At 38.4% G+C, this 72,089-nt stretch overlaps 1 protein-coding gene and 1 non-coding gene across 2 annotated transcripts; both read left to right on the forward strand.

Annotated features, from left to right (window-relative positions):
• The first annotated feature begins 6,089 nt into the window (after positions 1 to 6,089).
• LOC149007759 (LRR repeats and ubiquitin-like domain-containing protein At2g30105) lies at positions 6,090 to 35,915 on the forward strand. Its single transcript, XM_089164710.1, has 15 exons — positions 6,090 to 6,372; positions 6,471 to 6,565; positions 6,674 to 6,850; positions 9,298 to 9,408; positions 9,523 to 9,623; positions 11,739 to 11,876; positions 12,380 to 12,428; positions 12,571 to 12,636; positions 18,225 to 18,344; positions 18,448 to 18,738; positions 27,985 to 28,122; positions 28,634 to 28,682; positions 28,780 to 28,890; positions 34,747 to 34,866; positions 35,039 to 35,915. Exons 1-10 carry the CDS (start codon positions 6,192 to 6,194, stop codon positions 18,556 to 18,558), a joined length of 1,149 nt encoding a protein of 382 aa, XP_089020836.1. The 5' UTR covers positions 6,090 to 6,191; the 3' UTR covers positions 18,559 to 18,738; positions 27,985 to 28,122; positions 28,634 to 28,682; positions 28,780 to 28,890; positions 34,747 to 34,866; positions 35,039 to 35,915.
• Positions 35,916 to 65,150: 29,235 nt separating this feature from the next.
• On the forward strand, positions 65,151 to 65,257 carry LOC149007760 (small nucleolar RNA R71). Its single transcript, XR_016175373.1, has one exon. It is a non-coding gene; the product is annotated as a small nucleolar RNA R71 (small nucleolar RNA).
• Positions 65,258 to 72,089: the final 6,832 nt, after the last annotated feature.

Raw genomic sequence — 72,089 nt, forward strand, 5'->3', positions numbered from 1 at the left:
AAGTAAGGACATACAATCCTATCTTTAGATTTGACTTGAACTTGCTAGTCCAGTGTCTGTTATTACTATTCTTTCATTTAATATACTGTTGTAACCTTGTTTAGCATGCTGATCTTATTATATGCTTGCTAGTTGTACTGTCTTTACATATACTTTGTCAATTATGAATGTGATATGATGATGGTATGTGGTTCTGATGAAAAGTCCATGCTGTTCAAGAAACTTTGCAAATGGACCAGGTGCTTGTCCATTTTCAGTGTATCTACCATAATATTCTCCACCTCTATCTGATCTCACGATTTTGATGTGCTTTTCACATTGTTTCTCCACTTCAGATTTAAATACTTTAAAGGCATCTAACGCCTCATACTTATTATGAAGCATGTAGAGATACATGTATCGTGAGTAATCATCTATAAAGGAGATGAAGTAATTCTGACTATCCATATCTGGACAGCAAATGTCTGTATGTATGATTTCTAATAGATTTGTACTCCTCTTGGCACCCTTCTTTGACTTGTTGGTTTGCTTTCCCTTTATGCAATCCACACAAGTATCATAATCAGTAAAATCTAAAGTACTTAATACTCCATCTTTTACTAGCCTTTTAATTCTCTCTAAGGAAATATGTCCTAATCTACGGTGCCACAACATAGAAGATTCCTCGTTTATAACACATCGCTTTATACCAGCATTAACATGAACATGCATTGCATCGCATTTGGTATTATCTTGCAAATTAATGTGAAAAAGACTATCAGACAAGGTACCATTCCCAACAATTTCAGATTTATATGATAAACTAAAAAATGAATCACGAAAAGTTAAAGGAATATTCCAAAGGTAAAAGTGCTGAAACAAAATCAAGTTTCTCGAAAAACTTGGAACATAAAAGGTCTTTTCTAAAATTAAGACAAAACCACTACTAAGAACTAATCTGCAAGTTCCAATAGCTTCCACATGCAATTGCATCTTGTTTCTCGAATAGATGCATCGTTCATTTCCTACCGCTTCCCTGTGGTTGAGAAAACCACCGCAGGAATTCGAAATATGGATTGTAGACCCGAGGTCAATCCACCATGTGTTATGACTTACATCTATCATATTAGATTCATAACAAACACAAGAGATACAAATACCTTTCTTTTCGAGCCGGGCCTTAAATTTAGCACAATCCTTCTTCATATGTCCCTTCTTTTTGCTGGAAGAAGCATTTAGATTCCTTCTTAATGTCGATTGGGGTGGCATTTTACCCTTTCCTTTCTGCTTGCCTTGCCCTTTGAACTTTCCTTGTATGGCCAAATGAACACTTTCCCCTAACTCCATAGTCGATCGGCCTTCCTCTTGAACACACATGGTCATGAGTTCATTAATTGACCATTTCTCCTTATGTGTGTTATAAGAGATTTTAAAAGGTCCATACTTTCGGTGGAAGAGTGTTTAGAATAAAGTATACAAGGAAGGACTCGGATATATCAACCTCTAAATTTTTGAGCTGAGCGACAATGTCCCTCATCCTCATGATGTGTTCACGCACACCTCTTACACTAGTGAGCCGTAGGGATGTCGGTTGCATAATTAGGGTCATGGCATGTGCTTTTTCGAAGACTCAAATTGTTCATCAATAGCTTTCAACAATTCTTTAGCCTTAGTATGCCTCTCAACGAACCCACGAATACTAGGAGAAAGTTTGGTTTTTATGTACATAACGCTAAGGCGGTTAGACCGCTCCCAGCGATCATAAAGATCCTTTTCTTCCTTAGTGCTAGTATTAGTAACTGTAGGTGGTTCTTCTTTCCAGATGAGATAGTCAATGTCCATCCACCCCAATTGAAGGAGAATCAACTCTTTCCAAACCTTATAGTTGTCACCCTTTAGTTCAGGAACATCACACTTAATATCAGACATATTCATAGGTAATGGAACTGCATAAATAAAATATACACACTTACGTCAATGACTCGAGGAAAATAAATATTAATCATAATTTACCAATGTAAATTAAGGAAGAATATGAATCAAACAATATACAGAAAACCACCTGTGGGCCAAATTTTCTAAAATAGATCCATATTAATTTAATGATGAAACCAATAAATCATGTTCATTTTCTCAATTCCTGTGGGTAAATTAAGAAATATAATTTGTTGTATCATCCTAATTAATCAAATTAATATAACATAAGTTCCTGTGGGATAAATTCCAATATATTAACATATTAATTACAATGAATGTCATATACCTTATGCGATTTAGAGACTCTTAATATATAATTTAAATAATTAAAGATGCTGTGGCTAATCTTTAATTAATCAAATTATATTGATCACATGACATTTGATTTTATGTATGATTATACATATAAAAATTGCATGCATCAATAGAATCATACACTGAAATTGCATACAATTAGATAATTACACATAATTAATAAAAGTCATAATTCTATCATGCATAAAATGATAAATATTGGTTCCAATATGCAAATATTAGAAATATTATATTCAAAATAAACTGTAATGACAACAATAAATCATGTAATCATGCTCAAGAAATATTCATTAAGTGACAAATCATTAATAATATTAAACATATTCTAGAGAGTTTATAAATAAATAAATAAATAAATGAACATAAGTATCTTCATTTATTATTCATTTCTCTCTTTAATTTAGGAATAAAAGAAAATGAATATAATTTATTATTATTAATTATTTTCTGTCAAATATATATAATTGCAGTTAACCAGGATTTCAATAAATAACAAATTAAATAATGAATGTATTCAAACGTAATACTTTTTCTTACCCCCTTTTTTTTTTTTTATTTATTTCCCTTCAATAATTTTCAAATTGAAAACTTTTAATGATACAAAAATTACAACATTAGAAGGGATTTTAAATAAATTAATTCTTAAACAAGGAGGGAACTCTAATAGCTTAATATCAATCAATCCCTATTGGGTAAGGATAATTAGAAGAAGAAAAACATGATGTAGAAGTACAAATATACATATAAATTCATTAGAGTTTACTTAATAAACTCTCTTTTTTGTGAAAATTTGAAATACCATCATAGATATGTCAAAAACCATGACATCCTTGGATCAAGGTAGACATTAGAAAAAGGCTCTGATGCCAAATGTTAGTAGTTAAACAAATTATAAGCATGAAAATCTAAATTCATATGATAAAACAAATGCGGAAGCGAAGTCTTTTATATACCTCCTGCCATTGATCCTACTAAAGTTTTGCAGATATAATAAAATGATTTAAGGATTCTTCCGAACCCTAGCAAACTCAGAATGATGGTGTCTGACTTAATCTATTTGCTAGGTTCAGGGACCCTTTATATAACAATGGCTCACATACGTTTTCCCATCAAAAACATGAACTGCCAATTCAATTGAGCACTTTAAGTGAAATTGGATTTATGATCATTTGTGAGAAGTAACAATATTTCACATTAACCCATAACTAATAGTCACTTATTTATGACATTTAGTTATGGTTCAGTTTATAAAGTATAATGTTATCCCAATAAAGGGATCATAACTTGTGAAATACAACAGGCAGGACTTTACCCAATAGCTGCAGAGAACCCAACAGACGTGCTTGAGTGCCATGAGGGAAAAGTGACTGAGACCGCCCAAAGAAGACTGGTGTGTGACTTAATGCGTGTTTACTATAGAGACTTCATGATAGAGTTAGAAGCATAATATCATAATCATTCATATATCATATCATTATCATTATTTATATTTTCGATACTCATGTTATATGTGTGGTGTGGAATATTGTGAATGAGTGCATGATATGATGTTGAGTTGACCTCATTGAGTTCGTTGAACTCATTTCTTTTTTATTTGTCTTTTTCTATTAGATTATACTGTAGGTTATAAGGACTTCTTCCAAATGGAGGATTCGTTGCCGACATACCTTCTTGAAGGAGTGACTGAAGAAGAAGTGGACGCGCATGGAGTTTCATGTCAGTGTTAAGACTTAGATTTTTTTTTCTGACCCTGCAAGTATAGCTAATTGCTTGGCGACTTTTATGCAGGTCTTGTATAAATCTAGCAATCCTTCCATTCCCTCTCTTGTTGATATGCTTTTTCCTACTATTGAGGAATCAATTATGGATAACCATGCTTTTTCTTCTTGTCCTAATATGGATGAGATTCGCAAGGTAGTTTTCTCTATTGGAGCCTCGAAGCCCTTGGTTTTGATGGTTTTCATGCATGTTTTTTCCAACTATTTTGAAACATGATAAATCTTGATGTGATGTGTCTCTAATTTTTTTAATCATGTTGCTCTTCCCCTGTAATTAATCATACTCTGTTGTGTTTTATTCCAAAGAATGAAAAACCTGTTGTAGTTTCCGACTATAGACCTATTAGTTTGTGTAATGTTTCTTACAAAATACTTGCGAAGCTTTTGGCTTCTCGAATAAAACTTGTTTTGCATAGCATAATATTATTTCCACTTGTTAAGCTGCTTTTGTGCTTGGTAGACAAATAACTGATAATATTATGTTGGCACATGAAGTTTTTCAATTCATAATAAAATCTAAAGCAAAAAAAGGGTTTGTTGCTTTAAGATTGGATATGCTAAAAGCATATGATAGGGTGGAATTATGTGTTCTATTTAAAGTACTAAAATGTTTAGAATTTGATTCCAAACTTTGTTCTCTGATTTCTTGTTTAATCTCATCTGCATCTTTCTCCATCAAATTGAATGGTGCCCCCTTTTCTTTTTTTAAGGGTAGTAGAGGCTTAACACAAGGTTGCCCCTTGAGTCCATATCTGTTTCTGATTATCATGGAAATCCTGTCTTGGCTCCTTGGGGCCTTTAGAGCTGAAGATGCTTTCCATGTAATCAAAATTGCACGTTTGGCCCCAGAAATCACACACCTTTTCTTTTGCTGATGATACTTTCATCTTTTGTCGTGCTTTTATAGAGGATGTCTGTGTGATCAAAACTACTCTAGATATTTTTGGACTCATTACTGGACAGGTGATCAATTTGGATAAAAGTAAAGCTTTCTTTAGCAAAAAAAAAAAAAAAAAAAAACCTTTATTTTTTTGGCACCATAGTTATTGTGACTCGAGGCCCAAAGGTCCAATGGAAAGGACGGAAGAGAAGAGGAAGGTGTGATAAGAATGGATGATCAAACCCATGAATTCCTTGGACTTTATGCATCTATAAAACAGGCTGCCACCCGCTGTGCTAGAAGCACATCACGTCAACAGAATTTAAGAGCGGGTAATCAAGAAAATGGCGCAGAGTCAAAGGCGCCACAACTTATTGGTGCAACAAGAAAGAAATGCACTTTCTAACCCCCCTCCCCTGTCCAAAAATAAATAAAAATAAAAATTATAGGTAAGAAATGCCTATGGAATTATCAGAATGCACATCCAAGTGTCAACTCAAACCCCTAGTTGAGTCATCTTGCAAAAATTTTGCATCATAATGTATTAACACTTCCCAATCATCTGAGATTTTAAATGCCACTTGGCTATACATACAAGCAATGAGAAATTGTGCATGGCCTCCATCAGAGTCTACCATCACTAGATTGCAGTGTGTTTCCTCTCTAATTATATGAACACCCCCTCTTTAATGCCTAACTTTTGCTTTACAAAACAACAAAACTATAAGCAAGAATTTTCGTAAATATTGATTTATGCTCAAACAATTACATGAAACAAAATAGTTTTATCATAAAATTTTATTTTATATATTTTTTTCTAGTTTTAGATAAATTTTTATTTATCCATCTCTAATATTAACTTCACATTTTAAAAGAAAGAGATTGAACAAGAGAAAAAATAATTATTCGTGAGAAAATATAAATTAATTATTTAAAAATATTTTATCTTTTCAGAAAGTTCAACTTACTTACATGAGTATTTAATTTAATTTTTAAATTTTCTAACAACAGGGGTATCACTGACATAATTTTCTATTATGAAAGGTTAAATTGATAAATTCAATAACTCAAGGGCTCCCATTAATTTTAGAGGTAAGTGGGGAGCGGCGCTGAAAATTTCTCGAGCAAGCTTAAAAAGGTACAGTCGTACAGAACAAAAACAAATTTCGCGGGGTTTGCCTGGAAACAGAAAACTTGAAATTTCTTGCAGTTCTGCATCAGTAACCAGAGGAATTGAATAGAGAGAGAAAACAGAAGAAACGATGGAATTGAATAGTGGTGTTTCTGGTGATCCTTCTCCTTCGATGATCGCCATCGAATTGAAATTCAGGAATGAAACTATACCTCTCTCCGTCAACCCTGAATCCACCATTAAAGAGTTGAAATCTCTTCTTCAACTGATCACCGGTGTCCTTCCAAGAGTACAAAGACTCATCTGCGAAGGCAGGCACCACCTTCTCTTCCTATCACTGCTTACCTCTGCTTGGTATCTTCTTCTGTCAATTACTCAAACCCTATTGTTGTTCATGCTGCTACGCCAGGGAAGTTTCTGGTGAACTCAATGACGTTGAAGGATTCAAAACTTAGAAATGGATCAGAGCTCAGGCTGAATGTTTCTCAGGGCTTACACCAAGGGGTAATTCTTCTTTCTTGCATAAATTTTTGCAGATTTTGATTCTGTTTCTTTCAGTCTTTTATATTTTGTGCCTAATTTGTAAATTGTTTACGTTTCTTTCGATTATAGTGTGGGCCTAGCACTAAAGAAGCTTCTTCAGATCGGCTCGTCCTGGCTCCAACGACAAAAGATAAGAACGGGGATGATAAGGATAGGATGTTGGCAGCGAAGACAGTCGTTGAAAGGACCCAAATAGAACGCTGGAAACTCACCGCAGTTGTTGCTTTGAGAAAATCTCAGTTGACGGTATATGCATTTCCTTGGTCAGTCTGTGAATTTTCTTCTGTTGGGAGGTTGTTCTTTTATGATCTTTATTGGTTGCAACTAAGTCTTATGTTTCATGATGGCTTTGTTTGTTCCGAAATTCCTGATTTATTCTTAGTCTGGCCAAATAGAACGTTGCGCTAACTCAACACCGCAGATTAAAGTGGTAGCTGCTAGGAGCATTGAAATGTTTATTTATATCACTTCAACCTCGTCGAACAAATTTTGTGATTTGCTCTCGAATTGGTTACTGCTGTGTTTCTATATTTGCCTAGAAGGCACCCAGGAATATTACATCTTGTAGAAGCAAATAAGCTTGTCCACAATAACAAGAGATCTTATCATTTGCAATTCTACTGGTGCATACAGTAGCTCTTTGTTCATAAAGTATTTCATCATTTCTTCTTTTTTAGTTTGTGGCAATATACTTTTCATCATAGTTGTTAAAGTGGATTTTTTGCCGAGTTGACAATTTGCCTTGAAGCAAGCAAGGCAACTGCCTTGGTGACCTCGGATGTCTTGGTCCGCTTGGTGGCATAGTCAGGGGTGGGGGCTTTGTGGTTATTTATGTTTTCTTCCTCTTCCTCATGTGTGATTTGAGATAAAGTATAGCTGCATCATATACAATTCTTGAGAATATAGGTTATAGATATTGTTACTATGTAAATGCATCATATAATACATAAGAGGGTGGCCTTGGTGCAGTTGGAAAGAGCCTTGTACCATGGTCACACCCTTTTTTATTGGTTATTGGGATTTAGACTACTGAGATTGTGTTTCTTGGCATGCTGATATGGAAATTGTTACTGGGTACACCAATTTACAGTATTTTGTAGGGCAGTATTGCTAGAGTACAACATAGAAAGTTCTTAGAGTAATTACCTGTATTGTTGCTCAATTGTGCATTTTTTTAGGGTGTTTTTTTCTCCTAAAGGACAATGCATGGAGGAATATTTAGTATGCCAGTATTTTTCAACTACAACATAGAAAATTCTTTAGTATATAGATGATTACCTACTTTGTCATTTTAGGGTGTTTTCTCAAGGCCAATTCATGTGTTGCAAGTAAATATGTGGACATAGTGAAAGATATGTATGATTGTCTATTGACAAATGTAAGAATGGTGGGAGTAATCCAAAAAGGAAGTATACGAATGGTTTTTTTTTTTTTGGGGGGGGGGGGACAAGGTGGTGAATTCCCAATTATAGTTAGACTACATCAAGGATCAGTTTTAAGCCCATACTTATTTCCACTCATAATGGATAAACTAACTAAAGATATTCAAGATGAAATTCCTTGCTGTATGCTTTTTGCTAATGATATTGTTTTGATAGATGAGACACAATTAGGGATTAATGCCAAGTTAGAATCATGGAGAACAATTTTAGAATCAAAAGGTTTTAAAGTAAGTAAAACAAAGATGAAATACGTAGTGTGTAACTTTGGTTATGATAGGATGGATGATGAGGTGGTGAAACATGATGGGAAGGAGATTTTGCAAAGCCATAATTTTAGGTACCTTGGCTCAACCATAAATAAAAATAGGTGGTATAGAGGATGATGTTTCCTAGAGAATTAAAATAGGGTGGACAAAGTGGAGAGGTGTGTCTTGGATCTTGTTCGATCTACGTATTCCTTTAGAACTCTAAGAAAGATTCTATAGGACCGGCATGCAACCAACTTTGATACATATGGTGTAGAGTGTTGGGCTGTTAAGAAGCATTATGTAGATAAATGCAATGTAGAACAAGTAAGAATGTTAAGATGGATTGACAATCTAGGAAGGATAAGATAAGGAATGATCGTATTACTAGGAGTAGCTTTGATAAATGATAAGCTAGGAGAAAGTCCTTTTAGGTGGCAAATTCAATGAAGGTTTGTAAATGCCCTTGTACAGAGAAGCGATTTAATCCATATTGAAAGAATAAGAAGGGCTAGGGGCAGACCTAAGATAACTTTTAAGAGAAGTGGTGGGAAAGGATATGCATAGCTTAGACCTTATATCTAGTATAGCCTCAAATAGAGTTGATTGGAAGGCAAGAAACCATGTAGCCTTGGAACAAGGCTTCTTGTTGTATTATTATATAAGTTTGTTGCAGCTCATATTGATTCGTTCATTGCTTCATTTCTAATGAATATGTTCGTATAATTTTCATGCTTTCTTTTATGTTATTTTGCATTTATATGGCTTATATGTTGATTTTAGCATGGCAACTGTGCTTTGATTGTGGTGTTTTCCTCAATTCTGTCAAATCTTATTCCTTTTCTTTAATAACTGGATTCGGTAGACTATACCTGATGTAGTGTGGGCTTGTGGACCTTCTGTAAGAATGTTGGATCTCAGCTACAATTCTATCGATGCAATATTTTGGTGTTTTCCTCAATTCTGTTAAATCTTATTCCTTTTCTTTAATAACTGGATTCGGTAGACTATACCTGATGAAGTGTGGGCTTGTGGACCTTCTATAAGAATGTTGGATCTCAGCTACAATTCTATCGATGAAATATCAGTTAAAATTGGCAATTTGAGGTCTATACAGGTGACTTTTCTTCGAGTTCTCAATTTCTAATTTGACTCATATATTTGCAGCCTTAAAACACTTCTGACTGCAATTGTGATTCTTTGCCATTTGGGCTCTTAACCATCCATGTAGAGACTGTTCTTGACTGCAAATGATATTTCAGACAATTGCATTAGCTGGGAAGGCATTACATCTCTGAAGTCTTTGAAAGTTCTGTCTCTCGACCAAAATCAGTAAGTGGTTCCCCTTTTCTATGGTATTTCTTGATCTATATCATAGGCAGAACAAGCTTCAAAATTCAGTTAATGCAAGTTTATTATCTGAATAGGATCTATCCTAGTTGTCAATATCTGAAATGCATCAGTGATGCAGTCAATATCTGAAATGCATCAGTGATGCAGTAGCCTTGGCTAGGCCTAAACCAGAATTCTGGTCTAGAAAAGGCTGGAAACAGTAACATTAGTATTTCTTTACTTTTAAGTATTATAATTATTTTTGGGTAGATTACGTAGAATATCTTGTCAGTTGTTTCTTTTCTCAGCATTAGCCTAGTAGTACAGTTTCCTATTTCAGCTATTGAATACTGAAGTTAGTAGAGAAAATCCAGCGTGAGTTGTGAGAGTGATTTTTTCCCTTTGCCATCTCCTTCCTATTCTCTAATTCTCTTTCAGTGAAGCCTACCTCAGTGGGCCTTCTTCAGGCTCTGCTTTAATGAGATAATTCAAGTGCATAATGGAAGGTTGTATTTGACAAAGCAAAACAACCTCAGGATATCATCTTATGGAGAAATTATTCTCGATAATTCAAGTACACCTCTGAATGGTCTCAATCGATCAGAAAATCTTGATATCAACTCCACACTAAAAAATCAATCAAAGAACTAGCGGATAGGAATATGATAACTGGATTTAGCTTCTCACTCTCACCTGGGCCTCTCATCCAGTTCTCAGCTTCATGGAAGAAAATTTGGAACATGTATTGTCTTTGCTAATGGCTATTTCAAATATACCTGGGGAAAAAAAAGGCCCCAATAGAAGTCTTAATTTATGTAGGAAATTTAATGTAACTATCGTTCTAATTTCAGATAACTAATAAAGCCAAAATAGAAACAAATACATAAAGAAACCTATCTAATTATAACAGCTGTAAGAGTCCTCCACATATTTGTAGTCGAGTCTTAATTTGTTTTCACCAGCTGCCTGTTTGGGGCTTCTTGATCACTTCGGTTCTAGAAAATATAAACCATTCATGAGAAGCTAGCCGATAATGACATTTCTGCATAAAACTAATCAATAAACCTTTTATCTCCTTAAATAACTGATAGACCTCCTCCCTTTTTTTTGGGGGGGGGGGGCAGAGGGGGGGGGGATGAATGACTGATTGGCCTCCTTTATTAGCCTTGGAAGTAAATCCACCTGATTTCTGCTGGACAGGACCTCTATGGACCTCTATATGGGATAGAAATCAATGGTTTAGAATAAAAATGAATTTGGACCAGGTGCATAGTGGTAGATTTACATCGCTGCAGGGCTGCAAGTGTTTAGATTGAGATGTTCATGATGGAACCACATAAAACTTATGATGTTGTTGTAGCCATATATTAAAATGGATCAACTAGGAGCCAATTAACCTCAGGACTTTGTGTTGGGAAAACCAGTGTTTATGATGGTTGAATGGAGGCAATGTGGATCAAGTGTAGGACATGGGGGGGGGGGGGTGCAGTGGATTAGGTTTCAATGAATTCTAATGGTGAGTTGGGCTGGAAATGTTTTGTACGGTAACCAAAGTTCCCGTGATTTGGTAGGACTTGGATAGAAAAGGGGTGGGATTTGAAGTGCTACATCATTAGACAAAGCAATTTATATTGAATCATTGAGCCCCTAGCCTTTGTGACTTCCCCCCCCCTCCTTTTCGGTTAAGCTTTTTTGACTTCACCATCTTAAATTAACTAAACAAGGCTGGGATGGAATTTTGAGGTGCCACATTAGCATTTTTCCACCCCACCTAGGTCCCCACAAATGGAGCCTTGATTAATTAACCTAGTTATTTCCTGAGAAGAAATTCTTCTTGAGAGCGATTCACACTTTTGAGCCATCAGTATACTACAAGAATTATGTCTCTTGATCTTTAGTTGATAGTATGCCAATATACTTTGCTTATCACCATTTGTTTGTGATCTTTGTGCTCTTCCGGCAAAGTATCAAAGAACATGGAAAATAATAGATTATTCTTTGATACCTTCTTTGGTTACTATGAAGCTTAAGTTGTTGGGCACCATATGATTGTGCATTTCTTGTTAAGTTATACATAATTGTGGACTAACATTTGGCATTGTTTTATCTCTGCAGTTTAACCAATTTGCCATCTTCATTGGGTGCTTTGACTTCTCTTACGCAACTTCATATTGCTAATAACAAGTTGACAAGCTTGCCAATTGAAATAGAACTTCTTACAAAACTTGAATTTTTATTTGCAAGCAACAATAGGTACCATTTTCCTTCATATGTAATTAATTTGTTTTAATTTTCTTTGTGCACTATTGCTATTTTTGCTCTTTGTGTAGGTTATGTTCTTAACTCATTTAGGCACAGTTAAATTGACACTTGGAATTTTTTTCATGTAGAAAACTTGCATTGCACCAATACCCACAACCCACGGCTTATAAACTTCCTTTTTTTATGTATAAATTGTCATGAGGCGTATGGTTTTACGTTGCATGTTGAAATTGCTTTTTCTTCTCCACTTCATTTGAAAAAAGACTTCAATACAAGACTTGTTTGTTTTATATGTTGTGCTAGTAACAAACATATCATGAGTTTTCACTTTTCACAATGATTTTAGGTGTCCCGTGACTCATAGTAAATCATCCTAGGCTTAAGGTCTAAGTTAAGACTACGAATTGTTCTATTTAAGCTGTCAATGGCAACCATATCTTTTATTTATTTATTTCTTGTGACATTATTTGACATTATTTTTTGTGCATTGGAAGGTTAAGCTCTGTGCCTTCAAGTATAGGAAACTGCAGATCTCTAATTGAGGTGATATTATGTTGTTCAAGATTTTGACAGTTTGTAACTTTAATGTTCCTTTTAGTTTCAGGCTCTTGCAGTTGTAAACTAATTTTTTATATTCCAGAACAGGTGTAGTCTTACATGTTAGAGGGGTTCTGGTGTACTGCAGATTGATCTTTCATTGAACCTTCTAGTGGGGCTGCCTGAGACAATTGGAGATTTACACAAACTCAAAGTATGTCTTCCTATTCTAAACTGATTTCTGTTTTTCTTTGTTTTCTTTTCCTTTTGGTCCCTTAAGGGTTCCTATTTCCATCTTAGTGGAAACTATATAGATATAGATAGTGTATGCCGTTCCTACCTAAATGGCATTTATATCTTGTATAGATTAGCTCTTGCTTTTGTGTGTTGTTTACTGAGGAAGATGATTATGAAAAGATGCAAAAGGGATCCATGAGTTCATGCCAGTGCAAGGGTAGGATTAACCATGCTGGTAGCATGATAATATTAATGATTGCCACATCGAGATATCATTCTACACTAAAAAAGGGCAATCGTGGTGTTGAAGGCTTCTGCACAAGTGGACTGTTCTGATGCCTTGATCGCAGGCTACAACTATGGTCCACTAATCGTTGCGCCAAGGCTGACCCTGAACATTGTATCTGTAAATAGCGTGAAAAACTATAACATTAAACATAATGCAACTACTATAAGCTGAAGACATCTTCGTCTCCAGTCTAGATTGGTTCCATGGTATAAGAATGCTACTTTATACATGGACAGTTATTCTTTTTACTGGTTTTTGATGATGTACACATTTATGCTGCCCTCCTTATCAATTTGAGTTTTTAGGTGAAATGGTACCAAATATGGTTCTGGAGTAGGGAGATCATGTGTTCAACCATTGAGAAGTCCATGGAAATGTCTTTTTATTCCTGACATGTCTTCTTCCTAGGTGCCATGTGATTTTGCACATGCAAGGACATGTGATTTTTGCCTCTACCTGCAAGGGACTGTTGATACATTTATGCCACCCTTTTCTATCAGTTTTAGCTTTTTGGTGAGATGATATTGAACAATTTGTCACCTAAATCAATAATGTCCGGACTCCAGATCATTCTAGGGGGAAGTGCCTAACCATCAGATCATTAGGGTAGCAAAATTATTCTCTGGAAAGGTGAAGTAAGTCCCCTAACTGGAAGAGTGGAAGGCCAGGGCTCAAGGGATACCCTAGGTTTGCTGCACAGCAGCACTACACAAGGAGCATGGCAGCTTTACTTAGTGTTTTGGGCTCTCAGTACTCGTTAATTTCGGCTGGGTATGGGTAGTATGGTAATTCTGCCCAGATTTTATTTATTTGATACAATTAGGATTATTATTAGTAAACCCCATGATGGGATTCTAATATGGGTGCAGTTATAATACCCTAGTCAGTTCTGGTCTAATTAGAACTTCGATTTTAAAGTTTCTAATTTCAGTTCTTAGTTTGTTAGAAACATAGATCAAGTTCGCATAGGACTTCTATTTTCGTTAGAATTTCGTCTATTGTAGTAAGGCTATAGGTAGCAGACCATTGTGGATCATATACCGGTTCATGTAAAAAAAAATAAAAAAAATTCAAGCTGTTCAGCCCTTTTGATGTTTTTTCTCTGCTGTTCCATCGAGAATAGTATTCTGGCCCTGGCAAGGAATCTCCTAAGTTCATGGGTGTGAATTTCTTGTTAAGACAAGCTAGGATCCTCTTGGCTGTGGATTCTAGCCTGCATTCATTCCATTCTGGCTCCTCCACAGCATCATTTAGGGCTCCAGCATCCAAGTGGCAGCCAGCTACCCCCATCCCCTTTTCCTCTTCCACTTTTATTTCTATTTGAAACCCTACTCCATTTGATCTCTTCTCCATTGTCACAAACCAGAAATCCCATATCTCCCTATTCCACCGTCAATACCTTACCAAATTACAGCCCCCCATCCACCTAACCTATATTAGCACTTGATCCAAAGGGCAACCCAAAGGGCAGTACTTTCCATCAGGCCTACACCGATCTGATCCTTAAAACAAATAGCCTAACCCTAGAATTTGAACTTCCTTATCTCCCTAATTAACCTTTAGAAATTCCCACACTTGATGTGCATAACATAGGCACATGACCCTATGTTTGATCCAAGTTTGAGCGCAAGAAAACCCTAGAAGCCTCACCCGAACGTTTTAAAGAACCTTAGTTTTGCCCTAAAAGCTGGTTCCATCTACGGATATTGAATATTTGCTCTTACATCTGATAGGCTAGATCGAAAGTTGATAAACTTATATTTTCCATTCACATTCCAAAATAATGAGATGTCATCTGGTAAACACTTCTAGGCATGTCCGTCCCAAAAATAACCTTCTGGGCAGCAATGCAACTCCTCTTTGTATTTTGCTGAAAATCGGGGAAGTAAACAGAAACATCTATGCAGCGAAGGAGTCATTGACAATCATGGCATCCCAAACCATCCCAGCAATTCAAAAGGCAAACATACTCTGATCTGTTTGTGTTCCATAAGTTACTGAGAGTTTCTGGTAATCCAACCGTAAACTGCAAAGCAGAAAAGACTGAAGCATGAGAAAGTTTCTGTAAGCCCATAGAAATCCCTTGATGTTAAGCCTTGTGAGTTATACGGTAGCTAGTAAGTTGATCAAGATGCTCTTTGGCTTTAGATTGGGAGTAGGCCAACTTTTATTGTCATTTATTACTGTTGTCGAGCCCAGAGCCATCTCAAAACAAGAAGGCTATAGAGAATCTTTTTTTATCATTTTATCTTGAACTTCGTGAAGAATTCCATTCTATTTCTCCATCGTTAAGAACAAAATGTGGGGCTGTGACACTGTTGGATGATTCATTTGTTCTACAAATCGTTGTTGATTCTGAAGCTTGTTCCCAAAGGAGCTGAGCTTCTGATGGGCCAACCCAATTTTTATTGACCCTGGAAGAGAATGATCTTCGCTCCTCTGGGCTTTTGGTCCTCCTGTGGTTTGTGAGTGCACCTAGCCGTAACTCATCAAGCGAGGTCACCAAAGTGGCAGGTGGTAGCATATTATCTTATAAAATCAGAGCATGCCTGCCTTCATCTCAGAGTGACCCTTGCTTTTGTCTTACCTTCTATTATGATAGTAAAGCGTGTGGTCTGGTTTTTGGAAGAAAGATGTACCGTGGTGGTCTTTTCTTGTCAATATCTGGAGCTGAGCTAAGCACTGGCTAAACAGAGAGCTATTAGAATCCGGCTGGGACTGTTTTTTCTTATTTCAGTATGTCAAGATAGAAGAGTAGGAGTTCTTAGTTCCTACTAGCAATCATCTTCAGTATGCTAGTTCCTACTACCTCCTTAATAACAGTAAATCTTATTTAAGGATGTGTATAATGAGAGAAAAACTAGAGAAAGAGAAGTAGAAGGTGAGAGACCTATGGTGAAGGGAGGGATTAGCCATGTATGTAGTTTCAGCGTGTAGTTTAACTGAATACCACATGTATTAGCTTGCATAACCAAGTATGTCCATGCAATCTGTGGCACTGTGACCCCTACTGTGTTTTCTTCTATTGTCCTGATTTTCAAAGCTGTGTTGCCATTTGGTAAACCTGTTTGGGCTGAAATTGATATGAACAGGGGGACCTTGGGGATACCAATCCACATAATTTTGTTTTCTACTGAGTTGCCGCGTGGAAAGTATTTGGGCTACCAGGGAAGGCTTAAGGTGTAGGTGCTGGCCTCTTACTGGAGAAGAGAGATGCAACAATGAAATTGCATAAACTAAATCTGGAGAGTACTTTTTAAGTTTGATGGGGTCAGCGACCACCATTTCTAGCAAAAAATTATTTACCATTTCCTAGGGGCATCATGCTAAATTAATGTTTTCAGCCAGCTCACTTGGTTTAATGAATCTCGATCAAATCTTTTTTATCTTCTTTTCGTATCTCATTTTTGTTTCAAGTTCTATGCACAATTCAAAATGTATGACCTTTTGAAAAGAGACATTGATTAGGATCCACTTTTAAGAGTGCTCTCTTGAGTTGGTATGATAAACTCCAGCCAGTTGAGAGAAGGGAAAAAAAAGCCATATTGATTCGTGGTTCATTTCGGAACCAGTTTTTAATAGCTGGCTTACTAAGTTGTGGGGTCTAGTTTTAAGTCTTGATTACTGGATTTTATATGAGATTAAATTGTTGGGATCTTTTAAGAGTCCAGCCTTACTTTGGTCAGTAGTTTCAATTGTTTAGTTTCATCACGATCTTACTATGCCATGATCATAGAAATACTTGGTCTTGATGGGCCTAGAAATGACATGACATGCGAAATACGAAATATACGTTACTTTGCCAAAATGACCAGAACAAGACCATTGGTTTAAGTGTTGAAATTTCAAAATAATCAAAACATTATACTCATTACCAACCTAGGTTTCAATGCCAAATCACCACTTGCCCCACATTCCTCCTAAAATTTCAGGTGTTCTTGGTCAAAATGGCCACTAAAATCAAATACTAAGACGGGTTAATACTGTACGGATGGCAGGAACTCCCCCAATCATTTTGGTTAAGCACGCAGTTGGGATTTTTGTTAGTCTCTGTGGTTGACTCCAGCCTTTTCTTTTCGGTCTTCAGTTAGTATGGCATTCTTTTGTACAATCTTGTAAAAGGATTATACAGACGTTTCAACCAATTGTGTAAGGGAGACGGAGCTTCTCAGTTGTCTTTGGATTCAAGTGTGTTGGCTCTAGTGGATTCAAGGGTGGTGTTGGGAACATAGTTTTCAAGGCATTGCCTAGGTGTCGGGCACTTTGGTGGTGCTGTGGTGTTGCCTTGTTTTTCTTTCCTCCTCGAACGCCTAACCTAGACACTGTGACATACTGACATCTATGCTTGGGGATTCAGTAGCATGTCTTTGTTGTGGTGCCCAGCAAAATTCCGTCGTATTTAGATCCATCTGCTGGGTGCAAATCATACTTTGCAGGTCTGTTTATCTGCCTGAGTTGAATATTTAATCAGAGTTTCCTCTTAATCAGATTTGTTTTGACTGACCTATTTGATTTTCTCTTTTGCTGGTGTTCATTCCATTGCTGCATTTCTGGTTTCATTGATGTTTTCTATACATGTAAATAGTAGAAACTCATTATTGTGTTTTGTTGCATTCCCAGGATGGTTGGGAAGGAGAAAAGTGAGGAGTTGTTTGGTTGTGCTTACAAAGTGGGGATAGGGATTTGTATCACAAATTTAGCCACATTTATTGGAGAATCATTTTGTGGCCAATATCATTCCAAAATTATTCTGGAATTGCTGTTGTTTTCCCTTGGTATATATTGTTTCAGTTGCTTTTCTCATCCCATCATGAATAAATTATGGGGCAGATGCCAATTGTGTAAACTTGCTAAAGAAGGTGAGGTCCAGGGCCTATTTTCAGTTGAAGCTTTTGAAGCTGTTTGGGGTTGCTTGATGATTGTGTGAGAAAATGTGAGGAAAGTCATTTCCTTCAGCTTGATTTGTTGCAATGGGAAGGTAAGGTAAGGGTTGGAACCTCACAAAATTTCCTCATTTTTTTGTGGGAGATATTTTGTGGGCAGTAGCTTCTAAAATCATCCCTTGGATGGGGCTGTTGCTTTCCTCTCGGAAACACGGTCAGATTTCCAGAAATTTTGGGACATGGCTAGTCTTCCAATTGGACTTGGTTAAATTTTGTGTGGTCAGATTTCTTACTGAGAATTTTCATGGATTGTATTATTGAGCGATCTTATACAACTGTATTTTCTGCCATCATGGTTGATAAGGTAAAATAATTATTGCTTGCATGGTGTAGACTATGAACCTCAGAAATAATGGGCTCAAAGCTCTCCCTTCTACATTATTCAAGTCATGTACTGAGCTCTCAGCACTTGATGTCCGTTACACTGAAATCACAACGGATATTCTGCACCAGGTAGGAGCTTGATGTCTGTTTAATTTGTTTGAATGCATCATAATATATATATATATATATATATATTTTCATGCACTTGATTATGAGATCACATTGACTGCAGTTGGAAGGATGGCAAGATTTCGATGAGCGTCGCCGCTTAAGAGATCAGAAGCAATTAAATATAGGAGTTCGGTTCGGTGCTGAATTTGATGAACGTGCTGATAAGAGCTGAGAGCCTTTTTCTATGATTGTTGCTGACCTAGTGAATCAGGCATCATACAATTGCTCCACATCAACTTGGGACCGGTAGAGGATGCCCGCGAATGTTATTGATGAAGTGAGTTGTTGAATTGCATCAAAAGTTGGAGAGCCTACTATGGACTGGAAAACATTCTTCGTCTTGTTCATAATGGTAGGATGGAATTTTCGCCAGAATTTTTTTTGGTGGTGAACTTTTAGGCAGAAGTTTTCATAGAACATTTGAACATGTCTGAATGAAATTTGTTGTTAGTTTTTAGGTTGTGTATTGTATGGTTGTCGCAAAATGTGTATAAACAAAAGAAAGAAAATCCTTTGTTTCGTAGGGATTTTCAATTGGTTGTACATTTCATGTCGCCTTGAATAACAACGGTGATGGAAATTCTTTTGACGATCTTGAAGTTCTTTTTGCTAGTGAAAGTGCATTCAAAGTAGTGTTTTTTCTTAAGAAATCTATCTTGTGATGGGGTTCACATCTTATTTTTCTTGTTCCCTTTTCCGTGGATAAACCATAAAAACACAACAGCTTATTTTTTATTCCTTTTTTTTTTCAGATATTTTTTCTTTTTCCTGTTATTCCTTCTCTTTTTCACCCAGCTATCACAACCTAGGTTTCTAATTAAGATATAGATTTTAATAGAATATTTGTAAAATTTTCTGAATCATTATCTTATTTTTCTTGTTCCCTTTTCCATGGATAAACCATACAACACAACAGCTTATGTTTTATTCCTTCTTTTTTTTTTGCTGTTATTCCTTCTCTTTTTCGCCCAGCTATTAAATACGAACCAAACACAACCTAAGTTTCTGATCTTAGGCATTTCAGGAGGTATAAGACAAAGATGGTCTTTTAAGTTCATATTTGTTTGTTCATGTAGTAAAGATTCTATCTCCCCTTCTGATGGTAAAAACATCTAGGACTTTTTAGGGAAACAAAGTGGTTGGATCTGCATCCGCGGTCTCTCATTTCTTTTGGAATTGTTCTCTTATCAAAACAAGAAATCAATATAGCAGCTAGTAGTTCCCCCATTAGCTAAAGAAATGTAAAGAGGTTCACATGTTGTACCATTTTGCATCAAGTACCTTAGTTCGTTCTCAAACTGGTGGCCCAATTGGGTGCACAATTTCCAACTAGAAAACCCCATAGTGGACCGGGGGCTCGACCCAAGCCCATGATCAAGCTTGGAAAACAATCAAAGCGCAAGGGCGATCCTCAAGTCTGGGGGATTCAACCTTGGACCTCAAAACACCAGTGGTGATGTAAAGAAGGCCGATGATCTGGAATGTGTGATCAGACCTCTTGAGCACTTTTCTTGACGATGAAAACTTTGGTTCTAGGCATTTGGGGCACATGGAGAGGGTTATGAGGAAAGCCAGTCAACTCGGGGATCCCCAAGCTCGTACCCAATATGAGTATGTTGACTTGACACCACATTTATCTCGGGTGACGCACCTGCCAAATTGTTGGCTACGTACATAGCCTGCCATGTCAAGCTGACACTAACACTTACAAGAGCCAATTGGTTAGAAAGATTAATTCTCATATCCGACATGTCAAGCTTGGAGGAGATTTGTGCTAACTGGACCATCCAAGCAAGGAACGAAGTTTCGGCGAGAATCGCCGGTTTGCTGGTTGCTGAAACCAGTGAAACGGCGAAATCTCGCCGAGATTTCGCCAAAAGAATGTAAAATTCATTTATGACTTCTGCCATTCATTTCGTTTGAATATACAAAAGGGAAAATTGAGATAAAGTGCATTAATTGCTCTGTACCATGCATACATATAAAAATCAGATGGTTTTTGAAAAACGAGAAGAGTAAATAGCACGTCATCCTCAATTGATTTACCACACAACCACGTGTGTGGTTAGGAAACCCAACGTGATGCGTATCAGTTATGTTGATGATGCACCCGATTGAGCCTCCTTTGAGCTTAAGACGATGAGTCCTACAAAAAGAGTTAGACGTGGACCGGCTAGATTACCGGGCCACTGCCTCGGATGGCTAAGTCGGGCAGTGAACAATCTAAGGTCTCGTGCCAAGAGAACACAAGACGAAGTTCAGAATGTATTGGATACTTACCGGAGGGGTAGGTCCCTCCTCTTATAGCGTTCATGTTACCTTTTATGTATATGGTAAGTCTACCCGACGGTGGCTGCCGTTTCTCCTGAGATCACGCCCTCCTATCGTCGATCCCACTCGATCAGCAAAGGAATTGACTTTCCTCATTGAGAATGGTTGTCATATTAGTCGAGTGTTCATCGCGCCTTGATCAAGCTAGTCGGCTCCTTTCTCGAGTGAATATGGATCCCCAATCGGGTATGACCCGTTCGGGTATGAAACCCGTATCATGAGGGAACCGACCGGATGTGGAGCCCCAGCCGGGTCTGACCCGGTCGGGTAGGAAACTTCCGTATCATAAGCCCCCTATCCCGATCGTTGTTTACAACGCGTGGGATAGCAAGGAAGTCAAGCTGTCGGGTGTATTTGTCTTTCTCGGTTCTTATCTTAAAAGATCCTTCTTATACATTCCCCCTTCAAGAGCTACCAAGTTTCTGAGAGAATACTGGTTATCCATGATTGAAGGGGGGTATCGGGGCTTGTCCCGAGGATAGATGTATGTAATGTAGAGAAAGTTAGGTTAAGAGTGAGAGATGTATCTGTTTGAGAGGTTTTAGGCATCAGCCTAAGGTTCCTGTCCCAATCTATCGGGAAAAGAAGCGCCGAATGTTGCACCGAAGGATATGCGAGTGAAGGTGACAACGATCAGACAAAGAGATTTAACTTGACCGGGGATCTCCCGAAGGACCTTTATAAGTAGTCTTTCACTCGTTGACGATGAAAAGCTCGCTCCCGAGATCTTCAGTCTTTACTTAAGTTCTTTCTTTCTTCCATGGCCCTTTGATGATGACCCTCAGGATTCTTGAGGAGATTCGGGAGATGAACCGTAAGGATAGGGAATTATCAGGCTTCGGCGTGAGCTCTCGTGATGGCCCTCTGATGATGCCGGATTCTGAGGAGTTCGGAGTGACCGTGGTGGGAATATCAGGCCGCGCCCAAGCTGAGCAGGCTCAAGTGCATGAAGCTCCTAGCGTTGAATCCCGAGATGAGGAACATCGGGATGATCCAAGTCTTCTGCAGCTTTTAATTCTGGCAACCCCTTCGCCCAGAGTGCCTTGAGGCCTGAATCTACAGCCACCTCTCGGGATCCTTCAGCTTCTTCTCCCCAACCTTCTTAGTTCTTAAAGCTTCGACCTCGTCCTGAGTTTCTTTTCCTTCTAGGAAAGCCCCACCTCGTCCTCCATTCCAGCATCCTAGTGGCTTTCGGGGGACTATTCCTTGTAAGCCCGACAAGAAATCCTTTGATTAGGATGCCTTGGCGCTGACGAAATCCAAGCCTTTAATCCCTTGGCACATCGATTTCGTTCAAACCTCTTCGGAACCTGAATTTTATCTTTGCTCCCTTTTTTCAAAAGACTTAGATAGGTTTAAGTCAAGTTTTGGTATACCCAAGGGGTATCAAGTTGTCCTCCCGACTGATACTCAAAGGGCGAATAATCCCCCGAGAGGCTTCTATCCTCTGTATTATGATGCTTTCATCGGGGGCTTGCGCCTTCCTTTGCATTATCTTCTTGTAGATTTCTTAGGACACTACATGCTTAGCCCGTCCAACTTGAGCCCGAACAATTGGCGTATCATGATCGGGTTCGTTGGTTTCTGCCATGCCTTAGTAGTTTTCCCGACCTTTGGCATGTTTCATCATTTTTATTCTTTGCACCCTCATACCCAGCGTGGCTGGTTCTTTCTATCAAAAAGGGTTTATTCTTCTTTCCAAGGAAAATTTATTTTGAAGGATTCCCTCCCGTCCACAACCAAGAAGTGGAGGGAATTTTTTCTTTTCTTTAGACCCCCTGCTCCCGAGCATGGTGGGAGATCTCGCTCTCGAGCGAGATCTCGCTACCATGAAAAACCGAGATCTCGACCATCTCGGCGAGATCTCGGTCGAGATATGCCATTTTTTGGGCGTCAACTCGGTAGCCCATCTCGGTGGGTTTTAAGGTCCCAATTAGGCTAAAACTTGGTTTTTAACCTATTTGATGCCTTTTGAACACACTAGTGGGCTTGGATTTGTGAGAAAACAGCCCTAAGTATGATTTCTAAGTCTACCCATATTGTGAAACCGAAATGCTGTAGGATTAGAGAATGCAAGGTTATATAACATATAATATAAAACCATTAATGCTGTAGGATTAGAGAATGCAAGGTTATATAACATGTAATATAAAACCTTAAGGCATATAAATGAAAATCATGTGTATCAAATACATCAAATAACTTAAATGTCATCAAGATAACATTCATATGAGTATTACAATCTTAACTTTCAAGAATAGAATGATAAAAGTATACAACCGTTAGAAGTTTTATATAAGTCATTAACGCATAAGTTCATAAGACAAGTAGAGGATGATTGAGCTTTCTTTGATGTTGTAGATGTGCTAAGAGTAGTTGCAAGTGAAACTTTGGCTGAAATCTACAAAAAATTTGGTAAAAATTGGGAGTTCCAGCGAGATATGGCGAGATTTGGGGCGAGATATGGCGAGATATGGCGAGATCTCGAGCGAGATATCCCATCTCGCAGATCTCGCCCTTGATCTCGTCTCGGTTTATGAAAAAACCGAGATATCTCGCGAGATCTCGGCGAGATCTCACGAGATCTCCCACCATGCTCCCGAGCCTTTCCTTACACAATTCCAAGAGGTATCCAAGGATGACATTGATCTCCTAAACACCCCTGTCGACTTGGATCCCGACGAAGAAGAAAGGGTCCGGATCATTAAGCAAGTGGAAGGGGATGATTTTGCAGTCCATGGTTATTCCATGGAATATAATGCAGTGCTTCAACTGTGGGGCTTCTCCCCGGGTAAGCTTTTGTTTCTTTTGACTTTACTTTGTATTCCCTGTTCTAACCTGATTATATCTCTCTGTCTTGCAGTGGCCAAGAACATCTCTGACGAGGAACTGATGGCTGCAACGCTCGAGGGAATGGACGAGGCCCGGAGGAGGAAGCCTGTGACGAATACTAAGGCTTCAGCTTCCGGGGTTCTAAAAACAAAGACCCTTGCCTCGGGGTTCTGTCCCGGTTAAGACCTCTGTGGCCAAAGGCCAATCTTCTGTGGCGGCTGCCTCAATCGGAACTGAAAAGAGTTTGAAGAAAAAAGCACCTTCCTCGGGAGGTGAGAAAAGAAAAGCGGAGGTGGCTCCTCGTCCTCCCCCAAAGAAGGTTCGTATCTACGAACTCGAACAGGAAGTCGAGCCTTCGACTACCGCTGGCAATCCCGAGTTTAGCTCGGTTTTTGTTGACTCGGTTCATGCCGAGCAGTGGCTGAACAATGCCACTGAAGATGCTAATCGGGAGTATTTGAAGAATCTCCCCAATAGAGAATTTTTTACTGAAGGATACAGGTAAAGTTCTTTCGGTTCTATCCCGTTCTTCTTTCTCTTTTTGTTGCCGGTTGCCTAATGTTTCTTCTTCAGGTACGTAGCCGAGGCGGTCCACATCTTTGCCGAGTCTCTGGGTAGAGCTCGGGACCAGGCTAACCAGTTAGCGCTGGCCGAACAGCTTCATCAAAAAGCGAACGTTCGGGCTGGTCAAGTGGAGAAAAAATTGGAGGTCGAAGGGAGATTGGCCAAGCTGAAGAAGGAGAGAGACGACCTTTCCAAAAGCAAAGGCAAATACAAAGGGAAGGTCAGTGATCTCGATAAGAAGCTCGGGAAGACTGCTGCGGATCTGAAGACTTCTGAGGCTCTTTCGGTTGAGGAAAGAGAGAACAATGCTCAACTGAGGAGAGAGCTGGGGGAGTTGAAGGCCTCGGGAGCAAGAACTTTTAGGCGGGAGGTGTTGGAGGATTACTTTGAGTCCCAGGAGTTCAAAGATTTGGCAATTGCCATTTCTACTCCCTCCTTTAAGAGAGGTGTTCGTCAAGCCTTCAAGATGACCCTTCAGCAGACGCAACTTCCCCATCCCGAGAGACTACATAAGCTTCTAGATCCCAAGTTATACGATGAACTCTAGCTTCCCCGGCCAGAAGACCTTCCCGAACTTCCTGATACCCCGTTCCCTGATGCCATGGAATATATTGACCCCCGACCTCGGGCTCAACCCGAGGAAGAAGTTGAGGAGGAAGATGAAAAAGAGGCAGAAGGCGAAGACGAGGGCGAGGGAGAGTCCGAGGAAGAGGCTGAGGATGATGGCCCGGAGAAATCACTTCCCGAAGAAGAAGCCAAGGGATCCCCGACCGACACCATTGTTGACACTAATGTGTCCAATGATGGTTTGGTCGGGCCTTCTGCTGAAGAGAACGTTCCCGCAAGCCCCTCCTTGAAGATCGACTGAGGTGTCCGAGACAGGATGCGTGTGACAATCCAAGACAGGCGTCAACTCGTTGGTAAATTCATGGCTTTTGATCGGTACATGATGTCACATCCACCCAGCCGGTACCCCATCGGGCATACCCGGGTATGTGATCCACAGTTCCGAAGATCAAGTATCGAGCAACCATGCCTCCCACATACGCGATAACACAATCATGAACGATAAAAATCATGGTTTAAGCATATAATAAAGAATCATGAATAAGATAAAACAGATAATCAGAGCGCGGAATAAAGATGATACCAAGATATATATAGAATCCAAAAAGAAGAGAGAGAGTGATCAAAAGTCACTTCCTCACATGGCAGCGGAAAGTAGCAAAATCAAGTTAAAGTTTACAAATCACATCTAATGAGTATATCCAAGAAAGTTAAATTACAGGTCCGAGTTTAAAGGAGATTCCAAAATGTAACATCAAACAAATGTTTCTTTGGTCACATAAAACACATCCTTATAGGTGTAGATATCCGAAGTCCAGTACAACTGCTCCAACACCAGTGTCGGGCTAATCTTGGTGTGCAGCATAGTCCTCTTCGGTACCCTCACAATAATCTTCATAGTAGCCACTACCCTGAGGGTAGTGTGGCTCATCAACGGGTGCTTCGAAGGACGTGCCATCGGACTCTTCAAAACCTGTAGAATAGTCTAACAAAGCAAATGCACAGAAAGGAATGAGTTCAAAGGAACTCAGCAAGGCAGTTAATCCATAGTACATAAACCATATGATACAAGTCATAACATGATGCAAATGATATGAGACAAATGATGCAATTATGATTCTAACTCTACATATGCTAGTCTCTATGGTAGACATGCTTTAAGTCATAGCACCATACTTCCTTGGGTAGGTCTCAAATCGCTCTTCCCTTAACCATCCAGGTATCTTGGGTTCTCCGGTGTGAATTGGGTCCTGCATCCATCTCGGACAATTCCATGGCTGGGGTTTAGGTCACCACTCTCTCACATCACCATTGGAATAAGTATTGGCGCATGTCACAAGTAAGCCTAACCCAATGCAAGTCATCTACTCAGTCATACCATGTCAGATCCAGATACGTCCATTCCTCACCCTGGGCGATCCTTTCCGGTATCCTTCACACTAGAGTCATGGATATTACTCACCGGACTTATCAACCCCATTGGTCATCCATAAATAGTAGACGGGAAGTTCTCACGTCCCCTCACGGATATGACTCACCGATCTTCGAGCGCCCGTGAGCCCAAGTCTGACTATTTGCAACCCTACCAACAATGGCCCCTTTCGGGTACCCGTAATATGATTTATGTCCTCTCACGGGTTGGTTATCGGTCTTGAGCGCCCATCAAACCATACTACTACCACAGGTCGTTCGGTCTCAATGCCCTTCCGATTCGGGTTTGATATGACAAGGACATCCTAGCCATACACCTAGACAAGTCCTGTATATGTCATCCAATAATCCGGGAAAGTGTTGATGGACACCTTCGGAGAACATCCCATACTATTCCCTCCGATGTCCAAGGACAGAAATGTCAGTAGGACATTCCTCAATCCCAAATTATACTTATTCAATCACATTCTCAATTCATCATATCACACATACATGATACATCATCATATTGAAAGTCATATCATAACATCGCATAATTCATGTGTAATGTAAATAACAATAATTAAGTAGACATGATATACAAGAGTAATTAAACATATTACTACTGTTAAAAGACAACTACAGTAGTCTTATGATGTCTAAATAGAATTGATAAGCAAGGTATATCGAGTTGCCAATCATCATTGAATAAACACATAGTCCATGTCATATGGGTATAACTGTCCTTACCTTAATCGAATCGAGAATAATAGCAAATACCACTTAGAATAGTCCCCAACTTAGTGCTTGAACCCTAGATAACATATAAGTAACATTAGAGAAGGAAACAATCAAATCGGAGATCAAACGAAGCGAAACGAGCAAGAGTTGAGTTGCTGTTTTCCTTTGGTCGACAGATTGGTCAACTGACCAACAATGAATGACTGATTGGCCTCCTTTATTAGCCTTGGTAGTAAATCCACCTGATTTCTGCCTTACAGTACCTCTATATGGGATAGAAATCAATTGGTTTGAATAAAAAGAATTTGGACCAGGTGCATAGTGGCAGATTTACATTGCTGCAGGGCTGCAAGTGTTTAGATTGAGATGTTCATGATGGAACCACATAAAACTTATGATGTTGTTGTAGCCATATATTGAAATGGATCAACTAGGAGCCAATTAACCTCAGGACTTTCTGTTGGGAAAACCAGGGTTTATGATGGTTAAATGGAGGCAAGGTGGATCAAGTGTAGGACATGGGGGTGAAGTGGATTAGGTTTCAATGAATTCTAATGGTGAGTTGGGCTGGAAATGTTGAGTACGGTAACCAAAATTCCCGTGATTTGGTAGGACATGGATAGAAAAGGGGTGGGATTTGAAGTGCTACATCATTAGACAAAGCAATTTATATTGAATCATTGATCCCCTAGCCTTTGTGACTTTTTCCCCCCCTTTTCAGTTAAGCTTTTGTGACTTCACCATCTTAAATTAACTAAACAAGGCTGGGATGGAATTTTGAGGTGCCACATTAGCATTTTTCCACCCCACCTAGGTCCCCACAAATGGAGCCTTGATTAATTAACCTAGTTACTTCCTGAAAAGAAATTCTTTTTGAGAGCGATTCACACTTTTGAGCCATCAGTATACTACAAGAATTATGTCTCTTGATCTTTAGTTGATAGTATGCCAATATACTTTGCTTATCACCATTTGTTTGTGATCTTTGTGCTCTTCCGGCAAAGTATCAAGAACCTGGAAAATAATAGATTATTCTTTGATACCTTGTTTGGTTACTATGAAGCTTAAGTTGTTGGGCACCATATGATTGTGCATTTCTTGTTAAGTCATGCATAATTGTGGACTAACATTTGGCATTGTTTTATCTCTGCAGTTTAACCAATTTGCCATCTTCATTGGGTGCTTTGACTTCTCTTACGCAACTTCATATTGCTAATAACAAGTTGACAAGCTTGCCAATTGAAATAGAACTTCTTACTCAACTTGAATTTTTATTCGCAAGCAACAATAGGTACCATTTTCCTTCATATGTAATTAATTTATTTTAATTTTCTTTGTGCGCTATTGCTATTTGCTCTTAGTATAGGTTATGTTCTTAACTCATTTAGGCACAGTTAAATTGACACTTGGAATTTTTACATGTAGAAAACTTGCATTGCACCAATACCCACAACCCACGGCTTGTAGACTTCCTTTTTTTTTATGTATAAATTGTCATGAGGCGTATGGTTTTACGTTGCATGTTGAAATTGCTTTTTCTCCTCCACTTCATTTGAAAGAAGACTTCAATACAGGACATGTCTGTTTTATATGTTGTGCTAGTAACAAACATACCATGAGTTTTCACTTTTCACAATGATTTTAGGTGTCCTGTGACTCATAGTAATTTTAGTAAATCATCCTAGGCTTAAGGTCTAATTTAAGACTACAAATTGTTCTATTTAAGCTGTCAATGGCAACCATATCTTTTATATATTTATTTCTTGTGATATTATTTGACATTATTTTTTGTGCATTGGAAGGTTAAGCTCTGTGCCTTCAAGTATAGAAAACTGCAGATCTCTAATTCAGGTGATATTATGTTGTTCAAGATTTTGACAGTTTGTAACTTTAATGTTCCTTTTAGTTTCAGGCTCTTGCAGTTGTAAACTAATTTTTTATATTCCAGAACAGGTGTAGTCTTACATGTTAGAGGGGTTCTGGTGTACTGCAGATTGATCTTTCATTGAACCTTCTAGTGGGGCTGCCTGAGACAATTGGAGATTTACACAAACTCAAAGTATGTCTTCCTATTCTCAACTGATTTCTGTTTTTCTTTGTTTTCTTTTCCTTTTGGTCCCTTAAGGGTTCCTATTTCCATCTTAGTGGAAACTATATAGATATAGATAGTGTAAGCCATTCCTACCTAAATGGCGTTTATATCTTGTATAGATTAGCTCTTGCTTTTGTGTGTTGTTTACTGAGGAAGATGATTATGAAAAGATGCAAAAGGGATCCATGAGTTCATGCCAGTGCAAGGGTAGGATTAACCATGCTGGTAGCATGATAATATTAATGATTGCCACATCGAGATATCATTCTACACTAAATAAGGGCAATCGTGGTGTTGAAGGCTTCCCCCCCGGGGGGGGGGGTGGACCATTCCTATGCCCCTCTCCGACAAGTTTGCTGAGGGACTGTTCTGATGCCTTGATCGCAGGCTACTACTATGGTCCACTAATCGTTGTGCCAAGGCCTGACCCTGAACATTGTATCTGTAAATAGCGTGAAAAACTATAACATTAAACATAATGCAACAACTATATGCTGAAGACATCTTCGTCTCCAGTCTAGATTGGTTCCATGGTATAAGAATGCTACTTTATACATGGACAGTTATTCTTTTACTGGTTTTTGATGATGTACACATTTATGCTGCCCTCCTTATCAATTTGAGTTTTTAGGTGAAATGGTATCAAATATGGTTCTGGAGTAGGGAGATCATGTGTTCAACCATTGAGAAGTCCATGGAAATGTCTTTTTATTCCTGTCATGTCTTCTTCCTAGGTGCCATGTGATTTTGCACATGCAAGGACATGTGATTTTTGCCTCTACCTGCAAGGGACTCTTGATACATTCATGCCACCCTTTTCTATCAGTTTTAGCTTTTAGGTGAGATGATATTGAACAATTTGTCACCTAAATCAATAATGTCCGGACTCCAGATCATTCTAGGGGGAAGTGCCTAACCATCAGATCATTAGGGTAGCAAAATTATTCTCTGGAAAGGTGAAGTAAGTCCCCTAACTGGAAGAGTGGAAGGCCAGGGCTCAAGGGATACCCTAGGTTTGCTGCACAGCAGCACTACACAAGGAGCATGGCAGCTTTACTTAGTGTTTTGGGCTCTCAGTACTTGTTAACTTTGGCTGTGTAAGGGTAGTATGGTAATTCTGCCCAGATTTTATTTATTTGATACAATTAGGATTATTATTAGTAAACCCCATGATGGGATTCTAATATGGGTGCAGTTATTATACCCTAGTCAGTTCTGGTCTAATTAGAACTTCGATTTTACAGTTTCTAATTTCAGTTCTTAGTTAGTTAGAAACATAGATCAAGTTCGCATACTTCTATTTTCGTTAGAATTTCGTCTATTGTAGTAAGGCTATAGGTAGCACACCATTGTGGATCATATACCGGTTCATGTAAAAAAAATAAAAAAAAAAATTCAAGCTGTTCAGCCCTTTTGATGTTTTTTCTCTGCTGTTCCATCGAGAATAGTATTCTGGCCCTGGCAAGGAATCTCCTAAGTTCATGGGTGTGAGTTTCTTGTTAAGACAAGCTAGGATCCTCTTGGCTGTGGATTCTAGCCTGCATTCATTCCATTCTGGCTCCTCCACAGCATCATTTAGGGCTCCAGCATCCAAGTGGCAGCCAGCTACCCCCATCCCCTTTTCCTCTTCCACTTTTATTTCTATTTGAAACCCTACTCCATTTGATCTCTTCTCCATTGTCACAAACCAGAAATCCCATATCTCCCTATTCCACCATCAAAACCTTACCAAATTACAGCCCCCCATCCACCTAACCTATATTAGCACTTGATCCAAAGGGCAACCCAAAGGGCAGTACTTTCCATCAGGCCTACACCGATCTGATCCTTAAAACAAATAGCCTAACCCTAAAATTTGAACTTCCTTATCTCCCTAATTAACCTTTAGAAATTCCCCACACTTGATGTGCATAACATAGGCACACGACCCTACGTTTGATCCAAGTCTGAGCGCAAGAAAACCCTAGAAGCCTCACCCGAACGTTTTAAAGAACCTTAGTTTTGCCCTAAAAGCTGCTTCCATCTACGGATATTGAATATTTGCTCTTAAATCTGATAGGCTAGATCGAAAGTTGATAAACTTATATTTTCCATTCACATTCCAAAATAATGAGATGTCATCTGGTAAACACTTCTAGGCATGTCCGTCCCAAAAATAACCTTCTGGGCAGCAATGCAACTCCTCTTTTGTATTTTGCTGAAAATCGGGGAAGTAAACAGAAATATCTATGCAGCAAAGGAGTCATTGACAATCATGGCATCCCATACCATCCCAACAATTAAAAAGGCAAACATACTCTGATCTGTTTGTGTTCCATAAGTTACTGAGAGTTTCTGGTAATCCAACCGTAAACTGCAAAGCAGAAAAGACTGAAGCATGAGAAAGTTTCTTCAAGCCATAGAAATCCCTTGATGTTAAGCCTTATGAGTTATACGGTAGCTAGTAAGTTGATCAAGATGCTCTTTGGCTTTAGATTGGGAGTAAGCCAACTTTTATTGTCATTTATTACTGTTGTCAAGCCCAGAGCCATCTCAAAACAAGGAGGCTATAGAGAATCTTTTTTATCATTTTATCTTGAAATTCGTGAAGAATTCCATTCTATTTCTCCATCGTTAAGAACAAAATGTGGGGCTGTGACACTGTTGGATGATTCATTTGTTCTACAAAGCTTTGTTGATTCTGAAGCTTGTTCCCAAAGGAGCTGAGCTTCTAATGGGCCAACCCAATTTTTATTGACCCTGGAAGAGAAATGAGCTTCGCTCCTTTGGGCTTTTGGTCCTCCTGTGGTTTGTGAGTGCACCTAGCCATAACTCATCAAGCAAGGTCACCAAAGTGGCAGGTGGTAGCATATTATCTTATAAAATCGGAGCATGCCTTCCTTCATCTCAGAGTGACCCTTGCTTTTGTCTTACCTTCTATTATATTAGTAAAGCGTGTGGTCTGGTTTTTGGAAGAAAGATGTACCATGGTGGTCTTTTCTTTTCAATATCTGGAGCTGAGCTAAGCACTGGCTAAACAGAGAGCTATTAGAATCCGGCTGGGACTCTTTTTTCTTATTTCAGTATGTCAAGATAGAAGAGTAGGAGTTCTTAGTTCCTACTAGCAATCATCTTCAGTATGCTAGTTCCTACTACCTCCTTAATAACAGTAAATCTTATTTAAGGATGTGTATAATGAGAGAAAAACTAGAGAAAGAGAAGTAGAAGGAGAGAGACCTATGGTGAAGGGAGGGATTAGCCATGTATGTAGTTTCAGCGTGTAGTTTAACTGAATACCACTTGTATTTGCTTGCATAACCAAGTATGTCCATGCAAATCTGTGGCACTGTGACCCCTACTGTGTTTTCTTCTATTGTCCTGAATTTCAAAGCTGTGTTGCCATTTGGTAAACCTGTTTGGTCCAAAATTGATATGAACAGGGGGACCTTGGTGATACCAATCCACATAATTTTGTTTTCTACTGAGTTGCTGCGTGGAAAGTATTTGTGCTACCAGGGAAGGCTTAAGGTATAGGTGCCGGCCTCTTACTGGAGAAGAGAGATGGAACAATGAAATTGCATAAACTAAATCTGGAGAGTACTTTTTAAGTTTGATGGGGGCAGCGACCAGCATTTCTAGCAAAAAATTATTTACCATTTCCTAGGGGCATCATGCTAAATTAATGTTTTCAGCCAGCTCACTTGGTTTAATGACTCTCGATCAAATCTTTTTTATCTTCTTTTCGTATCTCATTTTTGTTTCAAGTTCTATGCACAATTCAAAATGTATGACCTTTTGAAAGGAGACATTGATTAGGATCCACTTTCAAGAGTGCTCTCTTGAGTTGGTATGATGAACTCCAGCCAGTTGAGATAAAGGAAAAAAAGCCATATTGATTCGTGGTTCATTTCGGAACCAGTTTTTAATAGCTGGCTTACTAAGTTGTGGGGTCTAGTTTTAAGTCTTGATTACTGGATTTTATATGAGATTAAATTGTTGGGACCTTTTATGAGTCCAGCCTTACTTTGGTCAGTAGTTTCAATTGTTTAGTTTCATCACGATCTTACTATGCCATGATCATAGAAATACTTGGTCTTGATGGGGCCTAGAAATGACATGACATGCGAAATATGAAATATACGTTACTTTGCCAAAATGACCAGAACAAGACCATTGGTTTAAGTGTTGAAATTTCAAAATAATCAAAACATTATACTTTTCCCCTTATGATACCAAGTTCCAAATCTGAAATTAGGGAATGTTGGAAAATTGTTGCCAAGATTGAAATTTCTTCAGAATTTGCAAATATTCAGGTTTCGAGACTCATCTAAGCTCGTATGGCAATATTGTGTAGTAGATGTAGTCGAACTTAAAGGAGATATTTCCCTAAGTCTTTTCATCTTGGTTTAATATTTTGCTGAATAAGAGATACACTGTCACTCATTACCAACCTAGGTTTCAATGCCAAATCACCACTTGCCCCACATTCCTCCTAAAATTTCAGGTGTCCTTGGTCAAAATGGCCACTAAAATCAAATACTAAGACGGGTCAATACTGTACGCATGGCAGGAACTCCCCCAATCATTTTGGTTAAGCACACAGTTGGGATTTTTGTTAGTCTCTGTGGTTGACTCCAGCCTTTTCTTTTCAGTCTTTAGTTAGTATGGCATTCTTTTGTACAATCTTGTAAAAGGATTATACAGACGTTTCAACCAATTGTGTAAGGGAGACGGAGCTTCTCAGTTGTCTTTGGATTCAAGTGTGTTGGTTCTAGTGGATTCAAGGGTGGTGTTGGGAACATAGTTTTCAAGGCGTTGCTTAGGTGTCGGGCACTTTGGCGGTGCTGTGGTGTTGCCTTGTTTTTCTTTCCTCCTCGGACGCCTAACCTAGACACTGTGACATACTGACATCTATGCTTGGGGATTCAATAGCATGTCTTTGTTGTGGTGCCCAGCAAAATTCCGTCGTATTTAGATCCATCTGCTGGGTGCAAATCATACTTTGCAGTTCTGTTTATCTGCCTGAGTTGAATATTTAATCAGAGTTTCCTCTTAATCAGATTTGTTTTGACTGACCTATTTGATTTTCTCTTTTGCTGGTGTTCATTCCATTGCTGCATTTCTGGTTTCATTGATGTTTTCTATACATGCAAATAGTAGAAACTCATTATTGTGTTTCGTTGCATTCCCAGGATGGTTGGGAAGGAGAAAAGTGAGGAGTTGTTTGGTTGTGCTTACAAAGTGGGGATAGGGATTTGTATCACAAATTTAGCCACATTTATTGGAGAATCATTTTGTGGCCAATATCATTCCAAAATTATTCTGGAATTGCTGTTGTTTGCCCTTGGTATATATTGTTTCAGTTGCTTTTCTCATCCCATCATGAATAAATTATGGGGCAGATGCCAATTGTGTAAACTTGCTAAAGAAGGTGAGGTCCAGGGCCTAATTTCAGTTGAAGCTTTTGAAGCTGTTTGGGGTTGCTTGATGATTGTGTGAGAAAATGTGAGGAAAGTCATTTCCTTCAGCTTGATTTGTTGCAATGGGAAGGTAAGGTAAGGGTTGGAACCTCACAAAATTTCCTCATTTTTTTGTGGGAGATATTTTGTGGGCAGTACCTTCTAAAATCATCCCTTGGATGGGGCTGTTGCTTTCCTCCCGGAAACACGGTCAGATTTCCAGAAATTGACATGGCTAGTCTTCCAATTGGACTTGGTTAAATTTTGTGTGGTCAGATTTCTTACTGAGAATCTTCATGGATTGTATTATTGAGCGATCTTATACAACTGTATTTTCTGCCATCATGGTTGATAAGGTAAAATAATTATTGCTTGCATGGTGTAGACTATGAACCTCAGAAATAATGGGCTCAAAGCTCTCCCTTCTACATTATTCAAGTCATGTACCAAGCTCTCAGCACTTGATGTCCATTACACTGAAATGACAACGGATATTCTTCACCAGGTAGGAGCTTGATGTCTGTTTAATTTGTTTGAATGCATCATAATATATATATATATATATATATATATATATATATATATATATATATATATATATATATATATATATATATATATATATATATATATATTTTTTTTTCATACACTTGATTATGAGATCACATTGACTGCAGTTGGAAGGATGGCAAGATTTCGATGAGCGTCGCCGCTTAAGAGATCAGAAGCAATTGGATATGGGACTTCGGTTCGGTGCTGAATTTGATGAACGGTGCCGATAAGAGCTGAGAGCCTTTTTTTATGATTGTTGCCGACCTAGTGAATCAGGCATCAATACGATTGCTCCACATCAACTTGGGACCGGTAGAGGATGCCCGCGAATGTTATTGATGAAGTGAATTGTTGAATTGCATGAAAAGTTGGAGAGCCTACTATGGACTGGAAAACATTCTTCGTCTTGTTCATAATGGTAGGATGGAATTTTCACCAGAATTTTTTTTTGAGGCGAACTTTTAGGCAGAAGTTTTCATAGAACATTTGAACAATGTCTGAATAAAATTTGTTGTTAGTTTTTTGGTTGTGTATTGTATGGTTGTTACAAAATGTGTATAAACAAAAGAAAGAAAATCCTTTGTTTCGTAGGGATTTTGAATTGGTTGTACATTTCATGTCGCCTCGAATAACAACGGTGGTGAAAATTCTTTTGATGATCTTGAAGTTCTTTTTGCTAGTGAAAATGACTTGAAAGTGCATTCAAAGTAGTGTTTTTTCTTAAAAAATCATTCATGTCTAGAGCGAATCTTGTGATGGGGTTCACATCTTATTTTTCTTGTTCCCTTTTCCGTGGATAAAACATAAAAACACAACAGCTTATTTTTTATTCCTTTTTTTTTCAGATATTTTTTTCCTGTTATTCCTTCTCTTTTTCACCCAGCTATTAAATACGAACCAATCACAACCTAGGTTTCTAATTAAGATATAGATTTTAATAGAATATTTGTAAAATTTTCTGAATCATTATCTTATTTTTCTTGTTACCTTTTCCGTGGATAAACCATTACAACACAACAGCTTATGTTTGTTTGTTTTTTTTTTTGTTTTTTTTTTGCTGTTATTCCTTCTCTTTTTCACCCAGCTATTAAATACGAACCAAACACAACCTAAGTTTCTGATCTTAGGCATTTCAGGAGGTATAAGATGCTCTTTTAAGTTCATATTTGTTTGTTCATGTAGTAAATATTCTATATCCCCTTCTGATGGTAAAAACATCTAGGACTTTTTAGGGAAACAAAGTGGTTGGATCTGCATCCGCAGTCTCTCATTTCTTTTGGAATTGTTCTCTTATCAAAACAAGAAATCAATATAGCAGCTAGTAGTTCCCCCATTAGCTAAAGAAATGTAAAGAGGTTCACATGTTGTACCATTTTGCATCAAGTACCTTAGTTCGTTCTCAAACTGGTGGCCCAATTGGGTGCACAATTTCCAACTAGAAAACCCCATAGTGGACCGGGGGCTCGACCCAAGCCCATGATCAAGCTTGGAAAACAATCAAAGCGCAAGGGCGATCCTCAAGTCTGGGGGATTCAACCTTGGACTTCAAAACACCAGTGGTGATGTAAAGAAGGCCGATGATCAAGGAACGTGTGATCAGACCTCTTGAGCACTTTTCTTGATGATGAAAACTTTGATTCTAGGCATTTGGGGCACCTGGAGAGGGTTATGAGGAAAGCCGGTCAACTCGGGGATCCCCAAGCTCATACCCAATATGAGTATGTTGACTTGACACCACATTTATCTCAGGTGACGCACTTGCCAAATTGTTGGCTACGTACATAGCCTACCATGTCAAGCCGACACTAACACTTACAAGAGCCAATTGGTCAGAAAGATTAATTCTCATATTCGACATGTCAAGCTTGGAGGAGATTTGTGCTAACTGGACCATCCAAGCAAGGAACGAAGTTTCGGCGAGAATCGCCGGTTCGCTGGTTGCCGAAACCAGCGAAACGGCGAAATCTCGCTGAAAGAATGTAAAATTCATTTATGACTTCTGCCATTCATTTCGTTTGAATATAAAAAGGGAAAATTGAGATAAAGTGCATTAATTGCTCTGTACCATGCATACATATAAAAATCAGATGGTTTTTGAAAAACGAGAAGAGTAAACAACACGTCATCCTCAATTGATTTACCACACAACCACGTGTGTGGTTAGGAAACCCAACGTGATGCGTATCAGTTATGTTGATGATGCACCCGACTGAGCCTCCTTTGAGCTTAAGACGATGAGTCCTACAAAAAGAGTTAGACGTGGGCTGGCTAGATTACCGGGCAACCGCCTCGGATGGCTAAGTCAGGCAGTGAACAATCTAAGGTCTCATGCCAAGAGAACACAAGACGAAGTTCAGAATGTATTGGATACTTACCGGAGGGGTAGGTCCCTCCTCATATAGCGTTCATGTTACCTTTTATGTATATGGTAAGTCTACCCGACGGTGGCTGCCGTTTCTTCTGAGAGCACGCCCTCCTATCGTTGATCCCACTCGATCAGCAAAGGAGTTGACTTTCCTCATTGAGAATGGTTGTCATATTAGTCGAGTGTTCATCGTGCCTTGATCAAGCTAGTCGGCTCCTTTCCCGAGTGAATATGGAGCCCCAACCGGGTATGACCCGTTCGGGTATGAAACCCGTATCATGAGGGAATTGACTGGATGTGGAGCCCCAGCCGGGTCTGACCCGGTCGGGTAGGAAACTTCCATATCATAAGCCCCCTATCCCGATTGTTGTTTACAATGCATGGGATAGCAAGGAAGTCAAGCTGTCGGGTGTATTTGTCTTTCTCGGTTCTTATCTTAAAAGATCATTCTTATACAATCCCCCTTCAAGAGCTGCCAAGTTTCTGAGAGAATATTGGTTATCCATGATTGAAGGGGGGTATCGGGGCTTGTCCCGAGGATAGATGTATGTAATGTAGAGAAAGTTAGGTTAAGAGTGAGAGATGTATCTGTTTGTGCTTGTATGAGTTGAAGACAATCCCAATAGTCGGGTCAAGACCGTCTTATCCCACACATTATTCTACTTCGTTCGGGGAGATAAGGGAGTTTTGCCATCATATGTAGTCTCATCGTTCGTCCGGACCAAGGAGAGAGTAGAAACCTCTTGTCCTGAATGTTGTTCTATTTTATTCGGGAGAATGAGGGATTGTTGCCTTCGGGTGCATTAAATGCCTGCAATGAAGTGACTAGCCGTTTTCCATGAAGTCCTCGTCCAGTCTAGGCTTGCCACGTCAAATAGCTATGCGTAGAGTCATAATGACTGCCTCGGGGAGTTACATCGTCTCCTTTCTTGAACAGTCGATCATTAAATGTCGTAACCGTTTGATCAGGAAGCGTAACGCTGTCTCCGGCAGTATAAATAGAACCTATTCATCTTCGTTTTGATTTACAGTTTTCTTTGCTCTCGACTAAGAAAAGCTCCCGACTAAGCTCCCGAGATCTTTCAAGTCTTTAAACAGTAAGTTCTTTCTTTCTTTCCATGGCCCCGAAGAGACCTAAAGTAAGTTTGAGAGGTTTTAGGCATCGGCCTAAGCTTCCCGTCCCAATCTATCGAGAAAAGAAGCGCCGTCGGACCGAAGGATATGTGAGTGAAGGTGACAACGATCAGACAAAGAGATTTAACTTGACTGGGGATTGCCTGAAGGACCTTCATAAGTAGTCTTCGGACGATGAAAGCTCCCGTACTTCTAGTGATGGCCCTCTTGATGATGACCCTAGGATTCTTGAGGAGATTCGGGAGATGAACCGTAAGGATAGGGAATATCAAGCCGCTCGGGCTCAAGCTGAGTAGGCTCAAGTGCATGAAGCTCCTAGCATTGAATCCCGAGATGAGGAACATCGAGACGATCCCGAGTCTTCTGCAGCTTCTGATTCTTCAACCCCTTCTGCCCAGAGTGCCTTGAGGCCTAAATCTACAGCCACCTCTCGGGATCCTTCAGCTTCTTCTCCCCAAACCTTCTTAGTTCCTCAAGCTTCGACCTTGTCCTGAGTTTCTCTTCCTTCTAGGAAAGCCCCACCTCGTCCTCCATTCCAGCATCCTAGTGGCTTTCGGGGGACTATTCCTCGTAAGCCTGACAAGAAATCCTTTGATTGGGATGCCTTGGCGCTGGCGAAATCCCAGCCTTTAACCCCCTGGCACATCGATTTCGTTCAAACCTCTTCGGGACCTGAATTTTATATTTGCTCCCTTTTTTTAGAAGACTTAGATAGGTTTAAGTCAAGTTTTGGTATACCCAAGGGGTATCAAGTTGTCCTCCCGATTGATACTCAAAGGGCGAATAATCCCCCGAGAGGCTTCTATCCTCCGTACTATGACGCTTTCATCGGGGGCTTGCGTCTTCCTTTACATTATCTTTTTGTAGATTTCTTAGGACACTACGTGCTTAGCCCGTCTAACTTGAGCCCAAACAGTTGGCGCATCATGATCGGGTTCGTTGGTTTCTGCCATGCCTTAGGAGTTTTCCTGACCTTTGGCATGTTTCATCATTTTTATTCTTTGCACCCTCATACCCAGCGTGGCTGGTTCTTTTTATCAAAGAGGGTTTGTTCTTCTTTCCAAGGAAAATTTATTTTGAAGGATTCCCTCCCGTCCACAACCAAGAAGTGGAGGGAATTTTTTCTTTTCTTCAGACCCCCTGCTCTCGAGCCTTTCCTTACACAATTCCAAGAGGTGTCCAAGGATGACATTGATCTCCTAAACACCCCTGTCAACTTGGATCCCGACGAAGAAGAAAGGGTCGGGATCATTAAGCAAGTGGAAGGGGATGATTTTGCAGTCCATGGTTATTCCATGGAATATAATGCAGTGCTTCAACTGTGGGGCTTCTCCCCGGGTAAGCTTTTGTTTCTTTTGACTTTACTTTGTATTCCCTATTCTGACCTGATTATATCTCTTTGTCTTGCAGTGGCCAAGAACATCTCTGATGAGGAACTGATGGCTGTAGCGCTCGGGGGAATGGACGAGGCCTGGAGGAGGAAGCCTGTGATGAATACTAAGGCTTCAACTTCCGGGGTTCTGAAAACAAAGACCCCTGCCTCGGGTTTTGTCCCGGTTAAGACCTCTGTGGCTAAAGGCCAATCTTCTGTGGCGGCTACCTCAATCGGGACTAAAAAGAGTCCGAAGAAAAAAGCACCTTCCTCGGGAGGTGAGAAAAGAAAAGCGGAGGTGGCTCCTCGTCCTCCCCCAAAGAAGGTTCGTATCTACGAACTCGAACAGGAAGTCGAGCCTTCGACTACCGCTGGCAATCCCGAGTTTAGCTCGGTTTTTGTTGACTCGGTTCATGCCGAGCAGTGGCTGAACAATGCCACTGAAGATGCTAATCGGGAGTATTTGAAGAATCTCCCCAATAGAGAATTTTTTGCTGAAGGATACAGGTAAAGTTCTTCTGGTTCTATCCCTTTCTTCTTTCTCTTTTTGTTGCCGGTTGCCTAATGTTTCTTCTTCAGGTACATGGCCAAGGCAGTCCACATCTTTGCCGAGTCTCTGGGTAGAGCTCGGGATCAAGCTAACCAGTTAGCGCTGGCCGAACAGCTTCATCAAAAAGCGAATGTTCGGGCTGGTCAAGTGGAGAAAAAATTGGAGGCCGAAGGGAGATTGACCAAGCTGAAGAAGGAGAGAGACGACACACTACAAGAAAAAGTGGCAATTGCCACAAACCTATTGCCACGAACCTTTTGCCACGGAAAATTGTAACCGTGGTAAAAGGCCACGTAAATTGTCACGGAATACAGATAACCGTAATATTTACGGGATTATATGCCACGGAATCAAAATTCCGTGGCAAAAAGTCAATATATACCACGTTTGTAATCCACCCGTGATAATTGTATATAACAAGTACACTATTTGCCATGGTAAAAAATTACCGTGGCAAAAACTTCATATATATTAATACTTAGACAATATTGCTCTACGGTACATAGGCAATGATCTAAATGTACCGTGGCAAAATAGATTATCAACCCCTTGGTTAGATCATTTGACCACGGTAAGTTTACTTAGCATGCTGGCAAATAGGGCAATAGATTACCCCCTAGTCATTTGATATTAAGTCGATAACACTTGGACCACTTAAAATATTAGTATTTAGACAGTGTCCCCCAAGCAAATAGTTTAATATTTAGAATATAAGCTACGGTATGTACTTACCGTAGCAATAGTTTGTGCTTAGTAATGTTAGTAATTTATATGCTACGGGAATTGGTCTCCGTAGTAAATATTTTAGCGTTTAATATAGAAGCTACGGTTGGTACTTACCGTGGTAATAATTTTTACTAAAGATCGATTATACAAATAGTACAATATATACCACGGTAACTAATTACCGTAGTATATGTATTCATTTTATTTCAAAAAGATGATTTTACGCGCTTTTTATTTATTCTCGCGCGAAGCTAATATGACTTTATTTCTCTGTGATAAACCTTAAATCTGAATTAAGCTCTCCTAATAATTTGAAACCCTCTCTTACGATACACTGAGCATAAGTGAAGAACAGATTGACCTTTCTCTAGCATAAGTGATGAATGACCGCAAATCCTTGGAAATATTGGGAGATCTGACCCGTCTGCTCACATAGCTGAGGCATTTACAACTTTTGATTTGCGGTTTTTGATGGACTAAGGAATTTCCTCCCGCATTAGAGTCTAGGGTTTTAGTGGTTCCAAATGAGAGAAGCAGCGCACGGTGAGAAGCATAGGTGATTGCAGCGATGAGGTGATTGGGGCAGCGATTCGCGGTGATTGCAGAAGTGATTGTTGATTGACGCAAGCTTCGTCTTCCGTCGGTGATTGCAGCGAACCAACGGTTAGTCTTCGATTTCTCTTTCATATGCTCAACCAATTGCATTGCTTGAGATCTATATTTTCTTCGTTTCAACTGTTAGTATTCGTCTTCCATCGGTGATTGCATTGCTTCGTTTTCCCTTAGATCTATATTATCTGTTTCCACTTACTATTTCATCAACTCAAGTTTCTCCAACAGTGGTTCCCACGTCTTTTCTTAATTGAAAACGGAGTAATCGTGATTGGTGTTTAGTAATTGTCCATTTCTTTTCTTCTGTTCAAATATCAGAGATATTGGATACTGTAGTAACGGTGACGTCTGAATACCTTTGTTAAAGTATTTACTTTTGCAGATTTGGCTCGATCAGTGTTTCCTTGTATTTAGCATCGTGATTACTACTGTATATTGGTTCAGTTTTGGTTTATTGACTCAATCAACACGAGCCAAAGTATAATGTGGTTTCGAGTTTCATGCTTGACATCCCCTGTTGTAGCTGAAATTGTTTTTGAGTCTCAGATTACCTACCACTTAAGGAATAATAAGAGGACTTTCTCCACCGTGAAAGTAGAAAGGTTTATGATAACACTGTTATAGATGAGTATGGAAGATCATCTTGCCTCTTCGGTACTCTAATACTCTTACAGATAATAATACTTTTTTTCCTTCCGGAAACAGAGTAATATAAGCTGATCAGCTGTATGAGTTGATGTGAATCATTGATGATGCCTTTCAAATGACCTTGCAGCAGATTTACATATTTTCCAACTTCATTCTATTTTCCCTATCATGAAATATTTCTATTTGGATTAGATGATTGGTTTAATTAGATTATGATAATTCTTTGCCCACTCTATTCTTGGTTTTATATTGTATTTTATTTTTCCCTAATATGACCATAGTTGTGTTTATGTGTGTTCCTCTGTTGAAGTGTTTGTGTGAGTGAGGTCACTGGTTTTGTGGTTGCTCAATCAAGTATTCCATACTTCTATTTCAAACAATAAGATTGATGGGTGACCTTCACTAGCATAAAGACTAAGGTAGTCATTAATCATTCTTTATTTTTTGTTTCCTTCTGTCGATGACCTTGTGGAGGCATTCCAGTCAGTCCATGTTGGTCATAGACTAGGAGATGAACTTCCTACCCTGTTTGATAAGAGCAAGAGTCACCTTGCTGGCCCTGACTACTGACAATTATGGTATTAGCAAAAAGAAACTGTTGAAAGCCTGCACAGAAAGAGAGTTATTGTTAATGAACAGAATTTAACTCATCTTGTGACAAAATAGTAAATTATGTTAGCAATAATATTTCTAATCTAATTCTGTGTGTTTCAAAATATTTTAGGTTGTGTCGGCCCGCAATATTGACAATAGGAAAATTTTAAAATCATTGCACAACACAGGAAAGACTTCTTTTGCTGTAATTTGAGAGAAAAAGGTATATGATGTAATTTGAAAGTATAAATGTTGTTTATGGAAGTTCAGATGTTGTTTATGGAAGTTCACATGTTATAATATTTTATTGTTTCTTAATTATTTAGCGTCAGGAGCACCCAGAGAAAGAACCTCCCACTCGTATGGAAATGTTCAAGATTACACGTGACCCTACAGACGAGGTTGCTAACTTGATCATTGTAAGTTATTAAATCATAAATGAGGTACTATCATTTTATAGTTTCAATTAATATATCTTGTAACTGATTTTTGTGTTTCAAATGTAGGCCAATATCTCAATGAACTGCCTGAAGAAATGCGAGGGGACCCTACCGTGCAAGATGAAGTTTTTAGAGATTGTGTAGGTGAAGATGTCCATGGTCGAGTACGGATGTGTGGAGTTGGAATAACTCCAACACAAGTACATGGGACAGCAAGAGAGCTCAACAAGTCATATGTTAAAGAGAATACACAATTGCGGGCTAAGATACACACATTAGAGGCAACAACATCGGCACAGGCTGAAGAGATAGCTAGTCAGGCTAAAGAGCTAGCTAGTCAGGCTAAAGAGATATCTTCGCTCCAGGGGTGGCTACTCTTCGCTCGGGGCTGACATAGAGTTCCTAATGCAAGACCGACGACGTACTTGAGGTGATTATGGTTCTTACTTTCAATATCCTTGCTTGATCCCTATTCTTGGTTTTGATTTTTCTCTAGTTGAAACATTATCTTTAGGTTCAAGTTCCATAGATAGAATGTCCTTCCGCTTCATCTTTGGGTGCTTTTGTCAATCATGCATTATCATTCTGCTTGCAATTATATCTTGATTAGTTAAATCAGTAGTTTTAGATGCCAATTCTGTCATAACTATCTATAGAATCACTGGCAGCATGACTGTCACTGGGTCTAGTTGCCCCAAGGAGTTGGATGATGCGTGGACCAAGGCACCACCTTGTCCACTCAAACACATGATTTATATCTTTGATGCCTAGCACATATTTTATGTGCAGGGAAAACAGATGGTTCTTATTTGCTGACACAGTTTCACTTTATTATGTGCGTTTGATATTCATTCTAAAACTTCTTTTTTTCACTTGAGATTAAAGCTAGGGAAATCAATAGGACAATTTGTTTTCTTTATGCCTACATCTCTATTTGTAATCACTGCAGCCCAAGTATTTCTTTAGCCCTTCCCATGAGAGACAATACAGTTGCAGATATGTGTTTTGAAGTAAGTCCTGCTTCTTCCATCTGATCTTTTGCTGAACCATGATCAATGTATCTGTCAGGTAGCACCAATGATCTCAACTGCAAGCATTCAAAGAAGCTCCATAGAATCAGAACAAGGCCTGGTATCTGATCCTATTGGTTGTGATGATAGTCATCTGGCATCAATATTGGCTATGGACGTCCACAAGGGTCAGCAGGAGGTTGAGATGGAACTGTTTCTCAAAGGGGAGCATGCTGCAGCTGATAGGAATTTGTTCTTGATCATTTTGTGAAATTGATCTCTGGGTATCCTGTAAAGAGAAGAGAATCTTCTCTCTTCTTTCAAAGTCATGTAGTCTTCAGTTACATGAAATGTATAGGCGTTCTTTGAAGAAATGTTGATTATAATATCTCTTTTTCATTCTCTTTTTTGAAAATATATCACCAGCCAATCAATTGAAGTTCTCTTTTCTCTTCTATTTTTCTCCTTTCTGTCGTGCTGGATTTATAAATATAAACCCACCAAAAAAGGAAAAAATAAAAATAAAATAATAATAATAAGTATTTGCCACGGTACAAAATTACCGTAGCGAAAAATAAGATCCATAATTACCGTGGTGTATATAAGTATTTGCCACGGTAAGCAATTACCGTGGCATAAATGTAAGTATTTGCCACGGTAAGAAATTACGGTAGCTAAAGGGAGCAGAACCGACGGAAATCCAACGGAAATTTTACCATTGGGTTTTTTTTTGCTACGGTAATTTTCCGTGGCAAAAGCCCTTATTTCTTGTAGTGACATTTCCAAAAGCAAAGGAAAATACAAAGGGAAGGTCAGTGATCTCGATAAGAAGCTCGGGAAGACTGCTGCGGATCTAAAGACTTCTAAGGCTCTTTTGGTTGAGGAAAGAGAGAACAATGCTCAACTGAGGAGAGAGCAGAGGGAGTTGAAGGCCTCGGGAGCAAGAACTTTCAGGCGGGAGGTGTTGGAGGATTACTTTGAGTCCCAGGAGTTCAAAGATTTGGCAATTGCCATTTCTACTACTTCCATCCCTATTTCCTCTTCCGCTTTTATTTCTATTTGAAACCCTACTCCATTTAATATCTTCTCCATTGTTGCAAACCATAAATCCCATATCTCCCTATTCCACCGTCAAAACCTTACCAAATTACTGCCACCCATCCACCTAACCTATATTAGCACTTGATCCAAAGGGCAACCCAAAGGGCAGTTCTTTCCATCAAGCCTACACCGATCTGATCCTTAAAACAAATAGCCTAACCCTTGAATTTGGACTTCCTTATCTCCCTAATTAACCTTTAGAAATCCCCATACTTGATGTGCATAACATAGGCACACAACCCTACGTTTGATCCAAGTTTGATCGCAAGAAAATCCTAGAAGCCTCCCCTGAACGTTTTAAAGAACCTTAGTTTTGCCCTAAAAGCTGGTTCCATCTATGGATATTGAATATTTGCTCTTACATTTGAAAGGCTAGATCGAAAGTTGATAAACTTATATTTTCCATTCACATTCCAAAATAATGAGATGTCATCTGGTAAACACATCTAGGCATATTTGTCCCAAAAATTACCTTCTGGGCAGCAATGCAACTCCTCTTTGTATTTTGCTGAAAATCGGGGAAGTAAACAGAAACATCTATGCAGCGAAGGAGTCATTGACAATCATGGCATCCCATACCATCCCAACAATTGAAAAGGCAAACATACTCTGATATGTTTGTGTTCAATAAGTTACTGAGAGTTTCTGGTAATCCAACAGTAAACTGCAAAGCAGAAAAGACTGAAGCATGAGAAATTTTCTGTAAGCCCATAGAAATCCCTTGATGTTAAGCCTTGTAACGGTAGCTAGTAAGTTGATCTTTGGCTTTAGATTGGGAGTAGGCCAACTTTTGTTGTCATTTATTACTGTTGTCGAGCCCAGAGCCATCTCAAAACAAGAAGGCTATAAAGAATCTTTTTTGATCATTTTATCTTGAACTTCGTGAAGAATTCCATTCTATTTCTCCATCGTTAAGAACAAAATGTGGGGCTGTGACACTGTTGGATGGTTCATTTGTTCTACAAAACTGTGTTGATTCTGAAGCTTGTTCCCAAAGGAGTTGAGCTTCTGATGGGCCAACCCAATTTTTATTGACCCTGGAAGAGAAATGAGCTTCGCTCCTCTGGGCTTGGTCCTCCTATGGTTTGTGAGTGCACCTAGCCGTAACTCATCAAGCAAGGTCACCAAAGTGGCGGGTGGTAACATATTATCTTATAAAATCGGAGCATGCCTGCCTTCATCTCTGTTGGAGTAATTGTATTACAAATTCTTCAAACATATAAAAGTGAAATTGCAATACAATTGAGAGATGAAGATCTTTAGCAAATTTGAAGAGCTTGAAGTAGCAACCGAACGAACCACTGATTGATGAGGTTGAGTCACACCTTGATGTTGTCTTTAAGGTAATTGATGCACCCTACTACCAAGGGTTCTTCGCACCACCACCTCCAAGATAAAGCAACCTCCAACTAGAAGATGAGGTAGTTCTTCTAGTCCCTTAAAGGAGCCAAAAGCTAGAGCACAACACTTAGACAACTCAAGAAAGAAATGAACTTTGTAAAACAAATAATGTGAGTGAGGAGAGTCACAATAGCACACAATATGCAAGGAAGGGTTGGGTTTATATAGGCCCAAACCACACCTCCCCACAAGGGGAGAATCAATTCTCCACTAATGGAGAATCAATGGTTTGTCCCTCCTCCACTAATGTGAATAAACCCCTTTGACCTAACCTCCCCACTACTGTGGGAAGTAACTCTCATATTCACTTCTTTGGAATGAATAGGCTTTAACCCATTCAAAGACCTTAACCCCCACTCATGGTAATGGCCATGAATGGTCATGAATTTGAAATGAGAAATAAAGGTCAAGAGTTAGAATTTGAGTAATTCCACCATTCAAGTTAGCCCACCTCATCACCATGATCAAGACCTTTAAGACCCATGACCAATGTCATGAAGAGCCTCATATCCAAAGTCATGAAGGGCCTCCTTTAACCATGGTCATGAAGGGTCTTCTTTACTCATGGTGCCTCATTACCACCCTTACCTCAAGGGTCCCACACACAAACAAAACAATTAAATAAAAGAAATGCAAAAACTAATTTTGAAACTTAATATATAGATAATATAGATTTTAATAAAAAACCTAACAATCCCCCACAAGTTTCAAAATTGCAAAAAAGGACTCGTGTTGTGACTTTATTAGACACTAAAGGACACATCGTTGTAGGTGTCTTTCGGACTTGAACCTACACTAGGTCTAATGAGTCGCGCTACAAAGTACGGGTAGAGTCAGACTCCTTGAACCTTTCCTCATTAGTATAGCTGACCGCCCCATCATCCATGTCCTAAAGGTCGACTTTTGGAGCTACCTTTTACACTACACATTGGACTTTTGAACCGGCCATGTCCCTTATCTTGGATTCATGAATGTTTAGAGCACTCGCCTATAAGTTCTCATTAGTGGCGGCCAAACCACCTACATTCACTTAGGTTAGTCTCTGATGTGCACCACAACTAACACACCCCCACATTCCTTGGGATTAGACTAATTAAGAGCTTCGCTCAACCTTACCCTTGTGGTAGTACTATTACCTTCATCTACACCCTAGAATGGAATAATTATAAATGGTAGTACTGAACCGGTCTTCCCATGACTTCGTTTGTACCCCTTGAACCTAATTCAGGTATTTAGCCTCTTCACATAGGTAGGGTATCCATCATGTGACCCGAGGATAAGGCATTAACCCCATTCCTGTAGATGCAATACACAAGTTTTTGACAGACATAGCCTTTGTGAACATGTCAGCTTGATTCCTTTCTGACTTCACATAATCGATAGCTATCATTCCTTCATCTATGTACTGTTGCACAAGATTGTGTCTAAGGCGTATATGCCTCCTTTTACCATTGTACACCTTATTCTTGGCTAAGTGAATAGCCGCTTGGTTATCACAATGTAGTGATACCGATGGCGTCGGTTTTTCCCACAATGGTATATCCGCCATTAAACTTCTAAGCCATTCGGCTTCTGTTCCTTCCTTCTCTAAAGCTATGAACTCAGCTTCCATGGTAGAACCTGTTCCACATGATTGCTTTGTGGACTTCCAAGAGATTGCACCACCTGCTACTGTAAACACATACCCACTAGTGGCTAAGGATTCGTTTGTATCCGAAATCCAATTAGCATCTCAATACCCTTCTAAAACTGTTGACTTACCACTATAGTGTAAACTATAGTCTATAGTACCTTTTAGGTACCTTAGTAATCTATCAATTGCACTCCAATGCTCTTTACTTGGATTTTGAGTATGTTGACTCAACTTTCCTACCGCAAGAGCAATATCCGGACGTGTACAATTCATAAGATATGAAACTGAACCAATGATTTGTGCATACCTTTTCTGGTTCACTGGTTCACCCAAGTTCCTTTTCAAATGACATCCCACCTCAAAAGGTGTTTTGACTGCTGAAAGTTCATGGTAGCCATACTTTGTAAGTATGTTTTCCACATAACGAGCTTGAGATAGTGAAATACAATTCCCTTGCTTGATGATCTTGATCCCAAGAATCATATCAGCTTCCCCTAAGTCTTTTGTGTCAAAATTAGACATCAAAATATGCTTAGTTTGATTCACTACTGCCAAGCTCGTCCCCATTATCAACATATCATCTACGTATAGTAGAATAAATACGCCTTTACCACCGTGAAACTTGCTATATAAGCACCTTTCGGCATTGTTGATGATAAAGCCATTTGAAATTAGAGCCTTGTCTAATTTTTCATACCATTGCTTAGGCGCTTGCTTCAATCCATATAAGGATTTTCTAAGCTTGCAAACTTTTTGCTCTTGTCCTTTTACAATACAACCTTCTGGTTGTTTTATGTAAATTTCCTCTTCTAAATCACCATTTAGAAAAGCAGTTTTTACATCCATTTGATGGATGACCAAGTTATGTATTGACGCAATTGCCAACATAACTCTTATTGAGGCAATTCTTGACACAGGGGCAAATGTGTCAAAATAATCGATGTTTGGTTTTTGCCTAAATCCCTTGACAACAAGTCTAGCCTTGAAACGATCAAGGGACCCATCACTTTTTAACTTCTTTCGAAATATCCACTTGGTCTCCAAAGTTTTAGAGCCAATTGGTAAATCTACCAATTCCCAAGTATTATTCGCCAAGATTGAATCAAGTTCACTCTTGATTGCCTCCTTCCAAAAGATGGCATCTAGTGATGTGATAGCCTCTTTATAATTAAGTGGATCCTTATCTACCAAGTAAACAAGCCACTCATCATCCTTATATTTTGGTCTTTTGAATCGTTTGCTTGTTCTTGATTGATTTCCATCACTAATACCCAATTGATTGATATTCTCTTCAATTGGATCCAACTCCCCATTGATCAATTGGCTCTCCTTATTTATAGGTAAGGCGGAGTTAAAGGGAAAAATTCTTTCAAAGAACTCAACGTCCCTTGATTCTATGATGCTATTTGGTTCAATAACATGATCCATGGATTTAATTACTATGAATCGGTATGCAGTACTATTTATCGCATACCCCAAGAACACACAATCACATGTTTTGGGACCTAGTTTCCTTTTCTTGGAATCCGGTAATAACACCTTGGCCAAACAGCCCCAAACACGTAAATGTTTTATACTTGGTTTTCTACCAAACCATTTTTCAAATGGAACCATACCGGTCTTGTTATGTGGGATTCTATTTAATAGATAACATGAAGTCAACATGGCTTCCCCCCACATATCAAGTGGTACATTAGAACTCAACAACATGGAGTTCATCATCTCTTTAAGAGATCTATTTTTCCTTTCCGCTACCCCATTTGATTCCGGTTGGTAAGGAGCGATCGTTTCATGGATAATTCCATTTTCCTCACAAAACTTATCAAGATTAAAATACTCAGTCCCTCTATCGGTTCTAAGTCTTTTAATCTTCTTGCCAAGTTGATTTTCAACTTCCGTTTTGTAAGATATAAATGCCTTTCCGGCCTCATCCTTTGATTTGAGCAAATAAATCATGGTATATCTAGAATAATCATCTATGAAAGTGATAACATAATTGTTTCCTCCCCTTGACTCATATGACTTGTAGTCACTTAAGTCACTATGGATCAATTCCAAGAGATCACTCTTTCTATCCATAGTCTTGTGAGGCATTTTGGTTAACTTACCCTCCACACAAGTTTTACACTTGTCCTTGGGAGATTCCACCTTTTCGGTGATTATCCCTAACTTGCATAGTTTGATGATATATTTTACACTACTATGACCTAACCTACCATGCCACAAATCAAAAGAATTAGACGAAACAACAAAGTAAGCGAAGAGGTACTAGCCTTTTCAATTACAACATTGGAAATACTAAGTACAAACAATCCCTCACTAAGATATCCCTTTCCCACAAATACATTGTTTTTAGTGATAATTGCCTTATCACTTTCAAAAGCCAACTTCATTCCTACTTTATTAAGCAAAGGAATTGAAATTAAATTTCGCCTAATATCCGGCACATGGAGAACATTGGTGAGAACAATAGTTTTTCCCCCAAGTAAGTTTCAAAGTCACCTTACCTTTTCCCATAACAGGGCACTTTGGGAGTTTCCCATAAATACCTTTTCATCATTTGAGCCCATGGAATAGGAGGAAAACATCTTGAGATCACCACAGATATGTCTTGTAGCACCGCTTATCCAACACCCAATCCTTTGGTTTTTCAACCAAATTGGCTTCGTGATCATAGCTACAAACACATCATCTTCAACTAGGTTCACCTTTTCAACTTTTTTCTTCTTGAACCTACAATCTTTCTTAAAATGGCCAACCTTTCCACAAACAAAACAAGTCAGTTTCTTCTTCTTAGAAGACTCATCATATTCTTGATGACTTTTCCTCTTCTTGTTTTGCTTGTTGGTTTCCACCAAGTTCGCTTTTAAGCGACTTTCTCCAAGGTCTTTTTCACCTTTGTCTTTGAACCAGTTCCTTTCTTCAATCTTGATCCTTACAACCAACTAGTCTAAAGTCAATCCTGTCTTCTTATGTTTCATAGACATCTTGAAAGCATTCCATGAAGGTGGAAGTTTCTCAATCAAGGCACCGGTTACAAATTCTTCAGGTAAGACCATTTTCTCTTTTGCTAGCTTCCCAACCACAATTTGAAATAAATCAATTTGGGTTGATATTGTGTCACTATCTTTCATAGTAAAATTTAGAAAGCTAGCCACCAAGTATTTCTTTGAACCAGCATCTTCAAGAGAATACTTTTTAACCAAAGCATCCCAAATCGAATAAGCATATTCTAATGAACTATACGCATGGTATAAGTCATTAGATAATGCATTCAGAATTCGATTCTTGCATTGGTAGTCCGCTTGAATCCAAGCCACCCTTTTGCCCTCCTTAATAGGATCAATACTTTTTCTCGGCATGGGTTCAGTCAAGGCAAATGCCACCCCAATTTGGGCTAAGGCAAATAGAAACATTTGCCTCCACCTTTTGAAGTTTTGACCTCCAAACTGTTCGATTTTGTCGAACTCAGTGACAATCCTCATCTTACCCAAATCCGGGATAAGATCTATCACTGTTGGAATTACATTAGTGGGGATTGAATCATGAGTAGCAAGGAATGGATATCTCATACCATCTATGGCAACGAAAGCGTCGTCACCTTGTTTGTTGACATTACCTTCAACGGTATTGTTTGAAGGATCTCCTCCGGTGTTAATTCCATCAACAACCTCAATGTTGTTGTCTCCGTCTTTGTTGAAGTCGCCATCTCCAAGACTTGCCATTGGATCTTCCAAATCAATTACCTTAAACTTGTTGGAGTAATTGTATTACAAATTCTTCAAACATATAAAAGTGAAATTGCAATACAATTGAGAGATGAAGATCTTTAGCAAATTTGAAGAGCTTGAAGTAGCAACCGAACGATCCACTGATTGATGAGGTGAGTCACACCTTAATGTTGTCTTTAAGGTAATTGATGCACCCTACTACCAAGGGTTCTTCGCACCACCACCTCCAAGATAAAGCAACCTCCAACTAGAAGATGAGGTAGTTCTTCTAGTCCCTTAAAGGAGCCAAAAGCTAGAGCACAACACTTAGACAACTCAAGAAAGAAATGAACTTTGTAAAACAAATAATGTGAGTGAGGAGAGTCACAATAGCACACAATATGCAAGGAAGGGTTGGGTTTATATAGGCCCAAACCACACCTCCCCACAAGGGGAGAATCAATTCTCCACTAATGGAGAATCAATGGTTTGTCCCTCCTCCACTAATGTGAATAAACCCCCTTGACCTAACCTCCCCACTACTTGGGGAAGTAACTCTCATATTCACTTCTTTGGAATGAATAGGCTTTAACCCATTCAAAGACCTTAACCCCCACTCATGGTAATGGCCATGAATGGTCATGAAGTTGAAATGAGAAATAAAGGTCAAGAGTTAGAATTTAAGTAATTCCACCATTCAAGTTAGCCCACCTCATCACCATGATCAAGACCTTTAAGACCCATGACCAATGTCATGAAGAGCCTCATATCCAAAGTCATGAAGGGCCTCCTTTAACCATGGTCATGAAGGGTCTTCTTTACTCATGGTGCCTCTTTACCACCCTTATCTCATGGTGTCTCATTACCACCCTTACCTCAAGGGTCCCACACACAAACAAAACAATTAAATAAAAGAAATGCAAAAACTAATTTTGAAACTTAATATATAGATAATATAGATTTTAATAAAAAACCTAACAATCTCAGAGTGACCCTTGCTTTTGTCTTACCTTCTATTATATTAGTAAAGTGTGTGGTCTGGTTTTTGAAAGAAAGATGTGCGGTGGTGGTCTTTTCTTGTCAATATTTGGAGTTGAGCTAAGCACTGGCTAAACAGAGAGCTATTGGAATCCAGCTGAGACTCTTTTTTCTTATTTCAGTATGTCAAGATAGAAGAGTAGGAGTTCTTAGTTCCTACTAGCAATCATCTTCAGCATGCTAGTTCCTACTTCCTCCTTAATAACAATAAATCTTATTTAAGGATGTGTATAATGAGAGAAAAACTAGAGAAAGAGAAGTAGAAGGAGAGAGACCTATGGTGAAGGGAGGGATTAGCCATGTATGTAGTTTCAGCATGTAGTTTAACTGAATACCACATGTATTAGCATGCATAACAAAGTATGTCCATGCAGATCTGTGGCACTGTGACCCCTACTGTGTTTTCTTCTATTGTCCTGATTTTCAAAGCTGTGTTGCCATTTGGTAAACCTGTTTGGTCCAAAATTGATATGAACAGGGGGACCTTGGTGATACCAATCCACATAATTTTGTTTTCTACTGAGTTGCCGTGTGGAAAGTATTTGAGCTACCAGGGAAGGCTTAAGGTGTAGGTGCCAGCTTCTCTTTCTGGAGAAGAGAGATGGAACAATGAAATAGAGAGTGTTTTTTCTAGCGAAAAATTATTCCCCGTTTCCTAGAGGCATCATGCTAAATTAATGTTTTCAGCCAGTTCACTTGGTTTAATGACTCTCAATCAAATCTTTTTTATCTTCTTTTCGTATCTCATTTTTGTTTCAAGTTCTATGCACAATTCAAAATGTATGACCTTTTGAAAGGAGACATTGATTAGGATCCACTTTCAGGAGTGCTCTTGAGTTGGTAATGATGAACTCCAGCCGGATGAGAGAACAAAAAAAAAGCCATATTGATTCGTGGTTCATTTCGGAACCAGTTTTTAATAGCTGGCTTACTAAGTTGTGGGGTCTTGTTTGAAGTCTTGATTACTGGATTTTATGAGATTAAATTGTTGGGACCTTTCATTATAAGTCCAGCCTTACTTTGGTTAGTAGTTTCAATTGTTTAGTTTCATCATGATCTTACTATGCCATGATCATAGAAATACTTGGTCTTGATGGGCCTTGAAATGACATGACATGCGAAATATGAAATATACGTTACTTTGCCAAAAAGACCAGAACAAGACCATTGGTTTAAGTGTTGAAATTTCAAAATAATCCAAACATTACACTTTTCCCCTTATGATACCAAGTTCCAAATCTGAAATTAGGGAATGTTGGAAAATTGTTGCCAAGATTCAAATTTCTTCAGAATTTGCAAATATTGAGGTTTCGAGACTCATCTAAGCTCGTATGGCAATATTGTGTACTAGATGTAGTTGAACTTAAAGGAGATATTTCCCTACATCTTTTCATCTTGGTTTAATATTTTGCTGAATAAGAGACATACACTGTCACTCATTACGTACTAAGCTGCTTACCACTTGGACCAACTTCCGTTGGTTGCTTATCTATTTTTTCTAGTCTTTTAATTACTTTCTCACAATGTCTTCCTAATTTATATCAGGACATGCACGCCTCAGATTTCGTTACTCACTTAGCTACATATGCATGGAAATGATAGTGGGTAGCTAGATGTTGATGTATCTTGTACTAACCTTCTTATTTATAAAAGAAAAATCACAACTTATATTCAAACTTTATTAAATAATTCGATAGCGAAAAAATCCTAGAGAGAGAGAGTAGACAAAGACTTGAGATTCTTTACTTATAAAGGTAAAAGACTACATTATTTTATACTCTACCGCAAGCGCACGGTATCGTGTAGCTAACGGGTCGATCTCAAGGAGATATGCCACTTATAATTCAACTTCTTAATAGTAATGCGAGAGTGGAATGATTCAATTCTTGTTAACTAATAACTAAACTAAACGATCCTAATCTATACGTCTAATGCAATCGAACTGAAACGAAAAATAAATTAAACATAATCAATGCATAAATAAAAGACAGGAAAAAAAATGCGAACAATATAAATAAAAAGGAAAAAAAAAAAGTAAAACCAGTTAGTATGTTAAAACAGTCAGTAAAATTTAGTTCATAGCTAAAATGCAGATGCAACACCACCCGTCACCAGAAGCAGAGGCACGACTGTAGGCTTGCTCTGGTTATGTGGTCCGAGATGATGAATGAATAGGCAGAAAGTATATAAATAACAAAGCAATAAACAAATCAATAAAAGGAAAAGGAAGCCTTAACCAAAGAGAGGCACGACTGTAGGCATCTTTGATCAAGGATCCAGGGGAAGGGAGAATAATAAATAATGCTGAAAGTATATCCTAAATTAAGAATATGGAGGGGTAGATAGAAGCGGGAATGGAGGGAGGAGAGAAGATTAATAAAGAAGGTTACTTACTTGAGAATTGAACAAACGATTCGAATCTCAACCAACCCTAACAACCAGATCTAGATCTTGAATGATCTAAATCTGCACTTGCTAGACCCAGAGAAAAACGAATCTAAAAAAATTGAAACTTGAAGCTTGAAGCTTGAACTTGAATTGCATTACATAAAAAGATTAAACCTAAACATTGAATCTAGAAATTTAAATCTCACTAATGCAAGCAAAGAAAACTAGAGAAAACCTAAATAAACTGAAGAGAGAAGAAAGATTGCTTCTACTAAGCTCTAGAACATCCTCTTCTCTGATGGAGTATGCTCTCCTTTTATAGAGTTTACATGAGATATGAAGCACGGCTGAATTTGAATAAAACTCAGGGTTTCTATCTGACTCAGCCAATTAGGGTTTTGACGTAGTAATCGCGCCAACTTAGAGAGATCAGATGCATAATCCCACCGTTGGATTTGAGGTTTAAGTAGTCATGAAGCTTTCCTCCAAAAATCAGCACGATCGGACATCGGATGACCGTTTGATGAAGGGTTTGATCAAAACTGGACAGAGGCATTCAAAAACAGGATTTCTCCTCTTTTTCTTTCTGAATATAATTCTTTTTCCTCTTTTTCTTTCTTTAATTAAATCCAAGATAGAAGATAAGATATTGAGGTATGCAAGGACTCTTTTCCATTTGGACTCTCTCAATAAAATCTCTGTAGATTTGATTTAAAATCACAGCCGTAGATCAAATTTGCCTTCTTTATCTCTTCAATATTTTGGAGTTGGCCCATAATCACACATCTCTAGCCCATCATGCTCCAGATCAGGTCCATTTTCGCATTTGAGAATTTGAATGGACTTATTGACGTGTAAAATAGCACGATTCAAGCCCAAAACTCCAAATATTTGCTTAAATCTTGAAAAGTCATAAGATCTGCAAAACAACATAAAACCCAAGGTAACTCCACTCTAAGTGTATAAAATGCATGCTTTATGCCCTAAGATTTCACACAAAAATGTGCTCATCAATTTGTATCGACATTTTTTGGAGAAACATTTTGTGGCCAATATCATTCCAAAATTATTCTGGAATTGCTGTTGTTGGCCCTTGGTATATATTGTTTCAGTTGCTTTTCTCATCCCATCATGAATAAATTATGGGGCAGATGCCAATTGTGTAAACTTGCTAAAGAAGGTAAGGTCCAGGGTCTAATTTCAGTTGAAGCTTTTGAAGCTGTTTGTGGTTGCTTGATGATTGTATGAGAAAATGTTAGGAAAGTCATTTCCTTCAGCTTGATTGTTGCAATGGGAAGGTAAGGGTTGGAACCTCACAAAAAATTTCCTCATTTTTTGTGGGAGATATTTTGTGGGCAGTACCTTCTAAAATCATCCCTTGGATACGGCTGTTGCTTTCCTCCCGGGAACACGGTCAGATTTCCAGAAATTTTGGGACATGGCTAGTCTCTCCCCTTGTGGTCTTTTTCTAGAAAAGCAAAGATGTAGTACGAGACTTGAGAGAGATACAAAACTTTACTTCCAATTGGACTTGGTTAAATTTTGTGTGGTCAGATTTCTTACTGAGAATTCTTCATGGATTGTATTATTGAGCGATCTTATACAACTGTATTTTCTTCCATCATGGTTGATAAGGTAAAATAATTATTGCATGCATGGTGTAGACTATGAACCTCAGAAATAATGGGCTCAAAGCTCTCCCTTCTACATTATTCAAGTCATGTACCGAGCTCTCAGCACTTGATCTCCATGACACTGAAATCACAACGGATATTCTTCGCCAGGTAGGAGCTTGATGTCTGTTTATATATATATATATATATATATATATATATATTTTTCAAACACTTGATTATGAGATCACATTGACTGCAGTTGGAAGGATGGCAAGATTTTGATGAGCGTCGGCGCTCAATAGATCAGAAGCAATTGGTTATGGGAGTTCGGTTCGGTGCTGAATTTGATGAAGGTGCCGATAAGAGCTGAGAGCCTTTTTCTATGATTGTTGCCGACCTAGTGAATCAGGCATCATATGATTGCTCCACATCAACTTGGGACCGGTAGAGGATGCCCGCGAATGTTATCGATGAAGTGAATTGTTGAATTGCATGAAAAGTTGGAGAGCCTACTATGGACTGGAAAACATTCTTTGCCTTGTTCATAACGGTAGGATGGAATTTTTGCCAGGATTTTTTTTGCAGGCGAACTTTTAGGCAGAAGTTTTCATAGAACATTTGAACATGTCTGAATGAAATTTGTTGTTAGTTTTTAGGTTGTGTATTGTATGGTTGTCACAAAACGTGTCAGATCTTGAAGTTCTTTTTGCTAGTGAAAATGACTTGAAAGTGCATTCAAAGTAGTGAGTAAGAAATCTTTCATGTCTAGAGCGAATCTTAGGTTTACAAACTTAGGTTTCTGATCTTAGGCGTTTCAAGAGGTATAAGTCAAAGATGCTCTTTTAAGTTCATGTTTGTTTGTTCATGTAGTAAAGGTTCTATCTCCCCTTCTAATGGTAAAAACATCTAGGACTTTTTAGGGAAACAAAGTGGTTGGATCTGCACCAGCGGTCTCTCATTTCTTTTGGAATTGTTCTCTTATCAAAACAAGAAATCAATATAGCAGCTAGTAGTTCCCCCATTAGCTAAAGAAATGTAAGGGTTCACATGTTGTACCATTTTGCACCAAGTTCCTTAGTTCGTTCTCAAACTAGTGGCCCAATTTCCAACTAGAAAACCCCATAGTGGATCGGGGGCTTGACCCAAGCCCATGATCAAGCTTGGAAAACAATCAAGGCACAAGGGTGATCCTCAAGTCTAGGGGATTCAACCTTGGACCTCAAAACACCAGTGGTGATGTAAAGAAGGCCGATGATCGGGAATGTGTGATCAGACCTCTTGAGCACTTCTCTTGACTGTTAGACATATCTCTTCCAGGCATTTGGGACATGTGGAGAAGGCTGAGGAAAGCTGATCAACTCGAGGATCCCTAGGCTCGTACCCAATATGAATATGTTGACTTGACACCACATTTATCTCGGGCGACCCGCCAAATTGTTGGCTACATGTAACATAGCTTGCCATGTCAAGCCGACACCAACACCTACAAGAGCCAATTGGTTAAAAAGATCAATTCTCATATCTTAAATGTCAAGCATAGAGGAGATTTGTGCTAACTGGACCATCCAAGAACTCCCAACAGTCTGTTTATGCTATAAATAATCCTCCTCTGCTTCATTTAATGTGAATAATGCTCATTTACTCCCCTAATGCTCTTTAGCAACTCTGTTTAAAGCTCTTAAAACCCTATACTCAAGATAATGTTGTTTCTTAATCTGACTTGCACATTGGAAGCGGCTTCCCGACCACCTTGGTCAACTCACACTCACTCTTTATCTCTTTAAACAGGTTTTAGCTTGAACAACCAAAGCTAAACTGTAGTTCACTCGAGGGGTCAAATTTGGACACAACACTTATATTTGTTACCCTTTTCTCATTGTCAATAAAAAATGAAGGAGCTATTTAGGTTATACCAGTTTAAAATTGAGAAAAGGCTATTAGTTTGGAAAACTGACCATCTCTCTTTCACAAAATGTGAAATACCAATCTCGCTTATCTTATGTAAAGTTCCTTTTCCCCTTAAGATTTGCAATTTAGGTAAGAAAACTTGAATTCTCTTAAGTGAAAATCTATCTATTAGGTGGGGGTGAAAATGAGCTCGTCTTTCGTTTGGGGGACTGAGATTAATCCTAGCCTTACGGAACCATTTTCCCTCATCATTCAGTTTTGAGCAAATTACTTTGCTGCCCCAAAAATAGATGCCTAAGAACATGACACTACCTTTTCCCCTTATCATGTAGTTTTGTTTTACTAGCTCATTAGAGGCAGCTTTTCAACCACCCAAGTTAACTTGCACTCACTCTTTCTCTATAAACCGATTTTAACCTGAAAAACCAAAGCTCGACACAATTTACTCGAGGGGTCGAATTCAGACTCGGCATTTGTATAATTGTATTTGTTATCCATTGTCAATCAAAATCAAAAGAGCTATTTTAGGTTATATCAGTTCCAGAATTGAGAAAAGGCTGTTAGTTTGGAAACTAGCCATCTCTCTTTCATAGAACGAAATACTATTCTAGCTAATCTTATGCATTGCTTCTTTTTGTCCTCTTAAGATTTTCCATTTAGGTATGAAAACTGTTTGCAAAATAAAATAACCGCAAGCGCACGGTATCGTGTAGCTAACGGGTCGATCTCAGGGAGATATGCCACCTAGAATTCAACTTCTTAATAGTAATGCGAGAGTGGAATGATTCAATTTTTGTTAACTAATTACTTAAACTAAACCAACGATCCTAACCCATACATCTAATGCAATCAAATTGAAACGAAAAAAATAAATAAATAAAGCAAACATAACTAATGCATAAATAAAAGACAGGAAAAAAAATGCAGATGCAACACCACCCGTCACCAGAAACAGAGGCACGACTGTAGGATTGCTCCGGTTATGTGGTCCGAGATAATGAATGAACAGGCATAAAGTAAATAACAGAAAGTAAATAACAAAGCAATAAAAGGAAAAGGAAGCCTTAACCAAAGAGAGGCACGACTGTAGGCATCTTTGATCAAGGATCCAGGGGAAGGGAGAACAATAAATAATGCTGAAAGTAAATCCTAAATTAAGAATATGGAAGGGTAGATAGAAGCGGGAATGGAGGGGGAGAGAAGACTATTGAAGAATCTTACTTACTTGCATCTTCTAAACAGAACTTGAATAAACAATTCGAATCTCAACCAACCCTAACAACCAGATCTAGAATAAACTAGATCTGCAATTGCTAGACCCGGAGAGAAAGCGAATCCTCTTGAAACTTGAACTTGAACTTGAAATTGAACTTGAAATTGCATTGATAAAACTAAAGGAATTACACTTGCATAAAAGAAAAATTACACAACTTCAATCTTCCTAAACATTCAATCTAAAAACTAGAACTAGAGCCTACAAATTAATCAAAGAACTAGAGAAAACTAGAGCAAACTAAAGAGAATAGAAAGTGCAAGACTAAAGGAGAAAATCCGTGTGTTAGACCTAAGAGGGAGGTAATATTTATAGAAGAATGAGAATAATTTACAAACAAGGAAAAATAATAATAATAATAATAAGAGTAAAATAGAAAGAAAAAAAAAACAAATAAAGAAGGAGCAAAAAAAATTCGTTAGAAAGAGAGAGAGAAAGAAAGAGAGAGAGAGAATAAGTGGAGAAATAAAATAAAATAAAATAAAAACTTGCTTTTGAAGTTCACGTGGAGACAAGGTAGAAGAAAGAAAGAAAAGTGGATGAAGGAAAGAGAAAGAAAATAAAATAAAACAAAAAATATATATATTTTGTTAACAAAAATATAGGTGGGTTGGTTATTAAGGAAATAAGAAAGTAAATAAAATAGAAAGTGGGAAGAAAGAGAAAAAACTAATTAGAGAAATAAATAAAATATAACAAAATAAAATATTCTAAAAAAAATAGAAAATCATAGTCTTTAACTACTTGTGGGCCCGTACAATTCTCAATTACAATAAACAAAAATAAAATAAAAATCCTAATCTAATTTTACAAGATATTCTGGAGTTGGCCCATAATTACATCTCTAGCCCATCATGCTCCAAATCAGGCCCACTTTCGCACTTGAGAATTTGAACGGACCTCTTGATGTGTAAAACCGCATGTTTAATACCCAAAACTCCAGATATTCGCTAAAGTCCTAGAAATTCATAAAATCTGCAAAAACAACATAAAACCCAAGGTAGCTCCACTCAAAGTGTTAAAAATGCATGATTTATGCCCTAAGATTTCACACATAAATGTGCTCATCAGATTCCCCCACACTTAGACTAAGCTTGTCCTCAAGCAAAAAGAAAAATACAAATGAAGGTAAAAAAAACTAATGCAACAAAATAAACCCTAACTCACTTTCGTAGGAATCACGGTTACACTTAGCATGTGTAACAAGCCTTTAAACCACTAGGTTACCCCTAGAGGACGAGTTTTGTCTCGTGGATGTTTGCAGAGAATATACATCCAAAATTCCAATTCAACTCGAAATAAAATATTGCAAATTTCAACTCTAACAATTGGTAAGTACTTATACAGAATCAATAGCTATGACAACTTTCCTCACCATTGATTTAAGAACCCCCACACTTGAACTTTATTACCCCATATCGATTATTGAGACTAAGCATGTATCTCAATCAAAGACTCACCTTATATCTTTCAAGTACACCTCTCCTTTAAGCAAAACCACTAATAGAGTAAGAGGACCAAGGACTAAGGTTTTGAAGTATTTTTGACCAAACATTGCTACCAAGGCATTGATGACACTTGCATTTATTTCTCTTTTTTTTTTTCTTTCTCTTCTTTCTTTTGAGTAGTGAACTCTACTTTACTCCACTACGGTTGGCTTGAATGACATGGTGGAGCAAACACCAGAAACCCAAGTTACTTTGTAGCTTTGCTTTGCATATGCCCACATAGACAGTGATACGAGAGTTCTTTTCAATAATATCATTCCTAAGAGTTTCGACCAAGTCACCTCGATTCCTGAGTCGGAGTGCCCTGTCTAGTTCTAAGAAATTCAACTTTTACTTTCTACTCTTTCTTTTCTTTTCTTTTCTTTTCACTTCTTTTTGAACTTTTGTCATGCCATACAAAAGATTGATCTCAACCTCTAGCCAAAGAACAAGGACCCAAAAAACCCATAATGGTCCAACGCCTTAAGTTGAGGGCCTCTTATTTTTCTAAGGAAATTCTCATCTCAACATACATACAAGTTACCTTCCTCTCAACAGGGTTTTTATGTGTTCACAATGAGTACCAAAATCACTCTCATTTCACACATCATAGCAATTGAAATAGTATGTACACTAACCAAAAGCCAAAGTTAAAATTCACAAAGAAGGTATTCCCCCCACACTTAAGTAATGCAATGTCCTCAATGCATGCATGAAAAGATAAACAAGGACAAGGCAAAAGAGGGGTATACCTTTCAATCAAGATGTTCTTATCATTGGATGCTTTAGCCTTATCTTCGATATCAATGTATGATGGGGAAGACACTCCAAATAAGAAAAACCATGAATAGAAAAGTCATCCCTAAATACTTTAAGAAAAACCTTCATAGTGTCAGACAAAATATGCATACGGTGAGGTTTTCTAAAATGTTTGGCATCCTGCAGAAGATGAATATGAGATTGTATAATGGAAGAGCTTACACCTTTGATATTAGTCATAGACCAACCCAATGCTTCTCTATTATCATTCAACAGTGTGATAAACTCTTCTGCTTTGTTAGAAGTTAAATCAGAGACAACAATGATAGGAAGAGAATTATCTTGTCCTAAGAAAGCAAACTGCAAATTAGAAGGCAACTCTTTCAATTCTAGCTTGGGAGGTTCAATTATTGAGGATTTGGGAATGGAGATGGAGATGAATGGGGGTTTAATAGGCTCCAAAGGCATGTGAAAACTTGAGACTTCAGAAAAGAAAGTTTTACTATCATCTTCCAACATATCCATACATTCTTGAAATTCCTGATCAAAATCAATCTCAAAGTTTGTAATCAAATCATTAGGAAAATCCAAAGACTCTTCAAGCATATTGATTTCTTCCTCAATTTGTGGTTGTTTTTCTATCTTGAACATATTAAACTCCACAGTTCGATTTCCAAAAGACAACCGTAAGATGCCATTTCGACAATTGATTAAAGCATTACTAGTAGCCAAAAATGGTCTTCCTAAAATTATTGGGATTTCATCTTTGATTGAAAAAGGTTTAGTATCTAACACAATGAAATCAACTGGAAAAATAAATTCTCCCACCTTTAATAAAACATCTTCAACCATCCCTTTAGGAATCTTAATTGACCTATCCGCCAACTGAAGAGTAGTTTTAGTTGCTTTTAATTCTCCCAATCCTAATTGCTTATAAAGATGGTAAGGCAAAAGATTCACACTTGCACCAAGATCAAGTAAAGCATGTTCAATGTGTGTATTGCCTATGACACAAGCTATGGTGGGGCTCCCTGGATCCTTATACTTGGCTGCTACAGGTTGAGTAATTATGGAACTGATGTTACCTGCCAAGAACGCCTTTTTGGGAACGCTAGTGATTCTTTTATAAGTGCATAGATCTTTCAAAACTTTCGCATAAGCGGGGATCTGGGATATGGCATCTAAAAGAGGGATATTCACTTCTACCTTTTTGAAGACATCAAAAATTTTCTCCATAGTTGCAGTCTTCTTCTTATTAACTAGACGGCTGGGAAAAGGGGCCTTAGGAACATAACTCTCAGTTGAAATTTTCTCTTTTCTCATTGTTTCAACTAATGGTTCAACAAACTTAGGTACTGCTACAGTAGTTGGCTCATCTTCAACTTCTATGGGTTTCTCAGACAAACCCTCTTTAGGAGGTACTTGAACATTCTCCTCATCACAGTGGTCACTACTCTTGCTCTTTTCATTAATATGTGACTCACCTGTTAAATACCCTTTCCCATTTCGCAATGCAGACACAGAATTTATTGAAGCTAAAGAAGAAGGGGAGGATTCAACTTGGTTGACTTGATTTGGTAAATTTGATGGTCTTTGTTGAATTTGAATCCTAGGATTTAACTCAGGTTGGCTAGGCATTTTACCCTTTTCTCGCTCAGACAAAGTACTTGCAAGAGTGGAAATTTGTCTCTCCATATTATGCATAGAAGTCATGAAGGTGCTAGAAAGTACTTCCATATTTTTCTCTAAGGAAGAGAGACGAGAAAACTCTGGATTATTACCTCTATTGAAACCAAGTGTTGATTGATTTTGTGCAGTGAGAGGCATATGAGGCACAACAGATGGATTGACAGGCCTAGCTAGATTGGCATTTTGAAAATTTGGGGCTTGAGGGAACTGGACATTTTGATTATGAAAAAATTGTGCACTTTGTTTTTGAGGAGCACCAAATTGATTTTGTGTGGAATAATTGCTTAATCCATTTTGGTTTTGCCCTTGAGACCATGAGAAGTTAGGATGACTCTTCCACCCAGGATTGTACGTGTTACTGTACGGGTTTGGGAACATCGCACTGACATTTTCACGTTGGCCTCCAAAATAGCTAGGGCATTCCTCAATTACATGTGTAGGAGACTGACACCATGCACATATAGCAACAGATTTGTCAACAAAAAGTGATTGATTTGGTTGTGGTGGTGCACTTTTACTACCAAAGTCTCTAGCTTTTTCAAAAGATTATCTATTTGTGCATCCTTACGAACTTGGCTATCAACAAAATATCCCTTACTAGTCCTTTCAGATTCTTGAATTGATTCCCATTCTCTAGTTCTATCTGCTAGGTCTAAAAGAAATTCCCAAGCTTTGGAATCATCAGTGAACGATGTAAATCCTGTGGGGCACATAGATTCCAAAAGTTGCTTAGTTTGATAATCAATACTCTCATAAATTATTTGGCATAAATGCCACAATTCTAAACCATGGTGAGGGCATTCTTGGAGGAGGCTTTGGAACCTCTCCATTACCTTAGCAAAAGACTCATTAGGTTTTTGACGAAATTGAAGAATGTCATTTCTTATCTTATTCGTCTTGGAGAAAGGAAAGAATTTTTTCAAGAATAGGACAGTGAATTGTTCCCATGTGGTAATGCTATCCAAAGGTAGGCTATAAAGCCACTTTTTGGCTTGGTCCTTTAAGGCAAAGGTAATAAACCGTAGTCTTACGGCATCATCAGTGAGTTGTTGTACCTTCATAAGGACACAAACTTCCTCAAACTCCCTAAGAAACAAATATGCGTCTTGATCAGGCAACCCATGAAATTGGGGTAACATAGACAAATAATTAGGTTTAAGTTCAAAGTTGTTACCCCTTACGTCAGGTAAACGTATACAGGAGGGTTGTGCAGACCGAGTTGGGTAAAATCTATCCCTAAGACTCTTAGGTGGAGATATGTCGCCCATGGTCAAAGTAGATATTCGAACAAGTCGGTTGGTGGAATCACGAATCCAAACAAGCATGCACTCGTTTTTTTTTTTTTTTTTTTTTTTTTCTTTTCACAAAGATTGAAAATATGATTCCAAAGCCGTAAGGTTGCCGTATAGCTGAGTGCTGTATAGGTTTGACAGTAAGGGAATCTGTATAGTCTTCGGAGCCACCTACAATCGAATCCTGGGGATTCTGCAGTAGAGTGGGGACTACTATACGTTTTTGTTTCTGCTCAAGTTAAGAGTAATATCTTTGATTTATTTATTTATTTATTTTTAATTTTTTTTAATTTTTTTTAAACACTCCGATTTACCTAAGAATGAGAAAAATAAGATGAACAAATATCTCCCGGGCAACGGCGCCAAAAACTTGTTTGCAAAATAAAATAACCGCAAGCGCACAGTATCGTGTAGCTAACGGGTCGATCTCAGGGAGATATGCCACCTAGAATTCAACTTCTTAATAGTAATGCGAGAGTGGAATGATTCAATTTTTGTTAACTAATTACTTAAACTAAACCAACGATCCTAACCCATACATCTAATGCAATCAAATTGAAACGAAAAAAATAAATAAATAAAGCAAACATAACTAATGCATAAATAAAAGACAGGAAAAAAAATGCAGATGCAACACCACCCGTCACCAGAAACAGAGGCACGACTGTAGGCTTGCTCCGGTTATGTGGTCCGAGATAATGAATGAACAGGCATAAAGTAAATAACAGAAAGTAAATAACAAAGCAATAAAAGGAAAAGGAAGCCTTAACCAAAGAGAGGCACGACTGTAGGCATCTTTGATCAAGGATCCAGGGGAAGGGAGAACAATAAATAATGCTGAAAGTAAATCCTAAATTAAGAATATGGAAGGGTAGATAGAAGCGGGAATGGAGGGGGGAGAGAAGACTATTGAAGAATCTTACTTACTTGCATCTTCTAAACAGAACTTGAATAAACAATTCGAATCTCAACCAACCCTAACAACCAGATCTAGAATAAACTAGATCTGCAATTGCTAGACCCAGAGAGAAAGCGAATCCTCTTGAAACTTGAACTTGAACTTGAAATTGAACTTGAAATTGCATTGATAAAACTAAAGGAATTACACTTGCATAAAAGAAAAATTACACAACTTCAATCTTCCTAAACATTCAATCTAAAAACTAGAACTAGAGCCTACAAATTAATCAAAGAACTAGAGAAAACTAGAGCAAACTAAAGAGAATAGAAAGTGCAAGACTAAAGAGAAAATCCAGTGTGTTAGACCTAAGAGGGAGGTAATATTTATAGAAGAATGAGAATAATTTACAAACAAGGAAAAATAATAATAATAATAATAATAAGAGTAAAATAGAAAGAAAAAAAAAACAAATAAAGAAGGAGCAAAAAAAATTCGTTAGAAAGAGAGAGAGAAAGAAAGAGAGAGAGAGAATAAGTGGAGAAATAAAATAAAATAAAATAAAAACTTGCTTTTGAAGTTCACGTGGAGACAAGGTAGAAGAAAGAAAGAAAAGTGGAAGAAGGAAAGAGAAAGAAAATAAAATAAAACAAAAAATATATATATTTTGTTAACAAAAATATAGGTGGGTTGGTTATTAAGGAAATAAGAAAGTAAATAAAATAGAAAGTGGGAAGAAAGAGAAAAAACCAATTAGAGAAATAAATAAAATCTAACAAAATAAAATATTCTAAAAAAAATAGAAAATCATAGTCTTTAACTACTTGTGGGCCCCGTACAATTCTCAATTACAATAAACAAAAATAAAATAAAAATCCTAATCTAATTTTACAAGATATTCTGGAGTTGGCCCATAATTACATCTCTAGCCCATCATGCTCCAAATCAGGCCCACTTTCGCACTTGAGAATTTGAACGGACCTCTTGATGTGTAAAACCGCATGTTTAATCCCCAAAACTCCAGATATTCGCTAAAGTCCTAGAAATTCATAAAATCTGCAAAAACAACATAAAACCCAAGGTAGCTCCACTCAAAGTGTTAAAAATGCATGATTTATGCCCTAAGATTTCACACATAAATGTGCTCATCAAAAACTCAAATATCTTAAGTGAAAATCAGTCTGTTAGGTGGGGATAAAATGAGCTCGTGTCTTTGTTGTTTTTATTTGGAGGACTGAGATCAATCCAAGCTTTGTAGAACCATTTCCCCGTCATCATTTAGTTCTGAGCAATTACTGTAGCACCCAAAAATAGAGGCTTATAAACACTTACACTATGATTTATCTTCAAAAAGAAAAAATACCCTAAAATTGAATTTTCATTAGAACACTAGTCAATCCAACCAAATGTTGCTAATTGGAAGACCCATTGGGACAAGTAACATGGCTTAGCAAGTAAGCCTATTCTTCTAATTAAGGGTGTCAAAACCTAACCCGAACCGTTAAAACTGGACCGAACCGGCCAGTTATAGCCCGGACCGGCCCGAACCGAAGCTTAATGGGCTGTGTTTGGGCTGAACAACTTCAGCCCGCAATGGTTCGGGCTAGGCCGAGCCAGCCCGTGTGTGGCCCACTAGCCCAAACCATTTGGCCCGAAACTAGCCCGAACCCAAACCAACCCGTAAAACCCGTTATAAATAAATGAAATAAATTAAATTTAAATTTAAAAGACAAGAAAACCCCCAAGTGTTCATTTGTTTTCCTTAATTGTTTTGCTTTGGAACTTGCAAACAAGAAGCCAGTCAAAGCCTTTGCCATTTGAAAGATGGGTTTAGTGAATATTTAGCAATTGTATTATCATTTGAAAATCTTTAAATTCTTTATTTTGATCAATTTTTAAAAGTATTAAGAAGAGGGAGTAGAATAAGCAGAGACAATCCAATAAAATTTATCAAGATGCCAACTTTCATTTGTATATATTAGTTATATAATTTTTACTTCTTTGTAGAAAAAAGTTTTTGGTTTGAACACCGAACACAAGAGACTTGGAGAGAACTTAATGTTTATATGTGTTTACATGCTCTTGATAAATTCCACACAACAACAAAGTACTCAAAACATATTGCTAGTAAGCTCGAATCCAAACCGTTAGTAAACCCAATTTTAAACCGTTAGCCCAAACCGTTAGTCAACCCGAACCCAAACCGCACCGGCCCGAAACCCCTTCCGAAACCGTTATTTTCTTAATGGGTCGTGTTTGGGTTGAGTGTTTTTCAGCCCGAAACCGTTAGGCCCGGCCCGAAACCGGCCCAACCCGAACCATTGACACCCCTACTTCTAATTAATGCTACTCCTCCTCTACCAATTACCGGCATGAAAAGAAAAAGAAAATGGATCGGCGAACTTGATGTGACAGATCAACAAGTTCTTGTGAACTTTCCTCCTCTGTTATCCGAGTTTTCCTCCCGGCATGAGTGTTATTTTCCTCGGTGTGAGTGTTTGTTTTGTCTCTGGTGTGAGAGGCTTAATTGGTGATAGCATAAATAGAGCCTCATGTTGTCTTCAAGAGGAAGAGGCCGTGAGAGAGGGAAAACCTCCATCCCAATATACTGACCATCGACATTCAGAATTTACAAAGATAATCCTTTCAGAAGATGAAGGTTTTGAGGTGGATGAAGCAAAACAGAGCTGGTGAACAATGTATTAACACCTTGGTGGGTATGGTGCTTGCAGGTAAACCATATAGGAGATAGGCGGTAACAGAATCCTTGCCTAAGGCCTGGAATACAGTAATGGGTGTCGACATTATTCCGATGGAAGAACAAGACAATTTATTTTTCAGTTTGCACATCCACATGACTTGTTCAAAGTGGTGGAGGAATTGCCATGGCCTGTTGTAGGAAATATGCTAATACTTGAACCATGGAAACCTGAAGGAGGATGGTGATTCACACACACTGATTTTTGGTGCCAATTCCATGGTATTCCTGTTGATTTATTCACTATGGATTCTGGTTTTCAACTAGTGACTCAAATTGGAGAGCCTGGGAAAGGTATGTTGATCAAGGGTATGCAATTTGGGCAACGAGTAACATACATTGGATGCCGGATAACCATTGACCGGTGTCAACCTCTTAGAGGAAGCATTGTAGCAAGAAGAAGAACATGGGATTTCATGGCAAATGTTAACAAAGGCAAAAAGAAAAGGTGGGCCGGTATTAAAGGATCCTTATATTCAAAACAAAGCTCTTTTATGTAAAGTGGCATGACAATTATTTTCAGATCCAACATTATATTGGACTCAATTTGTCACACCCCACCCGCCGGTCTCGGTTACCCGCTCGGCGACCCGTGGGAGTGATCCATCACAGGATCCACGGTTTTAGTCTATCAACAATAATAAATACAAATAAAGACAATCAAGAGCAAGAATAGTTTAACTAATGAATTAAAGGATTACAGGAGTCCAAACACTCCAATAAAGTAACAAAGGAAAGAATAATAAATCAAAAGAATACGAGTTCAGCAGAAACAATAAAAAAGAATTAAATTATTTTCTTCCCAGTTTCTTTCTCTAATGTTAAGTAATGTTTTTCATGAATTTCTAAAAAATGAGTCCTCCAGTTCTTCTCCATTTGTTGAGCAAACTGCCTGGCAACCTCTCTCCTCCGCCCATCAATGGGTGCTATAAGCGCATTCCATGCACTCGTAGGAGCTCCCGCACAGGCTATCTCCATTTCCCATTGCCGGTGCCACATCTTCTTCATACGGGAAGGTTCCTTCATAGGAAACCAATCCATCTTCCGACACATTTCCTCCATCTGCGCAGGCTAATAAAACATAAACAAATAAATGAATGAGTTCTGGAGAACTCAGTAAGAACAATAACAATTCCCATCCATATGTCCAACCAATCAGAAATGCATATATGATATGCATGAGTACAAAGTATGAATGCTGCAAAGATCTAACTATGCAAGTCTCTAGCAGTTGACATGCTTTAAGATATAACACCAGCCCTCCTCTGGGTAGGTCTAGTCACTCTGATCCGACAAGGACTGGTTACCTCTGTAGGGATCCTGGGTAAAATGGAAAGTCCACACTGGCTCTCAAACCATGGCTGGGGTTAAGTCAACACTCTCTCACCACGACCATTGGCATGAGTACTGGCGCATGTCAGGGTTTCTAATCCAATGCAAGGTCATACTGGTAACATACTACATGAAGTCCAGATACATCCCCTATGGCACCAACCAACTCGATTCAGTATCCTTCGCAACCTAGGAATGAGAACCCTCACGGACTGGCTACTGCTATTGGACTCCATTCCATAACCCTATGGTCATCCACATATTGTTGGGGCGGAATGCTCTTATGACTCCTCACGACACCCGATCCGTTCCTTGGACGTTCATGAGCCCAACCCTAACATATGCAACCCTACCATTTATATGACTAACAGTGGACCATCGTCACATCACTATCATCACGGGTCATCCGGCTTCAATTCCCCTACCGAAAGGGTAGTAGCTTGTGGGGTACCTAGCCATGCAACTCTAGACTCTACCTAAGTATGTCATCCAGTAGTTATGACAGGTCTGGAGACATCAGCAGGCATGTGTCCCATACCACAGCCTTCTGATATCCCAAGCTAAGATATCCAAATAGAATACCTATTCCATCAGGCAAGTGATCTCCACACTCTCCATTCTCTTTCCTCATCTATTAAGTGGTGTTGGATTTATTCCCATTAAGTTGGTGGTGACTGAATTGTATTGGTTCTATTCCCCATCAGTGATTTTTATAGATCCTGTATGAAAAGGGATCCTTGAATTCGAATAAAGGATGGATCTAATCAAAGGAGATGAATTGAATATTGAATCTTTAGAATTTTAGGTTGTTGTTTCGTACCATTGTTATAGGCTTCTTAAGAAAGAAATTTGGACTTAAATCATCCTGAAATTGATTAAAATTGGATGACCGAAAGTCAGAATTTCAAACTTGGAGACTGTCTGTAACACAGGCGGTCGCTTGACCCAAACGATCGGCCCAAGTGACCAGTTGGGGTCACAGTAGCTCTGTGAAGTTGGTCTTTGCTCTGATTTGACTCATGTTTTCTTTATGTTTTTGCAACTCTATGTTAGGTGTTCTCTGAGTTTGTTGGGACTGTAGTGAGTGAAGTTATTTGCACTTTAGTAAGCTTTTTACATAATTACAAGTAAGGACACACATTCTTATTTATATGTGATGATATGCTACATGATGAAGTGTTTAATTTTTATATTATTCATTGCTCATGTAACTTGCTGTAGTTGTTTCAGTCATCGAATTGTAATTGAAGATATGTTGTAAATGATGTTTTTATATACTTTATCACTTTGTGATATAGATTGAATGATTATGTTTTAATGGTTGATGATGTGATGTAGTTGTGATGGAAGGGTATCCATTTGGGTATCCATTGCTTGGGATATCAAAGGGCTATGGTATGGGACACATGCTCGCTGATGCCCCTAGCACTATCATGATTGTT

Source organism: Hakea prostrata, chromosome 8 (assembly GCF_041222555.1).
Source record: "Hakea prostrata isolate BN-2017 chromosome 8, UWA_Hpros_2, whole genome shotgun sequence".
Taxonomy (NCBI): domain Eukaryota; kingdom Viridiplantae; phylum Streptophyta; class Magnoliopsida; order Proteales; family Proteaceae; genus Hakea; species Hakea prostrata.

Bases quoted from the DNA above. Each gene is read 5' to 3' on its own strand.
- LOC149007759 (XM_089164710.1), top strand. From the start codon at position 6,192: ATGGAATTGAATAGTGGTGTTTCTGGTGATCCTTCTCCTTCGATGATC. The intron at 11,877-12,379 runs GTACCATTTTCC...GTGCATTGGAAG, and splicing joins TTATTTGCAAGCAACAATAG to GTTAAGCTCTGTGCCTTCAA. The intron at 18,345-18,447 runs GTAGGAGCTTGA...CATTGACTGCAG, and splicing joins CAACGGATATTCTGCACCAG to TTGGAAGGATGGCAAGATTT.